The following is a 72,089-nucleotide window of genomic DNA, read 5'->3' as shown; positions in this document are numbered from 1 at the left end:
CAGAGTGAATAGTGCCTCCTGGCCACCCTAGTCCTGGATGGTATTTTAGATCTAACCGCTTCAATAAGAAGCGACTTCGCCTCCCTACACTTCTGGTTAAACCAGCCCTGTCTAGCCCGTGAGCGGGGTTTCCTCCTGTTAGTACTATCTGGGACTACGAAAAGGTCACTGATGGCCTGGGTTATGGTGCAGAACCTAATGGTCACCTCCAACAACCCATCCTCACAGGGGTCGAGGTTATCTAGAGCTGAGGTAAGAAGCTGCCTAATGACAGAGGTTTTCTCCTCTGAGAGCGACAGCTTCGCCCACTTTAACCGACGTCCACAGTTGGAAACTGCTGTCAAGTCCGGGGCGGGATTACGAGTGGTTCTGGTCGCAGTGCTAGATAGCCACCTATGGGACAAGGTGAGCGAGAGGAGATTGTGATCACTCTCTACAGATGGTATGATCACCATGTCCTTTACCATGCTCCACAAGTTTACGTCAAGAAGAAAATAATCAATTCTTGACGTATGTCCAGGCCTGTTATAAGTATGGGCCCCTGCTTTATCAGAACAAGTCCTGCCATTAGCAGCCCTCAGGCCAAACTCCATAGTTATGGAGTTGATCTGAAGGGCCACTTCTGTCCATTTTTTGATAGGCCTAAGTTCTAAGGAAGGTATCCCCCACCTAATATCATGTTCCTCTTGATCTTGTAAAATTTCGGAGTCCAGGGGCTTAAAGGTGCAATTAAAATCGCCCGCCACCAGAGTGCAATACTTGTAGGGTGACGAGCGGAGCAGGGCTTCTAGGCAAGTTATGACTGGGGATTCTCTACCCCCCTTCGTACCTCGGGCATAAATGTTAAAGATGTTTAAGATGACTCGACCCTGAGGGTTTTTCAGGGATATGTTGGGGAGGTCCGGGCATTTAGTATCCCGCTCCACCACCCTGCAGTTAAGTTCAGAGGCCACCCAGATGAGGAGGCCGCCAGAAGGGCGACCCCTACCAGTTCCTGCGTGGACAGCTGGTAAATAGTGGGTGGAGTATCCTGCCTTATGTAGGGGCTCCTTACTCCAGGTTTCCTGGAACAGGCATATGGAGTATTGCCCCACAAGCGAATTCCAGTCGGGCAATGCCAGCTTTCTCTCGAGGCCTGCTATATTCCAGCTGAAAACCCTAAGGGGGGGTCCGTCACAGCCGCAGTGCTACATGTCTCGACGGGAGCAAGTGAGTCCACAACATCCACAGTTGGAAAGCTAACTGGGGGGTCAAGTGATGCCCTCGCCTCCCCTGAGCCCCTTGCAGTCTCAACAATGACCTGCTCTTGTGATATGGTCGGAGGGCTATGAATTTTAGCAGAAGGGGAGGACTCGACGTCGGGACTCCAAGCCACAAAAGCCTCCTCAGGAGCGTCACGGAGTCAACAGCCCCAGAGACCCCAGTTCGGTAGTGGTGGAGCTGGATGGGACTGCGCTAGGGTAATTCCCGGGAAAAATTGACCATGGACGCTGTTATGGAAAGGGGGCCCTGGATGGAAGATAGGGGTGATCGGGGCCGGCCGCGGGTAGAAGAAGGATAGATCAACTGCATCGACTCCCGGACCGGCCGCGGTTCGCCCTTGGGAACATATTGAGTGGGCAGCTCTTATGTCTTGAAAATTGACCACCACGCAGTCACCCACAAAAGGTTTTTTCCCGTGTCCAATCCAGCCCACCCTGCGCACCCCAAGGATCAGGCCATCTACGCCCAATGGTAGGGGTCTGTTGGTTTTCAACCAGTGGATGCCCTTGTTCTTTAGCGCCTGGTGAGTTTCCTGCTGTGATTCTTTTAGGGGGGGAACTTTAGTGAGAACAACAACATACGGGTGGCATTCGGGGGGGAGATTGACCGGGGGGCACTTACGTGTCGGATTCCGCTGGGTGGCCACTGGGGAGGGATTTTTAGTCGAGGAGGTGGTAGGTTTAGCCTTAGACAAGGAGGTGGTAGAGTTAGCCTTAAAAGTGATCGCTACTCCGCTGTTTTAAACCAGCGCAGCAGACGCAGGTTGCAGGTTTGGACCAGCCCCTCCCTTCTGTTGATTCTTATGGGCAGGATTAGGCGCAGGTATTATCGCTGCTGGGGGGGGGAATACCATGCACTTGAGCTGCATGAATCAAAACACTCGGCCTTGCCTGCTTCGCACTGGCCTGGGAAGCTAAGGTGGGTGCTTTCCCGGTAGCCAGTGTTTTGGCTGGCAGTGTCGACTGGTCTCTGGATGGTTGGCTCACTGGAACCCCTTTGCCAGCATTCCTGTCTGTGTTAACCTCACTAGGCTTTGGCTGTAGTTTCAACAAGGATTTCAGGGAGAAAAAATTGTCCCTGGTGACCTGTTCAAACTTGTCAAGCCTATCCCCCAGGCTCTTAACTTGGTCAAAGAGTGGAATCAGCAGGGACTTTACCAGTTTCTCGAGGGGCTCGAGTGAGGGTCCCTCGTTTGGTGGAGAAAGTATTGCCGGGACCAATGGGGGAGGTGGCGGGGAATCGGCTGTAAGCTGTGGGGGGCTGGGATTCCCGAGGGATTCAGGCCCTCCGGAGTCTAAGTGTGAAGTACCCCTTTTAAGCTGTGTCCTAGGGCGCTTGAAGAGCGTGGAGTAGCTTCCCTTCCGAATATTGGTCCCCCTTTTCCTTTTCCTGTGCACCCGGGTAGATCTAGTCTGGGGCAATTGTTTTGGATCGGGAGAGGGAACAATAGAATCAGATTGAGACCTACTACCAGGAGAGCTAGCTGTAGGATGAGCTGGGCCGGAATCTGCAACCGCAGTGCGAGGACTGCTTGGAAGAGAAACTGATATCAGGCTTTCTATCCTGTCTATTCCTGCCTCTAACGCTACAATATGTTGCTCCTCAGATAGGGACCCAGGCGGAGGTGCAGTGGGGATGGAAGTAGTTGGGGACAAAGCATGTGCCGCAGCTCCCAGGGAAGAGCGTTTGGATGGAAGAAGGTCGAGTGAGAGGCGGCGTTCCGTCATTGCAATCTCCTTTTCAATGACGGCGGCCACCCTGGTGATAAATTTGTCCCTAGTGCCAATCACCATGGAGCCCCCTGAAGCACTTTCTCCACCGCCCCTCAATGCTTTGCCGGAGCGAGTTGACATGATGGCTACGGGTCCCACGGGTGAACTCCGGTGACTCGGACCCGAGACAATAGATGTAAGGGGGGTGGCCCAGCCCAGCCTCTGTCTGCCCCTGAGTGCCACAGACTGCCCGCCCTTTGCTCGGGCTTCGCTCGGCGTCCCGCTCGCGTCCCGCTGAGCGGTTACCTGTTGATTTTGTGCCGAGCGTTGCGGCCGGGGGGCGTGTCTTGCTGGGGGCGCGGCCGTGCACACCTGTGCAGCGCAGGGACTCTTGGTCTTGGTAGTCCCTGCCGCTCGCGCCTTCAGTTGACTCTGATGTTCCCTCCTCCTCCTTTCTCCAGCCGCAGCTGATCGCACTCCAGTGGCCTCGACCCCACGCCTCACGCCGCGCAGCGGCACCTGCGAAGCGGGTGCGGCAAGCTGTTACCACACGGCGGGGCGGTCAATCCCTCCAGGGATACGGGGAGTCCAACTGGGAAGCGAAAGCAGAGTGGCGTTCCGGGCGGCAGCAACCGGTGAGTTCCTCAGCACGAGGGGTATAGTTACTCAAAAGTGCAGACTTACACATCTCTACCCCTTGAATTTAGATCCAGGCCTGATTTAGATCTTGGCAGAACTCCCATTGTCACTCCTTGGCGGCAGTTACAAGTACTCCGTCTAGCTGATAGAGTCCCACCCACCATATTTAGATGGGAGCTGTTTGATATGGCGTCCGCATCAACAAACTGTTTACCGTTGCGTAAGTAGTACATCTCTGTCGATGTGGAGGAGTACTCTGCTGGCTAACACTACTTCGTCGGTGTCAGGCAGGCAGGTTTGCACTGAGTCTATGTAGATGTCCCAGTAAAGCGGGCATTTTCCTAGCGGTGGATTACTGACGGAGCGAGTCCCCTGGTGGCAAGGAGACTGGTAAGTACTACTTGTTAATGTATCAGTACACATATATGTTGCATTTGCTTCTAAAACATATGTTCAGTATTGTGTTATGCTCCTTTTTTTTACATATGACATTGCACACAAACACACACACATTATTGAATGCACACCCACAGGCACCACAAGCACAACACACACAACAACATTTATTTTTTAAAGTTTCAATACAGGTGTGTTCATTTTAGCTTGCTAAGTTGTAAAATGAACACTAATGCAATATGTGTACATAAGAAAAACATTGCATGTAAAAGCAATGTCAAAGGCTAAAGCAATTCTCAACACATGATTCATAGTAAGATAAGTGTAAAAAAATCTTACCTTTGATCCTGGCGACAACAAAGTTGTGTAGCGTTGTGCTCAAGTAGTAGCAGCAAATGGAGAACCTGGACAATGGGGTTCAAGATGGAAATGCAAGTGGAAAACAGGAAAAAGGTATATTTCCACCTCATTTCCTTCGATTCCACGAAGTCAAAGTAGAAGGTATCCCTGCAAAAGTTACCTCGATGGAGAGACATATTTTAATTGGCCCAACAGAAATCTTGGCTTGACTCCTGCTGACATCCACTTCTGCCTATGACACCGTCGAGTGGGTGAAAATTCCTGGCGGTGTCTGCGGCACTTAGGCGGTTTAAGTCTATGGACCCTCTAACATCTAAATAAAGCGGCCAGATCGCCAAGTGAATGGGCGGTGATACTGTTGAAAAAATGACAGTGAGACCAGATCAGCCATGATCGGCATCAGGCCCAGAGTTTGTATCTCTTGTATAGTTTGTTGTTTTTTTGCATTAATTTAACTTATGAAATGGGATTTTTGAGTGTCATAATTTAGATGGGAATCGGTTTGCTGAGGTTAGGCTGTGCCTGACTTTGTGCCTGATTCCCTGGCATAACTTTTTTGGACTATATGTGGGTGGATTTCTTTGGAAGGATATTGTTAAATTGTGTAACACTGGGATTTTTCTGGCTGGTCCACGATAATCTTGTTCAATTAGCCCCCAAATTTATTTTCTAGATTGTCTCTCCACTAGCAGCAGCTATTTTGTTGCTGTGCTAGTTGTTCAGTTGTGTGGTTTAAATCTCCATTTTCATAATTCAATGTTAGCAGCCCCAGCCAAATTTATAGTACTTTTCTCCGTTTTTAACCTCTCTGTTAGGTTTTTTCTTTCCTACACATGACAAGGGTCCAGGAACCTGACATTGTTTGTCCAAACACATGCGTTGTCAGCTATATAACCCTTTTCCAGTTCCCTGGTAATACCACTACTGTGTTCCTTTTTCCAGCCAATACATGTAGGTTTGGGGTGCAAGAGATTATTTATTTATTTAAATTTATGTGTCAGTGCAACAGCTACCCAAAAAGGGTTTCCCATCGCCGTGAGGGGACAGCAAAAAGAAGGAAGAGAACTACTGGCTAAAAAGCCAAGTCTTAAGAGACTTGGGGAAGAGATAGGCCTTCGTTGTTCGTGGAGTACCACAGCTGGAAAAATGTGATAGCCAAATTGTTAGCTTCTTGTGTCAATGGCTAACATATCCTTTCAATCAGATGCCCATATTCTTCTAGACAGTTATAATGCTAAGATTAGTGATACACTGACCTAGATAGATCTTTTGAAGAAGAAGTCCTGTTAACAGGTCTTCAGTTCGTGTGACCTTGTGAAACTCAGATGTTCCAGTCATAACTTCAGCCAATGGTGGAGCTGTGACTATGATCCGGCATTAAAAATAAAATAGCGAAGGCTTTAATACCCCCAAAAAAGCTGCAGTCATTCTTCGTTGTATTAGGGTACAGAAGCGTCCCCTTTGGCACAGTGATCCCACTATTTTTGATAATAAATGTAACCTTATCAATGACTTCTTTGAGCACCTCAATGCAATCTCTTTCAGGTTCACACAGCAAACACCAGCTCAAATTGAACACTCATCAGGCCCTTCTGTCATCAGAACAGTCACAGTTTAGGATGATTTTGAATGCATTTTTAAATGCAGACTGTGTTCCCAGGAGCTCTAACTTTGCTTGTGTGACTTCACTTCTTGAGATATCCTTTCAGGAATCTGATAGATTAGCAAAGTATTGTCCCAGCTGTCAACTTCCCAATTTCTTCAGCTAACTGATCATATAGGGAATAAGCAGCTCCTATATCCATTGCAAGTTGGTTTTCACCGTGATCTTAGTATGAATTTAGAAGTTGTAGCCACATTCGATGAATTGCTGACAGCAACATCCCAGTTGATTTTGCTTAACTTGATCTTTCAGCAGGGTTTGATACTGTGGACCACTGAATCCTGCATGCCCGACTTAGGGGCATATTATCAAGAAAGGGCGATCCATTATCGCTGCTTTTATCGGCAGGAAACTGCCGATAAAGTGGCGATAATGGGCTTGATAATATGCTCTATGGAATTCTAATCGAAGCGCATGTTAGATGTGAAGACATCTAACATGGGCTTTGATTGGAATTCTATAGAGCATATTATCAAGCTCATTATCGCCACTTTATCTGCAGTTTCCTGCCGATAAAAGCGGCGATAATGGATCGCCCTTTCTTGATAATATGCCCCTTAGTGACTTGGGTGTTTAGGACACAGCTCTATCTTGTTTCTCCATTTTTTTTATTGGACTGAATTCAACAAGTTGACCTCTCCTCATATACGTCCTGATTCAGAATATTAACTAGTTGAGTCCCACAGGGCTCCATGGTGTATTTCCTTCTTTTCAATATCTGTATGATCCCATTGGTTCACTTATTTCACTCCTTTAATATTGCACCTTTCATGTATGTGATGACACTCAAATTGTTTGAAAAATGTAAGGCGCAGTGGAGAGTGTGCGACATGAGTGTGCATTTGGGAAATAATATTAAAATAGAGGGGTGAATGTTCTTATCTACCCTTGAAGTTTGATTTACTGATCAGGCAAGCATATAGCAGGCTATGGTCCATTGTGGAAAGAATATGGTAATTGAGGGGGGGAGAGATAACTTATGGATCCAGGTTTACGTCCAGGAAAATCCTTTGTCACCTGTGTCTTCTAGAACATCTACTTCACCTGCTTCCTATGATTGTGCCACTTTTTCATGTAATTCCCCCAAGTTATGTACCTCCACCCTCACTGCAGTGACATAGTTGCAATCTTCTACCACATAATAACTTTGTTTGCTCCACTAAGATTGTACAGCGGCAGACAATGTAATCAATGTAGAAAAAGTAGTTCCAAAGTAGTTACCTATAAGATCTGTCTCCTCCTTCTCCTCAGTGAATTTATTCTTCCTTAGTAGTGTAGTGGTCTGCATTCTAGAGGCTGGCTCATGTGGAGTTATGTTGTCTAAGAGAAAATGCGCAGCCCAGGTTTTAAGCTGAATTTATGTTTTTGTAGTGTTAATGATAGTAAGAAGTAAATAATTGTGGTCAGGTGAAAGATTTTTCTCTATACTGTTTATTTGGAGTTTTAAAAGCTTTTGTAGAGATCTCCACCATTGTGGCTCAGATCACCCCTATCAGTGTATAACTGAAATCTGGTCCGAATGTTACTTGAGGTCATTTTACTGTTATAATTTCAGTTTAAGAGTCTTACATACCCTAGTGGAAGGAGGTGGAGACTCTTAAATCCTACTACTATGCCAAATATTTCCACCCACAATGGGTGAATACCATCTATGCAGAGATTTTCTTCTAGGCACAGGTGGAAATCTCCCTGTGCTGAGATCTCACAAGAGATCCCTGCGCAGGTAGATTTCACTTTGTAAATAGAGTCCAAAGTACGAGGGCACACATTCACACAGCAAAGAAGAGCCTTTAGCTGGAAGGAGCATGAGAAAGGCAGCCTTTCAATGTGGTGAAAAAAAATCACAGAGGGGTACATGGATAAGTTTCCTCTGTTATGCATCTGATATCACCTCACCGTTGTGAGATCTCCAACTTTTTGGGGGCTCACACGCAGGCAGATTTCCATTGCCCCCAAAGGAAACTTGAGGCGTCTCAGAAAAAAATTAACACAGATGGGGTGCTTATCATTTCATCTTCTGAGTTATACTTATATAAGTAGAGATAATGAGTTTAGAATCTAACCAACTTCTCAGAGAAATTCTTACTCCTACACAAGAAGGATGAGACATCTTTTCCAAACTCCCAGAATCAGTGCACACACAAACATTTGCCTTTTATAACTATTTATTAGCAGCTATTCTTCACGTGAGTGAGATTTGCCCGGAATACCTCACATTTACAAATATTGTCACGATGAATATGAGATACACCCCAAGCAAAGTTCATCACACATCGCTAACCAGTTAGACAAAAGGTCTCTAGTTGCCTTGCAGCATGCTAGTCCCACTGCTTAGCTTTTCAGGTCCCTGTATACCTGTAGACCAGACGATCTTCTGTTCGGGGCCCTACTGACAGCATCCTCCCAGATACAGGTTTCTCTTTGTGCCCCTCTTAAATGAGGTGCGTTTTATAGCAGTATTTCTGATGTGCAGGTGAGAGCTTGCTTGCTAAGAACCTTGTGTTAAACCACAAAGTAGAAACAATGCTGCCATTGGAAGCTTTGCAAAAATATTAATTTTGTTTCCTTGCACCCTGTAAACTGCAGAAGCCAAAGCTTAATGCAAGGTCATTATGCAAAGTTAAGCCGCCACCGTTGCTAGTGTTCAGGATGTATATTGAGAATTTTCTATTCGGTGAAGCAAGAGACCGTGTTCAATTTTTCTACACATACAAAACATTCCATCAGCATGCACGAAATACATATATTGACATTTATTTAAAAGTCCGAGTTTCAAGCCTAATGCACTTATACTAAGTAAATAAGCAAAATGCACCATTTAGTGCACAAAGGTTGACCATGTTAAAAGGTACCAAGGCCTGTAATACACATTTTACTTTGTCAGACAAATACATTAAAGCACTGGCAACTTTGCATACGCCAACATAAAGGCCCAGAGGCAGCTGGGATATATATAGTCCACTGAACTGTGCATATTCTTTACATCAACTGTTTGGTGTGATGGGGCCGGGTTCCTTGTTCTGGATAGAACTCTGGAACCCCTGGTCAATCGACTGTTTGTAACTGCTTAGAAGTGTAGAGGGGAGAAATAACTTGTCTCATCAGATTTCACGGTCCCGATAATTCATGACTCCGAAGTATCACAGACTCAAGGTTCTAGGTTAGTTCATTTATTACAAGGCCAAAAATAACTGGACACACAGACACCTCAAGATGAGGTTGTAGAATTACATAAGAACTAATACAAAGCTAAACCTACGGGCAAACTTCAATCTGTGGAGCATGAAAAGAATGATGAATTCCAAGATCAGAAAGCAGGCAATAAGTGCCCCAATGTTAAGTTTAGTCTTCATCGGAGGTTCGTAAGTAAAAAGCATTAGTCTGTCCCTACTCTACCCCTAACGTGACATCCCTGCTTAGCATTTCCCAGGCAAGTTCAGGAAAAGGTGTCAGAGCGTGAAGACGTCCTAAGAAGTGCACTCACGTTGAATAGGTCAAATACCTTAAAGCTACAGAGCTAGTTCCAAGATTCTCCTTCTATCCTCATCAATCTTCTCTCCTCTCCTGACTCCACCCCCTGGGAACTGTCCCTAAATCCAACACCAAAATCAAAGGACACACCCCTTTAACATCATCCAATCACTTCATCCAGCTGGACACCTTCTGGTAGGTGATTTTCCATTTAGTCTCCATACTTCCACCCTCTGGCTTGATGACCTTGATTCCCAGGCCTTCTCCAGTGAGAAAGAACACTGTCTCACAATATCAGCACTACTTGTTCAAATGTATCCTCTCCTCCCTAAGCCTAACTCCCAAAAAGTGTTAGTCTATCTAACACGGATGAGTTTTTCCACCTGCAACAGAAATGTGAGAAACATGAAATTCAACTATTAAATCTAATGCGAGAGCTTCCTGGGAAAATGCATTTCAGGCCTATGGATATCGGCCAACATACAGGAATAGCACACAGGCCTAATGAAACTACATATAAATGAACACTTTACTGAGCATTTCTAAATCAACATGTTACATAAGCACATCAAATATGTGAATAATTGTAAGCAGCATACACAATTTCCACACGTTAATGTTTTCAGCTAAACGCCTATATAGTGCAATGTCAGTTTATTCACATTTATGTGAAAATTTTCCCTAACATGTCACCTTTCACATTCTTACAGTACACATCCTATTGTCTCATGTTAATACGACAAAGTATTATATGCGAGTATTACTCGTTATCATGATGCACCCCTGCAAATGAAAAGTTAAATTTGCTCTCTATCAGTCACACTACATTTACTAGCATGAAATACATCCGCTACTTTATTCTCCCCATGATATGAGTCAGTTGTAGTTATATTATCCAAAACAACACAGGAAAATAACTTGTTGAAACACTGTTGAAGCCTTATTTTGAACGAAAAAATATTAATTTTTTGTACAACATTTTTTTGCGCACTGGAAATATATTTCCTTTAAAAATGTGACCTAATAAATATTATGAGATTCTGTGGGATTGCGAAAAATAAAACCATCAAGACTTTGATAAAACCAAAGGTAGTGAAATATAGGGTCCTGATGCTTCAGCTAAAGGCAATGTATGAGCACTTGAAAACTTTCTACTATTTGTCTGAGAACCCCTGAGAATGATGAGCTCAATACGATGGGTTTTTCTCTCTTGCTGAGTATTTTTGAACCGTTCTCCAGTATTCAAAGAAGGGAGAAATCTTTCAAGTGTTAGAATAAGTACGGTTTTCAAACTCTCGCTGAACTACTCTACATTGCAGTTTCATTCCAATTGAAAAATGTTAGGCTAAAGAAATGCCTTGGACTAACGCCATGATGAATGCACTTCACTGGGAGAGAGCTCCTTCAGAAAGTACGGTATTGTCCTGAAAAACTTGAGAGCTTCGTAAAACCTGCTGCAGCGACTTCTAAACGGGGAGCCGCAGCCCTGGACTGATAGCAATGAAAGCCATCACAGAGTGAAGGATGCAGGATAGAGAAATCATAAAAAAATGAAGGTTGCATACAAAAAATGAAGGTTGCAGACAAAGTCAGGTCTATCAGAGAGGGTCAGACAATGTGATGGGATCTAACGAAGGCTCTGCCTTGATAGAGGTTGTGAAGAATGATCTTCTGTTCAAAGCAATACCTGTTGTGTTGTTTGTGAAGCTTTTATCCATACTAAAAATCCTGTTGTTATAACTTTAACTCAGATAAAAATACATGGGAAAACAGTCAGACTTTTTATAAACGAGATTAGCTGTCAAAAAACAGGAAGTGAGAATGGTATTGTGTTCATTTACTTGACTGTTCAACAGTAAACTGTAAATGATCACTTGTATTCGGTGTCCTCGTGTACGGATTGTTAACTCCTACACAATCTTCACAATAAGATCGGGGACATCTTGAAGAATTTGGATTTTGAGGGCCCTTGCTCAGTACAACTTTGAATATATGATCCATTTCAGCTCTTTCATTCCCCCTTTGGCCAAGTCACTGACAGTGCACAGGCACACTGGTCCAAATTCTAAAAGTGTTTACAACTAATATTCAAGGATAGTGGTGTGTGATTTCAATATTATTACACAACAGCGGCTCACTAATATTACTGCAAATACTGTCTGTCACTTTCTCCTTTATTTGTACTCCAGCAGCCATTAAAAGTATCAACATTCTCAAACAAACTACATTTCCCATGAGCATCTGGGAAAATGGAAACAAAAAATGTCCCAGTCACTGTCCAATCCAAGGCCAGGGCTCCTCATATCTTCCTCTGCTGCACTCTATCCTCCTCTTTCTTCGCTGCTCCAGCAGCATACAGATGAGTGTTCTTCTTTTACCTTTTTCTGACTGACTGTAAATTGTTTGCGATTTGATTGTTGGAATGCACAGGGTTGCGCAGGTTAGCGCGCTGATGTTTTCTCCCCTGGGGGTGTTGAGGCAGTGACTCTGTGCGTGTGCCGCGGGGGCGTTCTCCGCTCCTTTCGCGGTTGGTATCTCTCAGGCTTGGTGTGCGGGCGGCCTCCCGCCGCTAGGGGACTGCTCACCCTTCGCTGCCGCTCTGTGGAGCTCTACCCCCCGCTGGGCGCGAATCGTTGAGTTCCGCTTTGTGCTCGTGTCGGGTGAAGCGGCTCAACTGACTCGCGCACCTCGGCGGAGGACTTGGGGGATTGTCTTGTGTGTTTTGGCGGCGCTAAGGCTACGATAACATTTTCAGAGCCCCTGCCTGGAGCCTGAACACCCGCGAGGCGGGTAAGATATTTAGTGAAATTTCGGGACCGGCCCAGGCAGGCTTGCTTCCAGTGCCTCATAGCAGAGGCTGTTTGGTCCCAGTTTTTCCTTGTTACTAACCCCGCTGCGGTGGGAAGAAATATATATTTAAGGGCTCTGTCCTGTTATACCCCTAATTGACTTGGCTTCTTGTTGTTGCGCAGAGGCGGTATGGAATATGAGGAATACTATGAGGAGGAGGAAGAGCAGCAGGTCATGTACTTGCTGGTAGATGACCATTTCTGCCAAGTTATGGATTCCTCCATTTTGAAGGCAGTGACACGGGTGGTTGCGCCCCTGGAGAAGAAGATAGATCAGCTTCAGGCACAGTGCCAACCCCTCGGACAAGGGGCAGACCTTTTGGGGCAAACGGACCACATACCTCCAGGCCAACCATCGACGAGTACCACAGATCCCAAGAGAAAGCGCTCTGCGGATGCGGGGGTGGAATCCGACGCCTTCTCGCACTTGAAAAAGGCGTTCTTAGACGCGAAAACTGCTGATACCCCTTCGACCTCAAAGGAGGCGCCGACTGGAGACTTGGGGGGGGGGGGGTCAGGATGATGCGACCACCGTCGACCCAGACAACTCACCCTAAACCTCGGATGGGGAACCGGAGCGTTCGTAGCTTCCCACCCATCCCACCCAGGCGTCAGAATCCGACCCAAGTTCAGACATGCTCAACTCGGACAAGTGGATCCACCCGCGCTCATCGCACTGGGTTCCCGCTCCCAAAGTGGCGGCATACATGGCGGCCAGGCTTCGTAAGCCTTTGCACCAGGAGGTGCAAAGTTGTCTACGGGCAGAGTGCCCGCGCCCCACCTTGGAGGGTAAGGTTACGGTTACCCCAGAGATTGACCCCAAAATGTCCACCTTCCTCACAAAGTTTGTGAAGGACCCCAAGAAGGGCATTGACCGATCTTGGAGGGCCTGCCAAGATAAACTCTTGGACACGGTGGGGCCTTTGGCGAAAATCCTGGACATGGCCGAAGACGCCAAGTCCTCGGGATCCCTGATTTCCCCGGAGACCCTTTCAGGTTGGGCGCAAAGGGCGATTATTTTCCTGGGGAATGCGAATGTAGCCATTTCTACGGAGAGGAGAAGATCTATTCTTATTAAGATAGACCCGAAGTTGGGGGAACTGGCCACATCTGAGGCAGGTCCGTTGGTGGAGGGTAAACTCTTCGGGGACCCGTTTGTCGAAGAACTGGGTACATTTGTAAATACCTTTAATTCCCTGGACAAGGCCCAGACGTCCGTGAAACGAATCTTCACACTCCGTGTTTTTGGTGCAGCCAGTCGAGGGAGGGGCCGCTCGTCTGGCAGACCCTATAACAGAGGCTCCTACAAGCAGGGCGATTCTCACAGGGGTCAATACCAGGATCCTGACAAGTTCGGAAACTTCTACCAGACCAGAGGTTATCCCCTCCGCCGCGGTGGAAGAGGAAGAGGAGACGGCAGCTACAATAATCACAAAGGTGAGACTTCAGAATGTGAAGGGCCTGAAAGTGGGGGGCAGACTCCAGTGTTTTCTTCAGGCATGGTCTTCGCTCACCTCCGACACCTGGGTCTTAAAGACCATCGGAGGGTTCCAAATAGAGTACTCGGGACTCCCCAGGCAGTCCGTGCGCCCCAGACCTATCGGCTTCACGCCGGACCAATGCTCTCTGATAGACAAAGAGGTCGCGGATCTCCTACAGAAAGGGGCCATTGTGCAGGCGGAGCTGCACCCGCGAGGTTTCCTCAGCAATATTTTTCTGGTGGGGAAGCAGGACGGGGGCTATCGCCCAGTGATAAATCTCAAGGCTTATCTACCGCCATTTCAAGATGGAGGGTATTCACCGCCTGCGGGATCTGCTTCAGGATGGAGACTGGATGGTCCAGCTGGACCTGAAAGATGCCTACCTCACGATTCCCATCTTTGCTCCCCACAGGCGTTTTCTTCAGTTCCAGTGGGGTCAACAGGTTTACGAGTTTTCTTCCCTTCCTTTCGGACTGTCATCCGCTCCGTGGTGTTTTACCAAGGTGCTGAAGCCGGTGGTGGACCGCTTGCGCACGGAGGGCATCCGTCTTATAATTTATCTGGACGACATGCTCCTCCTGAATCAATGTCCGTGGAGGCTGCTGGTCCACCTTCAAAGGGCGGTCAGCCTTCTGGAGTCCTTGGGGTTCATCGTCAACCAGGCCAAATCGGACCTTCTCCCATCGCGGAGGGTGCAGTTCCTGGGTTTTCTGATAGACTCAGTGGAAGCCACCTTGTCCCTGCCTTCTTGGAAATTGTCCATGATCAGGCACGAGTTGAGACGCACTCTGGCACGTCCCACAATCCTGTTACGGCACCTGGCCAGGGTGTTAGGTCTCTTATCGTCGTCCATTCAGGCGATATTCCCGGGGCCCCTTCATTACCGGGCCCTTCAACACCTCAAGGCTTTTCACTTCCGCAAGGGCCTTACCTACCCCCAGGTCGTTCCCCTCACAGAAGAGGCGAGGACGGAGCTTCGATGGTGGATCGAGCATATGGATGCTTGAAACGGTCGGGCGATCTTCGATTCCAAGCCGGATTTGGTGGTAGAATCCGATGCCAGCGGCCTGGGCTGGGGAGCGCTCTGCAGCGCTGTTTCTACAGGCGGAGTATGGTCATCCGCAGAGAAGGATCTTCACATCAACTGTCTGGAGTTGATGGCAGGTTCATTTGCGGTGAGGTGTTGGACGAAAGACAGGATTCAGTGCTGTGTCCTTCTGAAGATGGACAATGTGGTGGCGGTGCGCTACATCAACCACCTTGGAGGAACCAGGTCCAGGGCTTTGTCCGACCTTGCCCGGACTCTATGGGAGTATTGCCTGTCCAACAAAATATCCCTGTTGTCGGAGCACCTTCCCGGCTCAGCCATCCGAGTAGCAGACTGGTGGTCTCGTCACTGGAGGGACGCCAGTCTATGGCAACTTCGCCCCGATGTGTTCGAGGCGATCGAGAACAGATGGGGCCTGTTTTCAGTGGACCTTTTTGCTTCCCGTCTGGACGCCCAGTTGAAGTGCTATTTCAGCTGGCGGCCGGACCCGGAAGCAACGGCGGTGGATGCGTTTCTGCAGGATTGGAGCAAAGAGAGGGGCTACGCGTTTCCCCCCTTTGCGATGATCATGAGAGTGTCAACCCAGGTGAGGAGACAGCAGGCAGATCCGGTGGTGATCACCCCGATCTGGAGATCGCAAGCCTGGTTTCCAGTTCTGATGGAACTTTCCTGGGATTTTCCTATCCCTCTACCCCACGATCCAGATCTCCTCAGGAATCCTCAAGGGGATCCTCACCACCTCCTGGCCACAGGCAACCTGTGTCTGATGGCCTGGCGGGTTACAGGCAACACTGGCAAGTCCCGGGACTTTCAGAGGACGCTGCCACGCTGTTGGCCAAATCCTGGGCAGACAGTACCAACAAGAGGTACCGATCCGCATGGTCTGGGTGGAGTGGTTGGTGTCTGTGACAACAGATTGATCCAATGGGGGCAGACATTGTCCACGTCCTTAACTTCTTAGCCTCTCTGGCAAAGGAAGGTTTGGCGTACAGGTCAATCAATACCTTTAGGTCGGCCATCTTGGCAGGTCATACCCCGCTGGATAACCACCCGATAGTGGAACACCCTCTGGTTTGCAAACTGCTGCGGGGGATTAGGTTATCAGTTCCTCCGGAACATCGCTATTCAGTTTTGTGGGACGTAAATAAGGTCCTGAACTTGTTACGGGAGTGGCCGTCCAATAAATACCTGTCGAGGAAACAGATTTCAGCTAAGTTAGCGATGTTGCTATGTCTGATTTCGTGTCATAGGGTCTCAGATTTGAGACCCTTGGACCTTACAGGTCGTGTCTTGACCCCGGATGGAGTTACCTTCCAAATTTCCAGACATACCAAGGGCGATTCGCGTTCTATCTCGTATCCTGCATTCCCGAATGTCCCGAAGTTATGTGTGGTTAGGGCGCTAAAGGCCTATGAAGTGGCGACGGTTGATATACGCCCACAGGGTGTCAAACAGTTGTTCATTGCTCTTACTAAACCACACGGGGCGGTTTCATCCCCTACTATTGCGCGGTGGGTGCGCTGGGTTATGCAGGAAGCTGGCATAGATATTTCCCAGTTTGGGGCCCATTCTGTGAGAGAGGCAATGGCGTCTAAAGCCTTTTCCCTGGGGGCTCATCTGGAGGACATTCTGAAAGCTGCAGACTGGTCTTCAGACTCCACCTTCAAAAGATTTTACTTTAAGCCAGTAGTGTCTCTGGCTTCCTTGGTGGTGGATAAGCTTTGAACAAGCCTAATCAGAAGCCTCCGCTCCTGACATAGAATGAAAAATTGCCTAGCTAACGTACAGGAAAGTTTCAATTTTATTAAGGAGGTGGAGGCGAGGATTAGCCCACCCTGTCTTCATTCGAACCCTCCCAGAATAGCTGCGTTGGGACGGTAGGTAAAATGTTTATGATACAGTTTTCCATAATAAGCGGTTGTAGACTATGATGTTCTTATGTTGATTGACCTGCTCAGTGATGCTACGGTGTTCTTATGTCGATTGACTCGCACAGTGATGCTAACTGATGTGGTTGGAAGTTCACTTCCTGGTGCCTTACTTAGTCTGCTTGTGCGTAGGTTCAGAGGCGGGCAAACAGGAATAGCGGACAAAGGACTGTGGCAGTGTCACAGGAAGAAAGAGGAGGATAGAGTGCCAGCAGAGGAAGATATGAGGAGCCCTGGCCTGGGATTGGACAGTGACTGGGACATTTTTTGTTTGCATTTTCCCTGATGCTCATGGGAAATGTAGTTTGTTTGAGAATGTTGATAATTTTAATGGCTGCTGGAGTACAAATAAAGAAGAAAGTGACAGCCTAATCCTCGCCTCCGCCTCCTTAACAGAATTGAAACTTTCCTGTACGTTAGCTAGGAAATTATTTATTATTCAAGGTCATCAGGGCAAGGCTCTCTGCAGAACAGAGCTGTGTCTATCACGTCCCCCCTGAAAGGCTGTGACCCTGAGCCAGAGCCTACCTTGTCCATGCCTTATAACATCTCTGAATCAGATATGAAGTCCCATCAGTTTTTCTTCTGGTGGTCTTACTGCTTGAGTAAGCCATTTTCGTTGCAGCACTACTTGTTTAGTAGCTTAGATATGCAGGCTGTGGGTGGGTATTTAAATGAGCCCACAGCCCTCTCATAGCAGGCATGCGGGCAGTGTGACAAAGGTATGTCATAGTCAAGCCTGGCTGTACCCATCTTCTCTCGCCTGTTCATGGACAGTGCCCAGCCATCATGCTGGTTTGGAGACATTTCCTTGGCTAAAATACTTATTTGCTGCATCCACAAATCATCGTAAAATGTGTTCTACCCATTCCATATATTAGACTCTGGACTTGAGCTCACTTTAAAATCCTAGGGCTATTTAGGTACTGGTCTGTAAATCAACCTTTCATTCACTTTTTAAGAACTGCTTGGCCGTAAGAGATTTGGTTGTGGAACATACCGTGTTTGTTGTGTTTCTTACAGAAACATGGCTTCTGCACCACCATAATGACAGCCTGAGTGATCTCACTCCCCACAATTATACTGTGCTTTCTGTTAATCGTCCTTTGAAAAGTGGTATTGGATGCCCTTTTCTAATCAGAAACAGGTTAAAGTGCACAAAACTATATTCCTATTCCCTCCTGCTCTTGGGACCCTTTCTATCAGACTTACCGACTCCTCAAGCACACACTGGATTCTCCTGTTACTTTACAGACCACCACAAAGGGGGCTAGAGGCGTATGATATTTGGGCCTCAGTACTTCCTCTGGCCAACTTGGACGCAGCACACACTCTTGTCTTGGGTGATTTCAACCTTCATTTTGATTGAGTGTTAAGAGCCCCACCCAAATTAATAGAACCTTTCTCTATGTTTAGGTTTAAAGCATTTTTATTAAGACAAAAGAACACGGGGAGGGAGCAGGAGGGTAGGGTTACATACAGTACAATAAAAGAAAAAAGGCACAAAATCAGGAGCGTTGTCGTGGAGCAGTTTGTTGGTCCAGAGGAGAAGCAATGATAAATGAAAAAAAATAAAATGCAATGTGTATCTCCCCTGTGCGCATGTCTAACACCCCAAATCTAAGCAGAGAAAGCAAATAGCAACCCAACAAGGCACAATTCCACCCCTCCCGAAACCCCCCCAAAGAAAAAAGAAACACTCCCCAACTCCCCCCAACTTCCCCGTCCAATGGCCCATTACTAGGACTACCCGCCCCAAAACCGCACCCCCCCCCCCAGGAACCCGCCCTCCACTCATCCTATTCCGCCGGAGTCACCGGTGGCGTCAGCCTAAGAAGTCTGAGGTACCTCGGGCAGGTGAGCTCCCTGAATTCGGTGGTTATCAGCGCAAGGAAAGGCTGCTACAGCTCCTCAAATTGGTCTATCTCCCCCGCCACCGTGAGCGACAGCTTTTCCATTCCCAACACATGCCAGAGTCTATGCAACCAACCCGTAATGGAGGGGACAGTGGTGGTGCGCCAGTGGATAAGGATATTCTGGACCACAGACCCCAGCGCTATTGCGATCTGCCTGCCCCTGCGGGACTTCAGTGGGTACATTAGGTCATTAGGGAGACCCAGCAAGACATACGCCGGAAAGCGCGGTAGCTCGATTTCAAAGTGCTTATCCACCTCATCCAAGACCTCCTTCCAATAGGCGGTCAGCACGGGGCAATCCCAAAGAATGTGTGAGAGGGTCCCCACCTGCCCGCAACCTCGCCAACACCCCCTATCAGTGTGCCTATGCATCTCACACAATCTCTCCGGGGTGTAGTACCAGTACGTGGACACCTTGGTGAAGGTCTCCGTAAGGCCGGTATGATACGCAGAGTGTTGTGCCCTGTATGCGATCTTGTCCCATTCCTTGTGGCTGAGTGTCCTACCTAGTTCCCTGTGCCATCGTTCCCTCCCCGGGTTATAATAGTGGAACGGCGGGGGTTGTAGATGCTTGTAAACAGTAATCAGTTTAGCATCAGAGGTTCGGGTCACCAGCCACCGCTCATACGGTGTAATTTGACGAGCAGCGGTTTCACGCACCTGTGGTTGGAGAGCCCAATGCCGAACCTGCATGTAGCGTAGTCTATCCAGCTCCGTCAGGCCGAATTCCTGCCGAAGCTGCTGAAAGGGACCCACGCCCTCCGGCCCGTAGACCTGGAAGAGCGCTCTGCAGCCCGCGGTCGTCCAATGGGAAAAAGCACCCGGCTCCATCCCCGGGGAGAAGTCCGGATTACCCACTATGGGTGTGAACGGTGAAGGGAAGGTGGTAAGGCCCCGGACCTCACAGACTGCATCCCACACCCTCAAGGGAACCCACATAATGAAAAAAGCGTAAAGGTTGGGGGGGCGATGGGCGCGGCGCAAGAATGGAACCTCCTGTAAGGTGCGGCCCGCCACCGCCTGGTCTTGAAAAAGCCAATGTTTGTCGGACTCCCACCTGCTCCACTCCACAAGGTAGCGTAGCTGCGACGCCTGAAAGTACTTATGGAGGTCCGGGATACCAAGGACCCCTGCTTCCGGGGCAAGCGTGGAAAGGACCCTCTTCATCCGCGGCTTGCGTCCTTGCCAGACAAAGCGGGAGATGTCGGCCTGCGTTTGTCGAATCCAGCCCACTGGAGGCTGGAGAAGCAGGGCACGAAAAAGATACAATATCTGGGGCAGCACCGTCATCTTAACCGCCGCGATTCTTCCCAGCCAGGACAGGAGGCTCTTACTCCAGTGGCCAAGCTCCTCCCTGATCTTCTTACTGAGAGAAGTGTAATTGGCCGTCACCATCTCCGGCAATGTGGGCGCCAGTAGGATCCCTAGGTATGGCACTAGGGACGAAGACCACTGCATAGGGAAGAGTCGCTGGAGGTCCCTCCTAGTGTCCGCAGCCAAAGACACATCCAAAGCCACCGACTTGCTCATATTCATTTTGAAGCCGGCCACACGTGCAAAGGCGTCCAACTCTTGGATGCAGGCGGGCAAGGACCTCCTAGGGTCGTCCAAGGTCAGCAGGACATCGTCCGCATAGAGGCTGACTGCGTGGACATACTGGCCCATCCTGATCCCAATAGCATCCGGATTGTGGCGGATCCTTTGGGCAAACGGCTCCATGTAGAGAGCAAACAGGAGCGGAGAGAGGGGGCAGCCCTGCCTCGTGCCGCGTTCGATGGCAAAGCCACGGGAGCTACACCCGTTGACTCGCACAGACGCTGAAGGATATTTATAGCAGTTGAATACCATAGTGCGGAATTTATCGCCAATTCCCAGTTTCCTGAGAACCAGTTCGAGATACGGCCAATGGACCCTATCAAAGGCCTTTTCCGCATCAACTGACAGCAGCATCCGTTCCCCCGGGATCCGCGAGGCCTTCTCCAGAATATGCGCCACCCGCTTGGTATTGTCAACCGTCTGCCTGCCGGGCACAAAGCCAGCCTGGTCCGCCTCCACCAAACCGGGGAGGTGCAGGGCCAGCCTGGACGCCAGAATCCCCGTGTAGAGCTTGAGGTCGACATTTAGGAGCGAAATGGGCCTATACGAGCCGCATAAGGCCCGGTCCTTCCCGGGTTTCGGGATCACCGAGAACGTCGCACTCAAGAGTTCCGGTGGGATGGCTCCCGGATTGGAGAAGGAATTAAATAGCCGAGTCAAGACAGGGGCCACAACCGGGCAAAAAGTCTTATAAAACAGGGATGTGTACCGTTCTGGGCCCGGGGCCTTCCCGTGCTTCAACCGAGCTATAGCGGAAATCACCTTCTCAACGTGAATGTCCCGCTCCAGATATTCCGCCTGAACGGGATCCAGCGCCGGAAGGGCCACTGACTCCAGATAGTCCTCGGCATCACGCGTCGAGGAGGGCTCCTCAGCGTATAGCGCCTCATAGAAGCTGCGGAAAGTTTCCGCCACCTCTGCGTCCCCAGAGACGACCACCCCGTCCGTACTCACAAGTTCCTTCACTACGTTACGCTGTTGCGCGACCCGGAGTCGATGTGCCAGGAGCTTGCCGCACCTGTCCCCTCCAGTGTAGTAGGCATGTTTCAAGCGCAAGGCGGCATATTCCGCTCTATCCAGATCCAGCGCCGACAGGAGCTTCCTTGCAGCCTTCAGCTGTCTCCACACCCTCGGAGCCCCCGTACGGCGGTGGACCTGCTCAAGCTCCCGAACTTGAACAGTTAGTTCATCCCTCTTCCGTTGCCGCTCCTTATTTTCGGCCGAGGAGATGGAGATGAACTCCCCCCCGGAGAACCGCCTTCAATGCTGCCCACTGTGTCGCTAGGGGAGTGTCGGTGTTACTATTGTGTGTCTGATAATCCTGTATGACCTCCTCAATACGTTTCACTACCGTCTTTTTGTGTAAAAGAGTGTCCCTAAGGCGCCACACCCCTCGAGAGGGGGAGACCGCCGGCCACGCAAACGCGCCAGTAACCGGCGCATGGTCAGACAGGGTCAGGACCCCAATGTCCGCCGCCCTGGCGGGGCGCGCATCGGCCCACTCACCAGGAAATAGTCCAGCCGAGCGTAAGTGCGGTGCGCATGCGAAAAGTAGGAGTAGTCCCTATCTGTGGGGTGCATGGAGCGCCAAAGATCGTGTAAGTCCATGTCCGCAATCCGGGCCTTCACAGCTTGGGAAAGTTCACCTGTCTGCGGAGACCGCTGCGCCGACCTATCCAATACGGAATCAAAGACAATATTAAGGTCCCCCCCTAAGATGACATGGCGATCGGGAGAGGCAGTGACGTCCACCAGCACCGAGTCCAAAAAGCGGTCCTGGTGGTCATTCGGGCTATAGACGGAGCCAACTGTGAACGCTATGCCCCCCAGGCGTAGGCGATATGCGAGAAGCCTTCCCTTCTGCTCAGCATACTTATACAGTACCTCCCCTCTAAAGGAGCTCGCTATGAGAATGGCCACCCCCGCGGTCTTAGTCGCTGCAGAGGAGAAAAACTGGGTGGGGAACTTAGCAGAGCGCAATCTATGGCAGTCTCGGGACAACAAGTGGGTCTCCTGTAAAAGGCAAATGTCAGCCTGCGTCCCCTCAAGCAGAGACAAAATCGCCCTGCGCTTAACAGGATTATTCAGTCCCTTAACGTTAAGGGTCACCACCTTCAGGGACGACATGTCTCCCAGGGAACAGGAACGCTATGCTGCGGGCAAGGAACCAGAGGGTGGGGTGCGCAGCGCGGGACAGGCCAAAGCAGACCAAGCGTGGACACGGACAACATCGGACGGGACTTCCCCAACTCCAGAACAACACCCAGCCCCACCCAAAACACACCCCTGGCAACTAGCCAAATGCCAACTCAAACACCCCATTGTCTCAGTCAAGCCCCAAAAAGGGCAAGTCCGTAGAAATTAGAAAAGTGGACGTCCAGCCACTCACCTCCTCCCGCTCCCCCCGATCCCCCCCAGCCCCAAACCTGGCATCGAAGAAGCTACGTGTATCTCCCCCCGGAGTGAGTCTAGGCCGTCAAGGCCACGCCGTTGGAGTCGGCCAAGTCCCTGGCAGCCGCCCTCAAAGCGCCGGCCATGTCCGCCCTGATAGTAGGGGAATCAGGACGCCCAGTGCTCGCCGCCGATCTTCTCCTCGCCGACCTCCGCCGGCCCGTCTCGCTGATCGCCTCCATGACGGTGTGGCTCCCTCCTCCTCTGTAGCTGTAAGCCCCAGAACACCGCAAATGTCTTGCAAGGAGCGTAGTTGATGCAGCACTCCGTTCCAGCGAAAGATCAAGCGGAAGGGATGCCCCCAGGAGTACGGCGTCTCCTGTTCGCGCAAGAAGTCGGTGGCAATCCTGAAAGACCTGCGCTTCTGCAGCGTAATGGCGGATAGGTCCTGATAGAGCGCAACAGGCCGCTCCCGGAAAGTCAGAGGCTGTTTCCTACGGGCCTCAGACATGATGCGCTCCTTCAGCGGGAAGTCGGGCAGGAAAGCCAAGATGTCCGGTGGGGGCGCCGATGACTGGCGTTGTCGACCAACCCTGTGTGCTCTATCGATGCGGATAGGGAAGTCCGCGGCTTCCCCCAGGATCTCCCAGAACAGGTCTTGCAGATAGCCCACTAAGTCAGCCCCTTCGTCCGCAGACGGCATGCCACGCACTCGGATGTTATTTCTCCGTGACCTGTACTCAAGGTCCTCGGAGTGGGCCTGGAGCTCAACACACTGCTCCCGGAGACGGAGAACGTCTTGTTGTAGATGGACAATCTCATCGTCCCGGCGCTGGGCCGCCGTCTCCACCGTCTCAACCCGTTCACCGAGGCCCTCCACCTCTCTGCGGACCTCACGGACCTCGCTAGCCACTTCCCGCTTCAGTGTCTGGAAGTCCTCTTTGAGGGAATTGAACAGCTCCTCCATGAAAGATCTCGTGACCGGGGGTTCACCCTCAGGCGCGTCCGCCGAGGCCCGGGAAGACCCCGGCGACGGCTGCGTCCTGTCCCGTAGTTGCTGGGCCCTGCCAAGCATATCCGGCAGGGTGCGATCCCCCTTCCTCGAACCACCTCTTCCAGTCATCTCAGGCGCTTTAGTTGAAGAGTGGGCACAGGCTCGACCGCCCCGGGGAATGTCCAACCACCAGCAAGCACTCGATATGGGGAGCTCCCAGCAGAACCGGGGTGCTGCGTCACAGACGACAAAATGGCGGGTCAGTCCGGGCACTGCCAGCCGTGGGCGCCCAGTCGGGTCGACAGCTGAAAACTACCCTCGGGGGCCCCGGCCAGTAAGCTCCAAAAGGAAGCCACCTTGCAAAGGCGAAGGGTGCAGAAATCCGCCAACAAGGGGCTCCGGGGGAGGCCAACGACACCGTCCCCTCGGGGACAAAATGGCGGCTGGGTGGGGCCAAGCAAAGCGTCCGGGCCCGGCGACAACACCGGGGCACCCCAGAAACCAGGCAATCTGAAAAGTTCCACAGCCGATACCACGCTGTTGCGTAAAAGAATCGACAGATCAGTCCCCGGCTTCAAGCCAGTCGACCTCCGACTTCGGTACCGGGGCTCTCGCCATGCAGGGTGCCACCGCCTCAGGTCCGGGCGCTGGAGCATGTGCCAAAGTTCTCCGCGTAGCCGGTCCCCAGCCTGTGGCTCTCCTTCGACCTCCGTCGAGTGCCGGGACGGTCTCCACTCGGATCGCCAACTTTCAGCACCAGGCCCAGCCGAGGCGCCTGGACAGCACTCCGATTCGCTCCGCCTCCCGGGCGCTCCGTCGTCCCTCGATCTTCAATCGATCTTTTGAGGCGCTTCCACCGGAGCGATTAAAGTCAAAGCGACATCAATGTGTGCACCAGGCACTCCGCCACACTCCTCTCACACGCTGAGCATCAGCGGGGGGAGAAAAGCTGAAGAAAAGGGCTCGAGCCTAGTCGGGCTGCGGGAGGAAGCATCCGCTCACCCCGCCATCTTGGCCACGCCCCCCTTTCTCTATTTTTAACCCCTCTGTGAGCTTTCTTCTTTCCTGTACATGACAAGGTTCATGCACCTGACATGGTTTGCCCAAACATTTGCTTTGTCATCTTTATAACCCTCACTACTGTGCTCCTTTTTCCTGCCACTACTTGCAGGTTGGCAGGGCAAGATATTGGTCTGTGTCATTCGTGGAGTTCCCCAATTGGAAACATAACATGTTAGAGCTGAATTTCTAGCTTCTTGTCTGTCAGTATCTAGCACATCCTTTGATTCTGATCTCAACCTTTTTGCTGGACATTTATAATACCCAGATTAGTGGTACTCTGGGTCAGATAGATCCTTTGCAGAGGAGGTCCCCGTGACTAAGTTTACCCTTCATGTGAGCTTGTAAAACGAATGTTCCTATTGTAACCTCAAACACTCTTGTTGCTGTGGCTTTGATCCATGATTAAAACAGAATGGCAAAGGGATAATTACTCATATAAATGCCCTGTTCGGAGAATTAAGGCAGCCTTCTTCTCAAACAAAATATTTAATGCGCCGAATAAAGCTGCATCCATTTTGTTTCTTATATTAGGGAACTTGGGGATCACTCTGGGCACAGTGATCCCACAATTTCAGATCTTAAATGTTATAATGTACTTCTTTTAGTACATTATCAGGGCAATCTCTTCCATGCTGAATTGAGGTCAATCTTTGACTTCTTCTCAATCTCAGTTTTCTCCTAGCCCAGTTCAGATAAGTTTCTATCTGTATAGGATCGTAGTTAAAAATATCTTTTTTCCCCCATCTGTAGCAGTGAACCCTAAGGGTCTCCAGTGGATTTCCTACCAACCAAGTTACTTAAGGCCCTTTTAATATCAGAAAAGTAACTGTATATGGCGATTTTAAAGCATTTTAACTGCAGTATGTGTTCCCAAGAATGTTAAGTATGCTTATGTGGCTTTTCTCCTAAAGTAACCATTGCTGGACTCGGATAACTTCTAAGTGTTGCCCCATCTGTTGACTTCCCTGTTTCTTCAGCTAACTGACCACATAGAGAATAAGCAGCTCCTACATCCTTTAAAAGTTGGTTTGTGCCGTGCATTTGGTACGAAGTTGGCGGTTGTGACCAAATTGGATGAATTGTGCCTCTGTGCTGATAACAACATCCTTGTCACCATTAAGTAACGTGACCTTTCAGCAGTGTTAAAACTGTGGACTGTCAAATCCTACTAGCTTGACTTGATAGCTTGGGTGTGGAATGGTTTTGTAGATATAATAAATATTTTGTATTTTATTGACATTAACATGCAAACACGCAATTGGCATTAACTGTGTATTAATCACATTTAGATTGACCATAGCTAATGTAGGCCTACATTTTTAGATTGGCTAATGTTTGGTTGCCATCTTGTTTCATGCCACATGTGTATTTCTATTATAAGGAGAAGCTTAAGTGCAAATTGACAAACTTTACCTTTCTCATGTGTAATGTTTTTCTTTTCGGGATAACCGTAGAACATTGCATTAGTTGCAGAAAACTGTAAGTATGATAGACATTTAGAGAAGTGGTATTGTGTAGGATCCTGAGAAACTAATGAGCGGTAGATTATTTCTTCTTCATTTAACTTCATCAGAGCGTTTGTGGAAACTATGGGCCTGATTCACAAAGGTAAATTTAGACAATTGTGTAAGTTTACTAATGTTTTGGTAGTCACAAACTATGTGTTTAATTGTACTAATGGAAACTTTACAACTATGGAGACTCTGCAGTCGAGGCTCAGAACTCCACAGATAGAAACATAGAACAAGCCTATCTTTTCATGTGCAGAGTCTCCGCCACAATTGTGTTTGTGAATCAGGCCCTTTCAACCTTTCAAGAACACTTTTAGAATACTTACAGAGCAGAGCAGAGTAGAAGATGTAGTGTACTCTCTATACGGGAGAACTGATTAACTCAACTGTTTTGTTTTTTAGGCAACCTTATAATATTTTGTCCTCTTCCTTATATGACTGCTTGATTTGAACTTCATATTGACTAGTGCATTCAAAGATTGATCATTGATTGTCACTAATTTGATGATTTTAAATCTGTAAACATTTTAACCTTTTAACAGAAATTATTTTAAAACTCTCAGACAATGTTTCTATCTGTGCTCTCATCTACATGATTGTCTGTCCTAGGTTGAGTAATGAATGTTCATCAACCGCATAATGGTAAGTACATAAATATTGGATATAAAATATAGCTTAATATATATATATATATATATATATATATATATATTTATATATATATATCTATATATATATATATATATATATATATCCAACAGGGTATATATTCGCTCCAACGCCTTCATTTCAAAAAAGAGATTTCCGCACTCTCGGAGGTATTCCAACAGAAGGCTTTTATTACAGATTGACCAGCAACAGACGCGGACGTGTTTCAGCGAAAATGCCTTTTTCTATGTCAATAACATTACGAAAACAACATGTTTTAAAGCATTTCTCCTTCACTATACCAGAGAAAGGACTGTAGCGCTCATTCTAATAGCGGCTCCATTTTAAAGTGTCAAATACCTTTGCATTGAATATACAATTTGCTTATTCACAGTAGAATTGAGCTACTATACAACAATTCTACCTGTGTACAAATACACTTTCCCAAGTACACATTTATCGTTACACCAATCCATTTATCATGATTGATCATTACTTCGCAAAATTACTCACTGTGTAACAATCAACACGTCATCTGCCGTGTATCGGCCCGACAATTGTCCTGAGACAAATAAATAATCTTGCAGTGGATCAGCATATGTCCTTTCCCTGCTAATTATTTTCAACTTTAAATCAAACTTATTTTCTTTCTTTTTATATCTTTTTTGTTTTTTCATTCATTTGCAAATCAACATAGAGATCTCATTTTCGAAATTTAAAATGTAAATACGAAAATCCATATTGTAATTCAAAATTCAAAATTCATGAGGCACCGGTTCATCTTGAAATAATCCATCAATTAATTCATTTTAACTCATTTTAACTTTCAACAATTTACAGGGAAAAAGTATGTTTCTATCCAGATTCAGACATGACTTTTGAAGAAAAGATCCCATTTCAGATTCATGATAGCAATTACATTTCACATGATTATAATCAAACTTCTATGTGTACTGCCAAATCTTCCCCACTGTTCAATCCCCCTGGAGATTTTGTAAGGAGATCTATTATATAACGTGATTCAAGTCTACGTAACTTTCTTATTCTATCCCCTCTACTGGCATTTGGGGGAACATGGTCTAAACCAAAGCACTGTACTTGATTTCGATCGCTCCGATGTTTCTCCGCGAAATGTCGCGCCACTGGATATGCCTGATCGATCTTGTCAATTGCCCTTAAATGCTCCAGTATTCTTATTTTCAGCTGATGAACCGTGCTGCCTATATAACGTAGCCCGCATGAGCATACTAGGCAATACACTACAAAAGGTGGTGCTGCATGTTATGAATTTAGATATTTTTTTTATCCTCCCTGTGTCCGGTGTAGTGTACGTTAACACCCTCTTGCTATTTGCGCAGGCTTTACACCTACTGCAGGGGTAGAATCTCATCATTTCTCTTAGGGTGTTCCCTCTCTGTGGTATTTTCTCTAGGTGACTTCTCACCAACTTGCCAAGAACAGATCTAGCCTTTTTGAAAGTCATCAGTGGGAAGTTGGGAATGTCCTCACCTATGACACTGTCGGTTTTCAAAATGTGGAAATACTTTTTTAGCATTTGTTTCAAATGATTGGCTTGCAATGAATAAGGTGTAACCAATCAAAATTTTCCCCTCACCATTTTTTGGTTGTTTTTTCTCCATCAACAGTGTCTCTCTTGATATTGTTCTCACTTTACACAGTGTTGCATTCAAAATTGTGGGACTATATCCCCTTACTGTAAACCTGGCTAAACATTCTGAAGCAGCAATCTCAAAATCCTCCTCTCGGGTGCTATTCCTCTTTAACCTGAGGAGTTCGCTGTAGGGTATACTGTGAACTAGTTTCTGGGGACGGCTGCTGGTGACAAATAATATGGAATTTCCTGCAGTGGATTTATGGTAAAGAGCTGTTTCAATATTGCCCCCTTCAATGATCACCCTCAGGTCCAGGTAGACCACTGCCACCAGACTCACTGTACCCGAGAAGTGTCAATTGACATTGTTAGTGTTTAGAAGGTCGATATACTTCAGAGCCGTGTCCTCTGTTCCCTGCCACAAAATGAACAGGTCATCGATATATTGATACCATTCTATTACCTTACCACTGGTGTTTGCGCCCTGGTAGGTTCTGGGCACCCACTCCTCCCACCACCCTACGAACAAGTTTGCATAGCTGGGGGCAAAGCAGGTGCCCATTGCCATACCAGACAGCAGTCTGTAATGTTGGTCCTCAAACAGAAAGATGTTATGTGTCAGGCAAAATTCCAAAAATTCTACTAACATAAGGTTATGTTCTACATGCCTCAACTGTCTTTTATTCAAGTAGAATTTGATAGCCTCCACCCCAACTCCATGTTCTATGCACGTGTAAAGACTTATGATGTCTAATACCATGAACAAATAGGTAGGATCCGATTTTATACACTTGATTTTGTTTAAAAAATCGTTTGTATCCTTCACATTGGAATCTAATTGGACCACAAACAGGGACAAAAAATTATCAATAAACATCGAGACATGTTCGGTAAGTCCTTGCAATGATGAAACAATAGGCCTGCCAGGTGGATGCACGTTGTCTTTATTTAATGTGGGAATGTGGTAAAAGGTGGGAATCACCGGATTGGAGCTACACAAGAATAGATGTTCTTTTTGACCCAACATACATTTACTGTAGCATTTAGGAATTAATTTGTCATATGCTTGGATGCTTTGATGATACTTTTCACTTGTAGTTTTTTGGTATCACTTCTAATGCAACAGTTGGCGTATAGGTTCTTTGCAATACTGTTCCTTAGTTTGTACAACTACGTTCCCCCCTTTGTCTGAGGGTTTTATGATCACAGATTTGTCCTGCCCAGATTTTCCAGTGCTGTTTTCTCATCTCGTGATAGGTTATTTATGGATGTTCACTTTTTAGTCCTCTGCCTGAATTTAAGAAGATCACTGACCATGGCATCGGAAAACACATCCATCGCATCCAGCGGCATCTGTGTGTTAAAGAGAGATTTTGGTTTAAAAGGACTCTCTTCTCTTTCTTGTTCGATGCCCATGTTAACAGCTCTTTCTGCCATATGTTGACGTAATGTCAACTCTTCCTCTTTTTCTGATCTTAAGTTTTCCAAGAGTTCTATAGCTGGCAGATCTGATCCTACTAGAGTATCTGTGGCAGTCATCCTTGCTGGTGGCCTTTTTGAATCTTTGATGTGTCTTCTAATTTTGAAATACTTATGCAATTATATATATAGTTTAAAGTAGTAATTCTTAAATATTTTAATATATCACTTTGATACAATCTAAATAACAAAAATTCTACTAATACTTAACACTATACATAAATAAATACGTATATAAACACACAGCTATATATGTGCTTGTGATTTTATATATATATATATATATATATATATATATATATATATATATATATATATATATATATATATATATATATATATATATATATATATATATATATATGTATAGTGACACAAATATTAAAAATATATATTTTATATTATATCAAATTAGTTTTTTTAAATATTTTAAATGAACTACTATATGAAAAGCATACATATTTAGCGCCAAGGCAAGCCTAGCCAACTTCAGAGAAGCAAACTTTTGCAGGTCTTTAAAATTGATGAGATAAGTCCATATGAGATAATCCCCAGGTAACCTTTAGGAAATGTATGTCATTAAAGGATTTCCTAAGTAATAGCCTTGTGCAGTCAAAAAGCAACACTAAGAAAATACAAGGCATTTACATTTGTGGGGAGTGCCAAACCTGCAGATACAACATGAGCTGCAAGCAGATATAACTTTCTATGGTAGAAAAGCCCTACTTTTTTACTAAACAAGTTACCTGTAATTCAGACTTTCGTGTGTATGTATTGAGTTGCCCATGTTCATTATTTCACATTGGAAGCACAATCCATAAAGCAAAGAAAAGGATCATAGAATATTTGAGAGCTATCACAAATGAGTATAATCAATATCCCCTAGCTAGACATTTTAAGCAACTACATGGCAAGGATACAAGACTGCTAAAAGTATGTGTTCTGGAAAAGATTCCTATACATGAGAGAGAGGGTAATGGAGTTGAATAATTACAAAGACTAGAGTCCAAACTGATTTTAAAATACAGAACTATGAACCCAGAAGTTCTTAATAAAGATGAATGAATTAATGATACAACTTGGCGTATTGGAGGTACACAAGGCAAAGAATAGCAAATGAGAACTAAATAGTTTTTAAAGAGTTAGCAGTTCACCTAGGGTAGAGAGAACTTTCTAATGACAATTAAAGGTATCAATAAGGAGTTTAACTGTCTTTTCATTCAGATATCTTTCTATATCTTAGTGCACAAATTTCTAGAGTGCTAGCTTGCTTTTTTTTAGCAAGAGGTATAGAACATCTGGACTGATCTTGTCCTGTTTTTATTATCATGGATAACATGGAGACCACCTGATGAAGGAAGAAATACAAGATCACTTGAATATATCCTTAGTGGTTCAGGACAACAGGGTGACAATTATAACGTTTGTTAGTTTGATCATTAATTATTTAAGTTTACAGTTGACTAAAGGAAGTGCCCACAGGGGCGGGACTGTGATACACCTATTGTGCATAGTCAAGATAAGGCCAGGATATGAGTATTGGACTTGATTCTCCAAACTGTGTCTTTGTCCACTGGGGCAGAATTATAATGCATTTGATTATATACATTATGATGCACAAGCTGCTAGCTGTGGATGTATGACATTCTGTGAACTCGAGCAATAACTGTAATCACAAAAAGATAATGATATGTGAATATTGATTTAACCTTGAGCATTGTCAAAAATATGATCATGTATTTAACAACAAACATGAATTGATTGTAACAACTTTGGTAAATAAGCCTAACTAAATACAGTAGTAACTCAGTATAAGTCGAAACCATGAGTGACAATGTTTTAAATGGCCACCATGTGTAACTTCAAAAGAATTCCATGTAGTCTTACTTTTATTTTGGTGATGGAAATCACAAGTATGTACGTATGGAATGTGCAAAAGTAACTGACCTGTGACGAGCTCCGAGCTCCAAAACTCGTCGGGCATTTTTAATGCTTGAATAAACAAAACACGCTGGAAGGAATTGAGCCGCGGTCCCTCTCTTCTTTTATGCGACTCTCATATCTGATGAGGGTAGTATTGGAATAGTTTGGAGTTCACTACCCCACTGCGAGATCACAAGAGCGGGGTTACCAGCGATTTTTGTTTGTCATGTGATCAAGGCCGTGGAGCGGCCGAAACGCATCATGGTGGACAAACTTGGTAGCAATAAAGAAACTCTTCACCTACCTGGGTCTTTGCCTGTTTTTCTAGTCTGGATCAGAAGTTGCAAGCAAGAAACACAATATATATATATGTATATTAATTAACAAAAAAAAACATAGGTTTTCGGGGTGTTATAGTTAGCTGGACATTTCACTCGTACAAAACAATAGAAATTCCTCCGTTATAGTTAGTTCTTCTAACTATAACTTGCGCACCTGGAATGCACTGCTGATGATGTCACATATTACATCATTCATGACATGGTCAGTGACATCACTGATGACATCACTGATGACATCTCAAGTGACATCACTGATGACGTCACTGATGACCTATGGTTTTTTTCTCTGAATTTCTAAGGTTTTTTTAAATGCTAATTTATCACTATAACGTCTCTCAAACCTATGTTTTTTTTAGTGAATTTCAAAGCTTTTTTAAATGCTAATTTCTAACTATAACGTCTCTGAAACCTATGTTTTTTTCAGTGAATTTCCAAGCTTTTTTAAATGCTAATTTTTAAGTGTAATAGTAGTTAAATCTATTTTTTGTATTGAGTTTCTATAGTTTTTTAATAAATATTTTATTCATTAAATAACATTATATATTTTTCTGAAAATTGCACCCCAATTTTGTTTTTTAATTCAAACTGAAATATTGTTAAATGTTTTTGTTTTATTTTATTCATTTTAATATATTTATATCATTTTCTTTTTTTCCAATTTATATTCGGAGTCTCGCACCCAAAGCATACACGGAACGGTGGGTGTGCGGATTCTAGCCGCCATTTTAGAAACGCGTACGGTGTGCGACGGCTGCATGTTTTTCGGTTACATCATATACATTTATTTTATTTGTAATGCACGATTGGTATGCGACCATTCCGCGACTCCTGCTCCCGTACATTCACAACACATGCGAATTAAGGTACGCGATGCTTGCGCGGTGGCGGATTCCGCGTGATGTCATATACATGCTGGGGCGCGCTGGGTGCGCGACTCCCGCAAAAAAAAGTATGCTCTAAAATTATATGTATGTGTCTTTAATATACATATTAGGGCAAGAGATTATCTAAGATATTCATAAAAATAATATATTTGCACTTATAATAAACTTATATTCTTTTTAAATATATATTCGCGAAGTCGTGTCAGATGCGTGCTTTGTGAGCGCAGAGTGTGCAGATCCCATGTGACCTCAAAAAATGAGATCTCATTGGTTCATAACATTTCCCACTGTAACTACTGACCCCTCCCACCTTCCCTCCATGGTCTGTGTGTATGCCATTATAGTCTCACTGTTGCTCTCCATGGTGTGCCTTGCTTCTAGTGCCCATCCTGCCTGACCTCCATGGTCATCTTGCTGCTCCTGCCCTGCCCCCTTGCCCCCAGCCCTCTGTTTCCATGTGCAGACCCCTATTCCCTCCCTCCTGGCTTGTCTGTTCCATTGTAATGCCCCTGATCCGTCCCTCCTGCCCTTTATGGTCTGTTATGCTGCAGCTTTCTCTCCTGTCTGTCCATTATGGTCAGCTAGCTACCATTGCCTCTTTCCCCTCTGTTTGCTGTTGTCCATGTGCATGGTCCTGTCCCCTCCCTAATGCTTTCTATGGATTGTTGTGCTGCACTCCCGTCCCGCATGCCTTGTGTGGTGTATTGTGCTGCTGCAAACCCTGATGCCTGCCCTGAAGGGTCAGTTTGGTGCACCTCTCCATGTCCCTCCTGCCCTCTGTTATCCGAGTCCATGTCCCTACCACAATTCCTCCTGCCTTCCATTATCCAATGTACCATACTTACTAACATTTTGAACTTGGTAAGAGGGAGATTTTGAAATAAAACTGGGGTATTGATTTCCCCCTTTGACTTACATTGAAAAAGAGATTGTAGACAGGAGTCAGATCAAATAAAGCCCATTTGGGCTTAAAAACATTGGACGTTTTCTGCCTGAATCGGGTCTGTTGTCATGTATAGTTGTACTACCACTGCCTCTTCCTTCTGCCCACAATGGTCTATTATATTGCCACAGCCTCTCTTGCCAGTCCTGTATTGTTGGTTTGTTGCCCTAGCCCCCCTTTCAACTGCCCTCCATAGTCTGTTGTGCTGCCACTGCCCTTCTTGCCTGCCCAGTGTGGTCAAATTGTTGCCTCTGCACCCTCCTACCTTCCTTCAATTTTCAGAGTACGTGTCCATGGCCTCTGCCTCTCAACAGTATCCTCATGAACAACTAGATTGCTTACATTCTATATTTATTACAAAAGTGTGGAACGCCAGACGTCATCTTGATGTAATCAAAACTGTAATACCTAGAGCATTTCCTTTCGAAATTACATATATGAGACGGTCTTATTTGCATCAAAATGATGGTTAGTGCTCTAAAAAACTAAAATGACGACATATTTTCTGAGTTTTCAAATAGCGACAAAGCACTTTTAAATTATATGTTATCTTTATGGTTTTTTATCCAGTTGACCACTTGATTAAATGTTGCACTTAGGGGAGAGGATGTGGTGTTACTTCTAGAGCTGCAGACTTTGCAACTGGGGAACCTGGTTGGAGTTTCTGCTTCAGCTCGACATTCTGTGATTCTGGTCAAAACACTTATTCTCCCCATGTCTAAAACCAAAATGAATTTGTTCTTGTGTGATGAAACCAATGCTCATGTAAAGCACTCCAATAACTGACAAGTCTGCACTATATAAAACTTCAAAAACACAAAAAATAAAAAGAGTTTTGCACACTTCTGTCATTGGGCTACATGTGGGCTACATCTGAATGATATTTGTGCTACATTTGGGCTCTTTTGTCTCTGGTGGCCATCTTGTGAGACTTATTTGTTATGAAGTTTCCTAATTTCCTCATTTACTGCCGTCTCCTCAGTAGGAAATACTTTCAGTTATTTACTTTGGTTAAATCAAGAAGGCATTCAGATGTGTCACACATTTGCCATACAGTCTGAATGTTAGCAGTCTAGTTGCTCATTAGATCACTTTAGTAAAGCTACTGCTCACCAGGGAAATCTGCTGCTGGTATTCACAGTGCATGTTTCAGTCTGCATTTCAGAATTTTTTAATGAAATAGAAGAGGATTTGAGAAGTCAAAATGTGCCCTAATTTTTATTTCTGTAGCACTAATCATAATTTCAAAGGCAAAATTAACCCCCTCATTTTCTTCCTTTACAAATTAAATGTTTTAAGTGTTTCCACTTTATTCCAATTAAGATGGCATCAGGTGTGCCATACTTTTGTCATAAGTAAGACTGTTAGCACTCTAATTGTTCTTTAGAACACTCTGGGACATTCTGTCATTGGGCTATACTTGGGCTACATCTGGGTGATATTTGTTCTACATTTGGGCTCTTTTGTCTCCGGTGGCCATCTTGGGAGACTTATTTGTTATGAAGTTTCCTAATTTCCTCATTTACTACAGTCTCCTCAGTAGGAAATACTTTCAGTTTTGTACGTTGATTCCATCAAGAAGGCATTCAGATGTGTCACACATTTGCCATAAATTCTGAATGTTAGCACTCCAGTTGCTTATTAGATCACTGTAGTAAAGCTACTGCTCACCAGGGAAGTCTACTGCTGGTTTTGAAAGTGCATGTTTCAGTCTGCATGTCAGAATTTTTTTATGAAATAGAAGAGGATTTGAAAAGTCACTCAAAATGTGCCCTAATTTTTCTTTCTGCAGCACTAATCATACTTTCTATGGCAAAATGAACCCCCTCATTTTGTACATTTTTAAATTAAATGTTTTAAATCAAGATTGCTACAGGTGTGCCATACGTTTGTCATAAGTTAGACTGTTAGCGCTCCAGTTGTTCTTTAGAACACTCTGGGAAGCTGCAGTAGAACACAAAGGAATCAACTGACAGTCTCTGCCCTTGTTGGATATACATGTTTTACTGAGAATGTCAGACTTCATTCTCACATGACTGAAAAAGATAATGTGAATTTACAGAAAATATGATCTCAGTTTAGCTTATAGATCACCTTCCAAACCTCTGTGGAAAAAGCTGAAAAAATAGTTTTCGCTCAAACATGATTCATGATATCCCAGCAGAAGGCTTTTTCACATGATAAAATCACCTTAGAACACACCACGATTCCTAAAATGAGTATCGTACCATCAACAAATGATTCATAATGTAACTAAAGTCTTAAAACGTTCTATTAAATGCAATGCTTTTTTAATGAGGTGCTATCATGTATATTGGTCGCAAGATGGCTGCCAACACTTCTTGGATGAAGTGCTGACAGCCAATCAGATCTCACGATGAGATGTGTGGTTATGCTCCACCCAGATACTGAAACGTTTTCTTTTTCTAATTTCTCAAGAACTACTGAATGGATTTACACCATTCAACAAAAAGGGCTCTTTCTGAACCAAGGGCTAACTTTTTGCCAAATTTGGTGTAATTCCGTTCAGCATTTCGGGCTTTAGCCCTGTCTAAAATTTCCTATGGAAAATTGCATTGAGAAAATACGTTTTGGGACCCCCTTTTTTTCGCGCCCGCTTGCCAAATCACCCCAAAACTTTCAAGATAGGAGCGGACCGAAGCGGGCCTTAAGTTTTGAAAATTTTGTGAAGATTCGTCAATCGGCGCCAAAATTATTGGGAATAGAATGTTGCGATTTTCCTATGGTAACTAGGTGCTAACTATAACTACCTACTGGCAACCGCCAGTAGGTAATATGCTAAACAAAGTCCCAGAGTAAGACCTCGCTGAGTCGAACAGAAGGGCACAAAGCCCAGTTGTAGTGCTCAAGATGTTGGTTTATTTAGCAAGCATGGCAAGAAGATGCGTTTCGACCGCAAGCCTATACAACTCCTGCAGCAAAGAGCGAACGTGGGCACTCCAGGCAAGTCAGATACTTTTATTAATCTTCACAATGCAATATCCGTCCTGATGCGTTACGGCTGGGCCCAGCCTTTCTCAAAGTTACAAACTCTTCAGATTCACTCACATTTAAAGACACAGTGCAAATAGACATAGAAAAAACAACCTCTGTTATTTAACATGTCTTAGTCATTCTGCATACTGTCTTTTAAACTGGCTTAATATATATCCATTTCCAATCCTTTTTATCTTTATATGTTGATACTCTTTTTTTTTGTAATAATTTTTTTTGTAAAAAATTACTTGTATAGGCAAACAAGCCGACTTATTATTTTAATCCATTCATACTTGGATGTAAGGAACCATTTGGAAGTATATATACAGAAAGAAAAAAATGCAATTAAACCTACCTTTAACCTAAGAACGCGTCATGTGATCTAGACCTTTTGGGGTTGAAACGCGTCATGATGGCTGGTGTTGGAGGAGTTGATTAAACTTCTATTTTTTGCACTACAACGTGGTCCGTGCTCCGTTACTCAAACTGGTGGCAGAGAAATGCAAGCAGAGTTTTGCTGAGATATATATATATATATATATATATATATATATATATATATATATATATATATATATATATATATATATATATATATATATATATATATATATATATATATATATATATATATCCAACAAGATGGTTCCTTTTTTTCCCCCCTTGTAGCGCTACATAATGGTGCGTGGCTCTTGCGGTAGAACCAAGCCGCTTCCAATGTCAACAACGTTTTTCAAGAAAAACGAATGAGCCGCAACTCCAGCCACTGTTCCTTTTTTGACAAAATATATATATATATATATATATGTTTAAATAGAAGTTTATAAAATTAACAATTCAAGTACACCACATTAAATAAATTACCAAATAAATACAGTATACAAAATATAAAAAAAGCTTATAAAAATTATTATAAAAATGTTTTAAAAATGTAAAAAATATAAAATTTAAAGAAAAAAAGATGTAACCAATACTTGGAAAAGTATAAGAGTCTGGGAATATTAGATATGCTATTCCAACTCCAGTTTATGCAACAGTAGGGAAACTGTTGGATTTTGAAGGGGTTACATTTATTATTACCGCTCCAAACTGTGCTTTAGTAACGAAAGTGTTGGACTTGGGATGGGACAGGCTTACTATTCCCACTTCAAAGAGGTATTAAGTTTCTACTCTAGGCAACACAACAGTAGGGAAAGTGGGAACCTTCAAAGGGGGTAAATGTACTATTCCCACTCCAGTCTAAACAACAGGAAGGAAAATGTTAGACTTTGTAGGGGTTCTATTTACTATTCCTACTCCAGTCAGTGCAACAATAGGGACATTGTTGGACTTCAAAAAGGATTCATTTTTATTTTCTCTCCAAACAGAGCAAAGTAGGCAAAGTGTTGAACTTCAGACGGGTTAGATTCACTATTCCCATTCCAGTCTATGCAACAGCAGAGAAAGTGTTGGAATTCGGAGGGGTTACATTTACTATTCCAACTACAGTAGGGACAGCGTTCGATTTTGGAGTGGTTACATTTATTATTCCCACTCCAGTAAGCATAACAGTATGGGAAGTGTTGAACTTTGAAGGGGTTACATTTTCTATTCCAACTCAAAACAACGCAACAGTAGGGAAAGTCATGGGATTCAGATGGGTTACATTTACTATTCCCACTTCAAACAGCACAACAGTAGGGAAAGTGTTGGAATTCAGAGGGGTTGCATTTACTATTTCTACTCCAAGCAGCGCAATAATAAGAAAAGTGTTCGACTTCGTAGGGGTAACATTTAGCATTCCCACTCCAGTCTGTGCAGCAGTAAAGGACGCGTTGGACTTCAGAGAGGTAATATTTCCCACTCCAAACACCACAACAGTAGGGAAAGGGTTGGATTTCAGAGGGGTTACATGTACTATTCTCACTCCAAACAGTGCAATAGTAGGGAAAGTGTTGGACTTCTAACAGGTTAGATTTACTATTCCCAATCCAGTCAGTGTAATAACAGAGAAAGAGGTATACTTCGGAGGGATTATGTTTACTATTCCCACTCCAGTCCAAGCAACAGTAGCGAGAGCATTAGATTTTAGATGGATTACATTTACTGTTACCAGTCAGTCAGCATAACAGTAGGGAAAGTGTTGAACTTCGGACGGGTTACATTTACTATTCCCACTCTAAACAGCGCAACAGTAGCGAAAGGGTTGGCTTTGGAGGGGTTACATTGACTTTTTCCTCTCCCAACAGTGCAATAGTAGGGAAACTGTTGGACTTCGGAGGAGTAAAATGTACTATTCCTACTCCGGTCTGTACAACAGTAGAGAAAGTGTTGGCCGTCGGAGGGGTAAGGTTTACTATTCCCACTCCAGTCTGTGCAACAGTAGGCAAAGCGTTGGACTTTTGATAGGGTAAATTTACTATTTCCACTCCAGGCTAAGAAGCAGTAAGGAAAGTACTTCATTTCGAAAGCATTACATATTTGAATAACCCTATTAATGTAGAAAAAATATTAAACTCTAAATCTAAACATTAATAATTAGCATTAAATATATGGATTTTGTTAAAAAAAGAATTAAACAAGTTACATAATTAATACTTCATTTAATAATGAATTATCAATTAAATAACATTATTTACTATATAAACAACTATATACAATTTTTTTAATGAAAAATTATTTACTTTAAAAGAAAATATTATTAAAATGATTATTTAATTATTACTTAATTAACTTCCCACTGTATACATCTACAAACTCAGCAGTCCGCATCTAATAATACATTTAAAACAAGTAAAGCACGATTGAGTACTTAATTAGCAATTAATAATTAATTATTACATTATTATGTATTAGCTGCCCACTCTAAAGCCCTATAAACCTATAAACATATTTTACATAATTAATATCTATCATATGATTAATTAATAATTAATTGATTAATAAATAATTATTACTTAACTAACGTCCCACCCTATAACCTAATAACTTTCTAAAACACTATAAATTACTATGAACAATTAAATACAAATTCTAAATCACTTAAAATTCGAAACGGTATTTTGAAAAAGTATTATTCACTACGCAAACAATGGTAGCATGTAATATTACTATAAGAACTTAAACTAATTATAAGCTTTCAAAACAATGTGCTTTACAACTATATTACTGAAATCGACGTTCTTAAAATCTATACTAGTTACCCAAAAAAACAATATTCTTGACAATATTTTTCCATCACAACAATTTTTGTACCACAATATTTGCTTTTTGATATTTCTCTGACCCGATGTTTACAACTCGATATTGTGTCAAAACATCCATCAACCATCTCAATCTGAATTGAGATAAGACATAGATTTTATGTCCTATAAGACCTTCCGTGTTTTTTGAAATGCTGGTTTGGCTGGTCTCCTTGGGACTAAAGCCATCCCCTGTCACATATGCAAATCTACACAGTTAAATCTGAGTTTGCACTTTCTATGGTCAACCAAGTCAATGCCTTGGTCAGTTTTTGCTTTCCTAACTTCAAACCCCAAAATGTATCCTACATTTTTCTCTTTCTCCCATAAAGTGCAAAGTTTGAATGCCTTTATCTCAGCACACTTGGATTACTGTAACTCTATGTATTTTTACTTATTGTGAAGTTCATAAGCTTAGGGTCTGAAGGATGTCAGTCACAGAATGTAGCCCATGCAGTCATTGATATCTGGGGGCCAGTTGCTTCTCGAGGTTACCAGATTTCATCAGACCTCCATAGGGGTTCGAGCTTTTTCTAAGGTGGCTGCAATTAAATGCAATTTACAGCCAATTGCCTTACGTCAAGTCTAACCTGCCAAGTTTAGAAAGGCTCCAGGAGACATGGCTTTTTCATTGTTTCTCTTTCTCTTTCAGGAATGGGGATACATTTTTTTTTATCTTTCATGTTTTTCTTAATGCCACAATATCGGTATGGGTGAACATATGCGCTTTAAAAAAAAAACCTGACCTTGCATGCACACAAAAACTGCAAACAATTTCCTTTTTACACCATATATGTGCTCTGTTGAAGGACATATATGCAAAGTCCGCTTATTCCCACATAGAATCTCTCAACCTGGAGAAATGTGTCTTCATAATAAATGAAGAAACACTCACCTGCAAAATATAACAAAAACTCAAGATCATTCAACACATCTACAATGGTTAGTGGAAGATTCTATCCTGCATGTTGTAGAGAGACAGTTCACGCTCTTGCTATGGCGTGTACAAAGCAGACTGCCCATAAGTTCACTGGAGGGACTGTGCCTCACAAGCAGCTAGCTACCGAGACTGCCCACCAAAGCACTCCTGCCAGTGGCGGAGTCAAGGAGCCTCACGGCTACTGGTGCAGGACCATGGCTCTATGCAAGATTTGCTGCTACCATGAGTATACACTGCTTCTTCAATCTAAATTTAAAACAGCCACCACACACCAGTTTTAAGATCAAGAAAGTAAAAACACTCACCTGTAAATGAAACTAAAGGGCTCATTACAAAGGCCATCCGACGAGTGTCTGACCGCCATTAAAGCAGGATTGAGTCTGACCAACAAGGAGTCGTGGTCCCACCTGCTATATTTTGTTCAGACCACCGTGTAGGTGGTCAAAAAATGCATCTATGCACCATGTGCCAGGTACCATGTGATGCCAGGCACATGGTGCATGGATGTTTGGAGAGGCACCACATGTGCCCCCTGGCCACTTAGCAGTGGCCCCTGCTTGGGGACCTCAAAGTCCTTTTACAACAGCCTTTTCAAGACAGTGGAATTGCCATGAAAAGGTTGTGGGAAATGGACATCATGATCCTGATGGCGGTGCCTGAGCAGGCACTGCCTCCATTTAGGATCATGATTCTGACCGCCACCTCGTCAGGATCAGTAGATCCTGGCAGAGCTGGTGGTCCATCCCCCGTGAGTGATGGGTCCGACCGCCTACATCCTAATGTAGTGGTCAGCCTAAAGGGCTGACTGTTAGTGGGACCGCCACCAATGGCCTGTCCGTGGCAGTCCAACCGACATCAAAATCAGCCACTTAATTCATACTGAACAGGCTCAAGTGAGTGAGTGGATGGTGGCAAGGTGCAACACACCTTCAAATTACCACCCACTAAACAGAAAAACCACAACCATTCAACAAATCTCTTCTTGCAACCAACAGGAGATGGTAACAAAGGTTACAGCGTAGATGCTGGTTTCAACACGCTTCAGAGATCTGTCTAAGGGAAAATTCACACTATGCAAATTGTGCTACAATAAATAATGTGAATCCTCTAGGTAAATGTTTCCTAAAACCAGGAAGGATGAGTTAAACAATTGTGTTTGTGTTTTTTACAGTTTTCTCGTTTCCACTTACTTGACTCCATGTTACCCACAGACACTGATTGATGTTAATGTTGAATGCCATGTTATGCTTTAAGAAAGATGAGGTCTAAGAGAACAATTAGGTTGCCTGCACAGAGACTAAGCAAACACCAAGACATACTTTTTAGAAATAGAGAACAGTCATGAAAAGAGTTCTGGAAAATATAGATTACATTAAAACCAACTTGAGAAACATAATTATCAATAGGCATCAAGTGATTCATCTTTAAAATGCACTTGCTTGTTTTAACCAGCCAGCAAGGTGGCTGAACAGTGGGAGATGCTGACATTTTTCCGGGCCTTTTTCTAAGGCTTAGGTATAGATGTATCAACAATGCCATTTGCGATTCCTTATTAGTGAAAAATAAGGATTCGCTAATAAGGAATTGCAAAAGGCTATGCATGTAGAAATCGCAAAATAAATAGCGATTTCTAAACATTCCTTAATTGCGACTCGCAAATTGCGAGTCGCAATTAAGGAATACCTCCCCATTCATTCCTATCAGCCTAGAGGCCCATAGGAATGAATGGGAAGACATTCTCAATTTGCGATTCTCAATTAGAGAATCGCAAATTAAGAATGCAATTCCAAGGGTGCCAGGGTGTCAAAAGGACACCCTGTTGCACCCCTGAAATCTGCATATGAGAACATCTTGCGCACACACATGCCCCAATGGCATGTGTGTGTTTAAAATGGAACTTTGAAAAATGCACTTTAGTGTATTTTTCACAGTTTTTGCAAATTACCATGAAGTTCAACTTCATGGTAATTTGCTCCCCCTATTAGCGAAATCGCTAATTTTTTTTATTTGATGCATTGCATTTAAGGAATCTCAATGTAATCACAATTAAAGTAATCACAATTTAGCGATTTCTTAAATTGCGATTTTTGCATTTGGGATGATGCATCCCAAATGCAAAAATTCTGGTCGAAAAGGGGCAGATTCTGAGAATCTGCCCCTTTGCGACCGTTTTTTCCTTTGATGCATCTATACCTTAGTGTGGTAGGGATAGGTTAGGTGTACTGCCAAAGTTAGGCTTGGATGACAAACGTGCAGTGTCACCTGATATTTTTGGTGGGAAGGTGGTCAGGTCAAATACTTCTGAAGCCTTATAACCATTATTTGATTTGCTCTACTGGTCCTGGTATGATATATGGTGAAAAAAATCATTGATTGTCTTGGCTTGCATTTTGTTAGTAACAAAAATAGCATGAGAAATCGTTCATTCCTTATTCATGAAAATACCGGTAGCGTCAGAGTCGTCCATGGCTTCAGCCTTAATTTCATGAGTAGAGAACCAAATTAATCTAATGTATAGTTCTAATTGTGCTTCTGAAAGTGGTGTTGGTAAGATTTTGTTCTGGTTTTGCTGCAGTACAGGGAGACAAGGTTTCGATATATCCACTAACTCTTCCCTAAGTAGAATAGATACCTTGTTTCCTAATTCCTTTCTAGGACTTAGAAGGCAGGTTCTTATCATGTGGTATTTTTGCATGCAATGTATACATTTACTCTGTAGTCTACGTCTCTCGTGTTCCTCAGTTGAAAGCAGACCACAAAGAGTACCCAACTGCGTAAGTTCTCCTGAGTCATTCAAGGAAGAAGCTCCAGATATAAAAAATGGAAGATGTTTAGGCTGGATCAGGCTACCGACCCTTTCTTTTCGCCTACATTTCTTTCAAAAAGGTGCTGCTTAATCCACAATGAAATGTCAACGACATGTTGTAAAGTCTCAGGATTGAGCCCTCAGGCCAACTCATCTTTAATATCATCTCCTAAGCCTCAAACTAAAAATACCAAGTTTGTTCTGGGCAATTTATCACCACTGTTCGACGAACATTTGTCACGTAGGACAACATGTCCAAGGAACCATGTTGTAAATTCAATATAGCTTCTTCAGCAGCATATAATTGATCAGGTCCATCAGACAGCGCAATGAAAGCAATCAAGCCTGTGGGCTAATTATTGAATATGGGAGTGCTCCTGATAACCAACACACTACCCCAAGTCACGGCATTGCCACATCAATTTGCTGAAAATGTAACACACCTCAGTCAAATCTGTATTAAAGTCACGGAGGCGGAAAATAAATGTTTAGCATAAGTATAAAGAATTTGTTTTACTTTTCTGGAATGTCTGTCAGATTATTACCACCCAAAACTGTTAAAGGTGGGTCTAAGGTTGTGGTGTTGGTGCCCACAACTGCTTGACACAAAACCTAGTTCTCATGTGTGTGGCTTTGAATCTGCATAGGCGGGTCTTGACCAGCAGCGCTGAGCTCTTGCATTAGAATCACTTGCAACTGTATTTGGTTTCGCAATCTGACACGTGGTGGCTTAATCGCGGTTCAAGATATGATAAGGGTGAAATTGTCAAGATTCCACTATGTTCACTCCCGAAAAGGATGTGTAGAAAATCTGCTTTTTTGCATAGTTCCGTCCTTTTTCTCTGCTAGATACTGCTGGGATATTGATTCTGCTGTGAAAAATCATTATCTGGTTTCCCAGTGAATGTGTTTCCTTGTATTTCATTTCTCAAGCACAGCTACACACACAGAGTGCTCTTTACGTGAGAGATCTGCATAATTATTTTTGAGGGACCTCCGAGGAGTATTAAGCTGGAGACGGGGGTGACAGCTATCTTCCTAGGAACCCCCATGAGGAGATAGGAGAGCAAGGTGTATGGCGGGGTCGGCCCACTCCTACAGTGAAGCTTCAAAGGACATGGAGAGAAATTGAGTTCTGGCCTATTCTTTCATGAAAGCCTTACACTAGGGGTCACCAAACCAATATGGATGAAACCAACCTTGGTGTTCCATGGGAAGGATTTAATGTGAATAGGCTACACAAGTGCAGCCCATTTTTACTATTATTGTTGTGCCAGTTTGAATGCTTAAAACCATCAACTAACTTAACAGAGTGTTCTCAATAAGTCAGAGACTGTAGTAAAACTGGGGTTGAGAAATCAAAGTAGGGGAAGAAATTCCCACCTCTGCTCCGTGCTATATCTGATGGTGTGGGAATTAACACAGGCATACGTCTTCTGTGTGTTGCATGCAAGTCTGGGAGACAGTCTTCCTGGCTAGAAAGAAGCAATGGGAAGTTGTGTGTGGCCTGAAAAGCATGAACCCTTACCTTGGGAGGTTCCCAAAAGAAAGATCAGGACATCTAGCCATGGAGCGAGAACAGACAGATCCACAAACATGTTTGGTGCAGCGCTTGAAGCAGACGAGAAACTGCTAGACTTTGGGTGGGAATAGCACTGTCTTGACCACCCCTTGGGTGTTGTGTTCTATAAAAGGATCAGTGTTGGCTGATTTTCTAGTAGTAGCTAGGGATACAAATTAGCTTTTGTGAAGCAGGCGAATTGATCAGTTGTAAATGGTCTGGCACTGGCCTTGGTGAAGATCTTATGCTGAACTGGAAAGTGAGCAGTAAAGTCAACTTACACTAATGGCAAAGTATGTACCTGGAAAGAGGAAGGCAAGGACATTGGTGTCAGCACCAACAACCAAAATGGTAAATGAGAAGGAAGGGGGTGGAGGGGTGGTGTCTACTGGCATAGACTGACTTGGAAGGTCCAGAAGAGGTTCTACCTGATATGCAGAGACTGGTCAGAGACACCTCCAACCCACAGGAACTCTGAAGTTTTGAAGCTGTGAACTGCATGCCTGCACAAAGTGACCGACTCTCATCCAACCCCTCTGACCTGATGGAAGGCATGAGGCAGCTTGGAGCTGGGAGTAGGCATGGGCGGAAAATCCGTTCCGCTCGCGGATTTTGCGGATTTTCGGGAAATCCGCAATCCGCGAGATTCGCGAATCTCCCGCAAAATCCGCAAATCCGCGAGCAGCGGATTTTGCTCGCACTGCTCGCACTGTTCGCGTGAGTTCGCGTGAGTTCGCGCCCCGCGAATAAGTGCAAAATTGCAGAAATACGATCTTAGCAAAACTGAAAGTAACTACTTACCAGGTTCAAAAGTTCAGGCTCATCATTTGTAGCCATTTCCTGTAGTGCTTCCTGAGGGGCCCCTCCAGAGTTCAGTTGCCAGTTGAAACTATTATGTGACCCTGCTCTGAACCTCAGAATAGTTACACATATGCCACAAAGGTCCTGAATTACAGCTAAGGGAGACAAGCAGGAGCCAGGCTGGAAGTTAAAATCCATTAATCAGCCCCTAATTCATTATTGTCAGTTGGGGCAGGGCAGGTGTTGTAACTAATTTTGCAACAATGAAAGCACTTAGCAAGTGCAAAAGATCACTAATCAGGGCGCACTAAGGAAGCAGGTGCCAGCTAAAAAAATATTCTATGACACATTAATCAGCCCCAAATTAATTCAGGTCACTTGAGGCAGGGAAGGTGTGCTTTGCTTTGCCGAAAATAATGTACACTGGACAACCAGAGGGTGTGGTGATGAAACAGAGGGTGGCATGGGTGGGCCAGAGGGTGGCATGAGTAGTCAGAGAGTGGCAGTGGTGACAGAGAGTGGCAGTGATGAAGAAGAGTGTCCCAAACAGGCTGGACACGTAGAAACAACAAGTTCGCGAAACTTGTGACCCGACAGGTAAGTTCGCAATTTGCGAAAGTGTACAAAACCCTCGCGAACTGGCAGAAACACGGGCGAACACAAAAAAAAAAATCCGCAAATTCGCGGGAATTCGCGGATTTTGCGGATTGCGAATCCGCAAATCCGCAAAATTCGCGAACGCGAGATCCGCAAAATTCGCTCATGCTTAGCTGGGAGTCGTGCTTTATTACTGGTGTTGGAAGAAGCCTCCACTAGCCACTAGTAAGTACTGCACAGGAACTTCAATTGAGCAGCCATGTGGAATGGAACTGTTACTTTGAAACACTATAACTTTGCAGTGACTGATCCAATTTCTTATAGATGTTGCCTTAGTTTAACCATAAAAAATGTTGTTGATGTAACTACATTTGTCTGGGAGCCTTAGTGAGTTGTTTCTTCTTACAGGTGGTGTGCTGACACTGCTAACCCTTAGCGCTCTTTCTTAAAAGTAGCCTACATTCTTAGTTCTGCACAACTCAGAGGTAGACATGTCTGTCTTAGTGAAACAATGTTTACCTGACCTGGAACTAATTTTGCACAGTAGTAGGAGAATGTCCCCCATCAACCAACCCAGCTTCCCACAGAATGTTTCCTCACCGAGGCTGGAAACATGTGTCAGGAAACTTCAAAGGAGACTGATGGGGATAATCTAGGGCACTAGCTAAAGAGAAGAAAAGAGAAAAGCTAAAAAAAAAGCTCTCAAGAACCAAATAAACAGTGTACTAATGGCAGTTGTCAAAAATGATAGACACTTAAGTGTGAGCTCCACATTGTAACCCACTGCACTCAATGTAATTCAACATCTTAAAGGAAAAAAATTGCACCTGTGGTGTAGAGACAGTAGTTTTACTTGCTCTGTCTTACCCAGAGTGCAAACTGGCAAAGCTCCTGGATGATGCATGATGGAATTGGTGGTGGGCCACAGCGATGGCACAGTCAAGCAGACTGAAAAAACAAAAATCATACCTGAACTCGAGCTCGGAAGAGGACCAAGGCAAAGCAAATACACCTGAAGTGCTGGTAGGTTGAGTGAGGCAAGCAGAAAAGCTGGCTTTCCTGGACGAGGGGGGAACTCTGATATCAAGGGTGGCCAAGGCAACAGTGCTCCCTGAGATGACCCAGGGCCTGTGTGCCAGAGAGACCTTCGCAGCACTGTGCTACCTAAGGCTCGACCCGTGGAGGGGAGTGTCAAGTGTAAGTCTCGCGGGCGACGCTTGGATAGTCTTCTTATTTACCAGAAATGGTTGCTTATCTCCATTGGAACAAGAAGCCTAGCAATACTTCATAAAATAATTTAACAAGAAGGAAAAGAAACAGAAGACCAGAAAGAACCTTCTAGCTGATCAGGTCAAACAGCTGGGCGAAGAGCACGAGCAAGTAAAGGGATTTGCAGAAAGTGTGGAGAGTCCACGGATTACAGTGAGCGAGCAATGATTCGGAAACTATTGCTCCCCAAATTGACTTCACAATGGAACTCCTTTTGTAGTGTGGAAAACAGGACACAACATCATGCAAAAAGAGGTTCGGCCATCTTGGACTGGGATAAGAAATGTTAAACAAAAACAATGTATGCTATGTGAAACATATATGATGTTTGTATTATTTATTTAAACTAAATATGTTACATAGTGAGCTCTTTTACAGTAACTCTCCTGCATACAGCATTTCCAGAAGCCTGCATGCAGGGAGACATGCCTTGTAATTTTCTGCGCAGTTGAAAAAGTCAACACATGCCAGAGGAAACAAGAGGGTGCTGCCTGCCGATGGAGCCGCATCCTCAAGCCAAATGGGTGCTCCTCAGCATGAGACTGCAGGAGGGAGTCACTGAGGCACAGCCCATGTGCATCGAAAAGGTAAGGAATACATCTTTACAAGGAGAAGCGATCGAGCCTAGATGCGAAAGGATTACTGCAAAGCACGCCCCGTTTGTTGGTTGGGGATAGTGCCGGCCGGACTGCTGGTCTATGGTGGGGAGATAGGCCTCTACCTCAGTATGGGCAATAGGACCTAGCGTCGGCTTGATCGACTGTCACATGACCAGGAAGGCCATGAACTGAAACATATTGGGGGATGACCACTGAGACTGTGCCAGGCAGGAGGTCCTCTTGGTCCCTATAGAATGAGGTGCAGGAATTGGCCTACTCCGGCAGAAACTGCGCCAAACCTTAGAGACATGCTAGAGGCGTCTCATTTACTGTGCTGACTATCCTCTGCTTCAGGCCTGGAAGCCAAGCTCCCGCCAAGAGAGATCGGCTTAAATCAACATGAGAACAGATTCCATTGCTGGCTGACAGTGGATTGATACACACTACATCCACGACCTATGTTGGGTAAACTACATTACACATCTTAAAATGATCTTCCTAGAGTATGCTCTTAGAGTCCAGCAACAGTGCAGATCCTTCCTGGAAGTAAAACAGAAACCTCAAGCCATGCAAATCTAGTATATGCTGCTCCTTCCCGCATGACTCAAGCCCACGTACAAAGACAGGACTATTTTTGACAGACATGAGATCACAAAGAGCTGGATGGAAGAGCATCCAAACCTTGGTCATACACAAGCGACTCCTCGGAGCTCTGCAGGTGGGGAGGAAGGCACTGGACTCCTGGGAACAAATGCCATGCAGTAATGGAAGGAAGAAGTGACAAAATCAATCCGAGGGCCCCATGTCTCGAGGCTCCAAGCTGTTACATCCTCTGTTGGCTCGGGATACTCCGAGAACCAACACTGATGAAACCTGATCGAACAGTACACAAATGAAGGTGTGGGGTCCTACTACTGACCAACCTGGACCTCAATAATCGAGAAACAGAACCAAGTGGCTGATCAGGATAGTTAGAAACAGAGTGTGTGACTACACAGCCAGTGAGTGCCGAGCAGCCAAGGGTTTAAATATTCCCCAACAACTTAAGTATTTTTTGGAAAAACTTTTGTATTATTTCATAAGAAAAATGGCATCAAATAGACACTCCATCACAACAGTTAGTACAAAAACATGAAAGAATATATACAAATATATACAAAAAATATATATATATCACAGTAAAGGCAACATACACTTGCAAAAATGATGAACAAACATATAATCCAATTATTATAATGACACCAACTGTTGTCTGCAATATGAATTCAACAGCACATGGTTGCAAATTGAACACTTTTTTTTACAAATCATTAAAGAAATAAACCAGTCCTTTGGTAACAAAACCTGTGAACAGGGCGGAACTGAGATGGAATAGCCTGCCTGTCACACAACACCTGTGAATAGTGATTTATACGAAATTGCAGGTAGGGCCCACGAGAGTGGTATGAATTTGTCCCTAGCTGCACCCTTAGTTCTTGACACAGGCTGGGGGTCAACGCGTTTCGAACCTTGTTTATTCTAGGTTCTCCTCAGGACGAGGACTGGGTGAAGAAATACCTGAAAGGAAATTTAAGGAGAGTGTCAGCAGCTGCATAAAGAGTATATATTTCAGACAAGGTAGTGCTCTGACTAGCTACCCATGAATAAAAACAGATTACCTTCTCAGCCACCACATTGGCTGCGTGGAGAGAAGGGGAAAAAACACCGGAATTATTCTGAAAAGAAAAGAGTGGAGGCTATCAGTGTATGCATGTCATAAGGTACATCACACATGGACGGGTTGAGCAGATTAGCAAAGTACCTGGATGTGGTGTCAAAGGTGCCGAAATCGGGGACGTCCAAGGCGAGCTGTATTAATCAGCGCGGACTCACATTCTCTCTTCTGTGTTATGTTAGGATGAAGAGAGCTGGGGAGTGAAGATACAGAGTTGGCAAGTTCAAACTCTGAAGCGAAAAGGTTCGCGCTTCAAAGATTCAGGCAAGCTTTGAAAGAAGAAATGTTTCCTACCTGCACACGTTGTGCGCTGTTCAAAGGAAACGGGCCACAGTCTGTTTTCAAGCGTGCGAGCAGGAATCAATCTCTCGCTGTCAGCTATGGACAAACAAAGTCCGTCAGATAATTGATGTGAAGCACTGACTGTGCTGCTTTACGAGTAGAAGTTAAGAAAGGCTGCAGTTAACTTACTTCAAACCTTCCTAGATTGGAGTCCGCGGTTGTTCGTCTGCCGATCAGGTCACTCGTAAACGCCATAGAACAGCATCGGCACTTATAACAACCGTGTAGGAAATCAGAGCGACCTTGGATGGAGACGGAAATGCAGCCCTCATCCTGCTGGATCAGTCAGTGGCCTTCAATACGGTCAACCATGATTTATTGGTTGACCATATGCGAGAACTTGGGATTGAGGGCCTGGCGCTGACCTTGTTACAATCATTCCTCTCTGGGCAGCATCAAGGGGTGTCCCTGGGGGAATTCACCTCAGATTCATACTCCTTGGCCTGCAGTGCCAAACAGAGGTCATCGCTATGGCACGCTACTGGCTATGTTTATTTTTGGCTTGTCAATAGCATCATATGCTGATGATACCAAAATTATAGTCTCCCTTGCAAAAAATGATGTTGTTTCCAGCGGTACATTCAGAAACTGCATGAGTGTGGTAAGCAAGTGGACACAACTCTCTTTCCCTGACCTACTTTATACTTGAGGGGGTCCCATCATTCCTGCTATTGGCATTCACAGTTGTTTAACTGTGGGATTTGAGATAGATTAGGTTGATTCAATTTTTATGGATCAGCATTTTGAGTGTGATCCATCATAGACTTTCCTGTGTGACCTTTTCACTTGGAGTATTGGTTGATAGTTAGTATTGTATTTAATTATTTCTTTTCTTCTTTCTTCTTTTGTTTTTTCTCTTTTGAAGGGTGCACGAGGTTAACTGTGAGTATTATTTGTATTGTTTCAGTCCTTTGGGCCACCTATTATATAGTTATGGAAGGTTTGCAAACCTTTGGATTTTCCGATGAGGATTTCAATGCACTAATGGGTCAGGTTATGGGCAACGTACCGAGCCAGACACATCAACTGGACAATGGTGAATGGCAGAATTTATTGAACATGAAGAAAAGGTTTAAGCGTATAGAATCTCATGCATTCTATATGTTTGAATATCTTAAAGTGGGCGTCATTCCATCTGGCCTGAGAGTACGTAATGCTCCACCGTTATTTGTTGAGATCAGAAAGTTCCTGGAGCGGTGGTCCCTTATTTCGAACCGCTGCTCCAGGGACTGGATGATGCTTATTATTGAAACCGCAAAGGAGATTATGACTGCATTGATGCAAGAAATTTTAGATTTAGAGGAAAAACTAAAGGCGTCAGAGGCAGTGGAGGAGGCTAAGGGCAGACTGGAGAAAACTCAGACAGAAATGAAGGATTTTGAAATCTATCTGACTAACAAGAAGACAGAGAAGTTAAGAAAGGATATAAAATGGTATACTAAAGAGAAGGCCTATCCATATCTTAATCCTAATTATTACCAAGATGTGGGACAGAACAGCTATGCCCCAAATTATAATGGTTATCCACGTAGAAGATTTACTAATTTCTCAGACACTGGATTGTCTGAATCTGAGGGAGACAATAATCAAGATCCAGAAAATGGTCAATATAATTCTAGACCCTTCAGAGGCAGGCCTATACAAAGACCCTTTCACGGACGTGTTTTTTTACCTCGGGCCAATACAGGGGCAGGAATGTCCGGTGGCAACAAGATCGAGGAGGGCAACATCAAATGAGCCCTCAACCTCAGCAATATGTCAAAACTTGCCACCAACAATATTGGTGGTAGACAATGTCCCTATGATAACTAATTCAAGAACAGAAGAGGCCTTACCTATTTACAATCTTTCTACGACTCTAAAACCTGAACATACTTTGATGTTGAGTAGGGGTTAGTCGTTCGTACCTTGTACTCAATTTAACAGATTTAAATTACATGAGGATCTGTTTGCTTTCTTTAGGAAAGTTAGGTTAAATAAATTCTTCACAGATCGCCCGACCCTAGAGGAAGATAATAATTTGTCCCATTGTAAACCTCCATCTACATTCACACTGACATTGGACATGGTAGGTCCAGAGGTTCGAATCTTTGAACAAAATGTACTGCAAGATATTGCTTGTTTAACTAAACGTGCTTATAAACCACAATTTAATCTATCCAAGTTAGAGAACATGTCATTGGAAAAAATTAAGAATGATTCAAATTTAGTCATCAAACCTTGGGATGAAGGTGGCTGGATCGCCATCTTTGACAAGAACTATTATGACCAGAAAATGCTTGACATGCTTTCCGTAACTGAACATTACAGGCCAGCACAACTTAGAGAACTAAATAGATTGAGTATACAGATCCAAGAGATGACCCAAGTTGCCCTAGCAGAGGGATACATTTGTGAGAATGAATATGAATTTTTGAATAAATCTTGTCCGGTCACCTCTGCCTTGTATGGCCTACCTAAAACTCACAAATCAGAAACAAACCCTCCCATGCGGCCCATCATTTCTACGATTGGCTCCAGTACTGAGCCTCTCTCCAAATATGTTGATTCATTACTATGCCCGCTGACACACAGGTATGCATCCTTCATAAGAGATACAGGAGACATTATCAATAGGATAGAGGGGGTACCTTTCAATCCTGAGACTGACACCCTGGTAACGCTCGACATTGAGGCATTATATACCAATATTTGTCAGTATCGAGAGTTGCTTGCGGTGGCAACTCTTCGGGAGAGATTTCCAGACAATTGTCCAGATGATTTCATCTTGCAATGCCTTGAAGTGGTCCTTCTAAATAATTTCTTTGATTTTAATGGCTCTCTGTATAAACAGATCAAAGGAACATCGATGGGGGCATCTTGTGCCCCAAGTGTGGCTAATACCTTTATGGGGGAATGGGAGCTGCAGAATATTTACAATGAAGCAGCTCCATTTTTTGAAAATGTGTCTCTTTGGAGACGCTTTATTGACGACATTTTTTTTAATTTGGAGTGGACCCGAAGACTTGTTACATGAATTTATCTTTTGGCTGAATGCTAGTGATACGAATCTCAAGTTTACAGCTAATTTGAGTCATTCTATGGTGGAATTCTTAGATATCACTATTGATGGTACCAATGGTCAGCTTAAAGTGAGTTCATATAGGAAGCCGATAGCTAAGAATACAATTTTACAATATGAGAGCTATCACCCTAACTGCCAGAGAGAATCAATCCCCTTCAGGGAATTCTTGCGTATTCGGCGTAATTGCATAGACCTAGCATCCTTTCATGTGCATGGGGATGCTTTGAGAGAGAGACTTCTTAGTAGAGGTTACCCTCATCGTCTTGTACACCAAACATACAAGAGAGCTAAATATTACAACAGAGATGCATTACTACAAGGTTCCAAACGTGCTCTGCAAAATCGTATGACTTGTGTTATTAATCACTCGACTCTGAATTTTAAAATCAAGAACGTGATTAATAAAAATTGGAGGATATTGAACACAGATGAAAGCATACCCTCTATACCACCTCCTTTGGTGGCTTATCGTAGGAACAAGAACCTCAGGGACCTGTTGGTTCATACCCGTAATACCAAAAGGCCAGACTTTGACATTAAGAAGTCAATCACTGGTCTGCCAATTATTATGGGCAACCATAGATGTGACTCATGTCACGCCTGTGGGGCATCTCTAGTATCAGATGTAGTTAACTACAATAATATGCAAATTAAACTCCGTCATCTTACCAACTGTCGGAGTAGCAATGTTGTATATATTCTTTTCTGCCCCTGTGACCTTGCATACGTGGGCGAAACAGGCCGAGAATTTCGTTTGCGGTTCAGCGAACACAAGTCAGCAATTACAACGAAGAGAGTCACAGCTCCCATAGTCCAACATTTCTTAGAGATGAACCATAGTGAAACTGAATTAAAATGGTCCATCTTAGAAAAGGTTCAAGTAAGATTGGGTCAACCTGTGGAGATTACACGTAAAAAGCGGGAGACCTTTTGGGTTTTTCACGTGAATTGTGTGCAGAAAGGCCTCAATGAGGAAATAGCTTGGTATGTAACTAAATCATATTCTCTTACCCAGGTGTTTCGTTATTGATTGTCTATATACTTTCTGAGATATCAGCAATTCTATGGTAGCTGATACTAACTGTACTCTACTATTGAGTGCCATAAACCTTTTTACTTGTTATCTTCTGAATCATTACTCTAGGAGTCTGGACTAAGTGTTCCCTTGCTCATCCCTGAGACTCTATAAATGGAATTACTGGACTCGTATAAATTACCTGACAATTAGTTAGACTAGTGTAACATCTATTCATGGATCCTTGTAGAAATGGTTATTCTATTACTCTCACTATTATTCTAGCGATCCTTAAACCCTTTGTGATTCTGATAACGGACAGGTATTTCCATCGGACTGTCTTGGCATCAATTCTGTCTCACATTGAGAGTTAGTTCCTCTCTATTTGCTTCGAATGTGCCCAAGGCGCCACATAACAATAGACGTTGTGATCTAGTGATCTATTTTGTATTCTTGCGACTTGACTAATAGAACCATGTATCGGACATGTATAAATACGGAACCGTCATGGCGCTGATTTTTTAATATAATCTTTTATGAGCTCTTTATTCGTTGCAGTTGTGTCCAATGTGCTTTTGTTGACTCAGGATTTTACTCACTCAACATGGTTGTAATGGTAGTCCTGTGTTTGTTTTTATGGTTAGCTCGCGCCAAAACACCAGTGTTGTATATATCGGGAGCTCCGTGACGGTAAGGGTATTTAAATCAGACATGTAGAATTACGTTACTGTCAGGGCGCTAATTTTTTAACATAACCTTTATGAACTTTTTATTTGCCGCAATTGTGTCCAATGTGTCCTTGCCAATACGGGATTCCATTCACCCAATATGGCTGTGATGGTAGTCCTTTGTTTGTTTTTGTGGTTAGCTTGCGCCAAAAACATCTAATATCGCGAGCTTTGGAATGGTAAAGGTATTTAAATGTGAATACTCCGCTGTTATGTTCACTTTGATACGTGTCCTGAGGATGTCCGACGCAATGGCCCGCAGCAGTCTTGTATGAAGGTGAGAACGGGAGCTACTGCGTTATATAGGATAGGTTGTGAGTTATGCCCACAGTTAGTTAGTTTGTTTGTACAAGTGCGGTCCAAACATACGGATTACTGTAAGGGTTCCGTGCTGAGTGGTGCTATGTTAGAGTCATTTTGGTACCATTTATTTTGTCAAAGTGTACTCGCTTTAAATGTTAGCTCGAGAGTGGTCGCATATAAATCATGGTATTGGGGCGCATACATGTAGCGTACTATAAGGGCCAATCTGTGTACTTTAGGGTAGAGCACATTATTGTGCCATGATCTCTTTTTTACTTATTGGGAGATTGAAGGTCGGAGTACATGCCCTTATTAGTAGATAGACACGTAGTGTTTTTAGAGTTGGGTCGGTATTTGATATTGAGGTATCGGGTTAGTCCGGGAATGTTTTCTTAACATCAATGGAAGAACTAGCAAGGGCATGCCACCCTTTAGCATAGAGTATTGCTTCTCTATAACTTTAGTGACCTCGCCCGGTATAACGGAGTGCGCCCTTTCTCTCATATTTTTGACAGGTTGGGAAAATACATGTAAATTTTGGAATATATGTTGGACCTAGGAGAAGTATATAACTAGGCACAAACATTCTGAGGACGATTAAAAAAGGTTCCCTTTCAATGAGAAGGTGGGTACAGAGCGTTCATTACCCTATGGGGACCTGATTTGGCCATGCGATAATTTCAAATCATGTAGTATCCTTCCCTGCAATTTCAAGTTCCGTTTGTATTTTTTTTGTTTCCTGTTGCAGTGGATGTCATACACTTTGTTATTACTAGCTCGTAAGGAAATCGTTGCTTGTAAAGAACTTCATATCTTCAGGTACCAATACAAGGTAAGATATGCCTTCCACCTTAGATGACTCACATATATGTACCCATGAGGCCGAGTATAAAAGTTCATTACTCGATCTCCATTTTTTAGGCAGTACATTCAAGTTGTTCCTGTGTTAGCAGGTTGCATCCTGCCCTGATTGCTGTTGCAGGCTTGAGCTTTCGAAAACTTGTTCGTGGATAAAGGATTCTGTTCTTTTTATTATATGTAAGCAACTATACAAAATTGTGTGTATAGGTGGCTCATAGGACAGCTACTAAGGGCTACATATGAGTAATCTTTCTAGTCGGTGTCTTTGGAGTATATTTATCTTATGTTTTTTCATTTTCTTCTTGCTGTTTTTCAATTTTTTGATAAATAGAAATCATGTTTAGGAGGTTATATATGTTGGTTGGTCACACGGGAGGGACTATGTTGGGTTGACGCATGTAGATGTACTCAGTGTTTTCTATTATCTTTCTGGCAGTACATCTTTGGTGACACATCTTTTATATATTTATAGGTCCCCTGGGATATTTTTGTGTGTAATCTGGAAGAGGTCCTGAGGAAAGTGGCTTGCTTCACCGAAACGCTCGTCGACCGAGTGCGGAATCTCATTCGGTGTTCTGAGATTCACTTTTTGGCAGAGATATTCTTGGCCAATTAGATCCCACCCTTGTACAGATTTTGCTTGAATGTGACTAGTGTGGGTGTGAGTGTGTGAGTATGACTGATATGGGAGTTGGTTGTATCCAGGGGGTATATTTCCTTGATGTATTGTGATTTTTTGATGATGTTTCCTTCCTTTTTTTACATTGTACATATTATATGTTGAATTTTCTACTTGTGTAAATTATGATACAATTGCCCAATGAAATGTAAAGCAATATCATTTTTTTGAACACCGACACAAGATTAAATGAACTATTTTGAAACAAAAGAATGAACCATATATAAGAAAAAGATTTGTTTTTAAAAAGTAAATATCTTGTGTGAAAAATAAAAAATATAAATGAATATTTTGTGGTTCTCGCTAATGTACTGTCGAAATGGTTTATAAAAAGTAAATAGAAGTATATCTTTGTGGAGTTATTACGGTCTTTGAGGGAAGTAAGCCTGTCTTGGACTGTAATTGTCTAAAACTGAACTCTACAAAAACAGAGGTCATTATGTTTGGTAATAATCAGTCTTTTTGGTCCCCATTCTGTTGGCCGTTTGAGCTAGGTTCTCTCCCTACTCCTGCCTAGAAAGTCAAAAACCTGGGGGTGATGTTGGATAGGGAACTGAAATACAGATAAAGTAATTAGAGTGCCAGCCTTAAGTGATGGGAAAAGAGAAAGGGAGATTGACCTAAAAAATAAGTGCATCCAATGGTTAAGTGTAAATAGACCCTTACCTCCAAATGTCTCAGGGGAAATACTGGCAGTTAGAAGAATAGACTGGATAGGGAGGGGACCTAAAACAGTGTCAGGAGATGTTGTAATAACAAATTTTAGGTACACCTCCGCTGTGGATTACATCTGTAATGCCCTCTTTCGTAGATCAAATTCCCAAATATGCCCACTACACCTGTCATTCTTTTACCCTACTCCCAATTTGAGATTAACCCACTCTAATGGGACTCACTACAATAGGGGAATTTACCCACCATCAAGTAGAATGCAATACAGGCCGACATTTGGGGAGGACTTGTTCCCACATAATTCTACACACCTCCTCCAACCCTATTGGAATAGGTTTAGTGTGCTGGAGGAGGTAGATTGACTCAAATCGAAGGGAAACTCCCCACCACAAACCACCAATGAAGAGCCCATTAGGAGACGGGCTTTGGAGGAAAAGGTTATATTTACCTCCATCGGGATGGCTCAATATTTTACTCTTTGAGGAGGGAGGGGACCAGTGAAAAGGGGAACCTGGATACCCCCCTTGTAAATGGAGGGGGGATGTACAAGGTTCTGATAAAGCAGTGGAAGGTTATTTAAAAATAATTTCCTGGAATATAGCCGGGCTAAAAAATAAACTGCTCACACCAGAGTGGGATTCCTTCATGGCCGCTCACGATATCTGCCTGATGCAGGAGACCTGGGCAATGGAGGAGAGTAAAAATCCGGCCTTTGCAACTTTCGATATCCTTGCAGTATCTACAGGTAGAGGCCGCCCTTCGGGCGGATTATCAATATGGATAGGCACTCATTTGGGCATCCAGGCAAAACAAATGCAAACAAACTCCCTAGACGTCCAGTGTGTCCTATTAACACCTCAAAGTAAACCACAAGTAGCTATAATAAATATCTACTCAAGGCCAGTTAAGAAGGGGCAGGAATCAAACACAATCAAAGCACTCGATCATTTTATCCAGGGATTGGACCCTTCCATCGCGATAATTCTGGGTGGGGATTTTAACTGCCAGTTCGAGCCTCTGGGTAGTATGGAGTTCTGTGAACAAGACGAGGTAGACTCACTTTGGCGTATCCCAGACCCCAAGATCATTCCAGTGAGGGCATGGACACCGTTGGTGCTCCAGATAAAATCTTTCTCCCTTGCAACGTCTCTGCGGGCGTGCAATGGGAGATTGGATCCCGACTGTCCAGGGCTAGTCACCTATAGCAGGGCAAACCAAACCTCCATCATTAATTACATCATGATGGAGGCAAAATATTAGGATAGGCTGAAAGAATTCAGGGTTGTACCAAGGCATGATAGTGACCATAATGCCTAGGTCTTAACCCTTAAGCCTGGGGCTTTTGGCCTAACAAATCCAGTCCCAAATCCTGCCATGGTGATGACACCTCTCACGGTAACAAACAATAGGAAAAGGGTTAAATGGATTTACTTTGCGAATTCCCCCACCAGGCTTGCAAAAATATACCAGATTGCAATTCCCTGCATAAGCGAGATGGACAAACCGGCCCTTTGCCGGCAACCCGTAGAAATACAAACGCAACTAGCCATGACACTAGGGTAGGTGCTCTACCCAATAAGTAGAAATAAACGAACCAAGCCTAGGTCGCACCCCTGGTTCGATCGTACCTGTAAGAAAGTAAAGAGGGATCTCCTTGCAGCAATCAAATCCAAAGATAATGCAAAAATTAGGGCATCTAGACTGCTGTACAAAAAGGAGATCATCAGGGGCAAGAGAGAGTGGGAGGAAGCCAGGTGGGAAGAACTGAGGCAAACGCTCCTCTTAAAGGATGCCAAATCATTTTGGGCTATAATTAATGCTGGTACAAAAGGGGGGGGAGAAGTTGATTTCCCGAACATAGCTCCCTCAGTATGGGAGGCACATTTCGCAGCCCTTTATACAAGCCCCAAGACTGGCGCCTACGTGTACCAACGTCAGGCCCAGATGCCAGGAGTAGATAGGACCCTTCGGACTTCCCTGGCCCTAGACCCCCTGCACGAGCATCGACTGCCGGGGGCCTCGGGCATGGATCGTCGGAGGGGCCCGCTGGATGATCAGGAGATGACTTCCTCTCAAAATCTTGAAAGTATTTCTCTCAAGGAAGTGGAGTCCGCTATTGAAAGACTGCTCCCAAACAAAGCCCCTGGCCTTGATAAATTACCTGGTGACCACTTTCGCTCCCAGCCCAAAATTAGGACTCCGTATCTTGAAGTTTTGTTTAATGCGATCCTCGGGGGTTCCAAGTTACCGGAAACCTTGTAGGGAGCTGAGATCGTCCCCATTTACAAAAAGGGCTGCCCGTTATCTCCATCCAACTGTGGTAAATAAAATTACCGTATCATTTTTCTATACATTAAATGACAATAAGGATAGCTCAATCAAATGAGAGGCAGAGTCCGTGGAATCTGAGTCATACAGGCTTTAATGAAATGCCTCGAGGCATGGGACATCGAGTTCCATCACCACTAAGGCTCAGGAAGGGACATTCAACATTTTATTAACATCACACAATATATATAGTAAAACAGTATAATTGAGTTGAATACAGTAGGCGTAACAGGTGAAAAGAGAGAGATAAGAACACATGTGCGTAACAGGAGGCGTGTAAGAAGGCGTACACTTGGGCGTGCACTTGGCATGTCAGAGAAACGTCACATGAAACGTCACAAGTGGGAGGATGCTTAGAGAAAGTTTGCAGGATCAGCAGAAACTTTTGGCCTGTATGCGCGCGCAACTGAGCATGACGTGTAACTGGGGAGAGCTGGGGGCTTTGACTTTTACACTAGTAGAGGAGACTAATGTCTGGGATGTCAGAACGACCTGCACCTATAGCATATCTGGTATCTCATGTTTGGAGGATGTAGTGTCTGAAGTAAAAGGTCTCTCGGGCAGAGGCCGTTCATCACTGAATGCTAGTGCGTGCATATGGATCTTCATGTAGAGTGCGGGGGCCATGGGCCTACCATGGTAACGGGAGCAGTAAATTACTTGCATGGAGACAGGAAGGCAGGACCCTTTGCTCTGCAGCCGGGAATATGTTTACCTATTTCACTAGACTGGAATGTGTTTTCGCGGAGGCTGAGCAGATAACTGTAGGCAAAATATCGCTTGGCAGGCAAGCAGGCCGAGCCGAGCACCGCTCGCCTGAGCAGGATGTAAGGTAGAGGTCAGGGATGCATACCTAAACTGCAGCTTTCAAAGCAGAAAAGAACTTGGAGTCTCGTTAAGGGCCTGGCTCGACTGGGCCAGGAAACATGGAAAAACGTGTGCTTTATTCAAAAGTGTACCATGTAAAGACGTTGGCACCATAGGCCTAGAAGCCTAATTAACGTGATTTTCTTGGGGAACTGTATAACTAACATGTTAACGTTGGACGCAAATGCATATACGTCTTTCTAGCATGCACAGAAAAGGAATTACATGACATACATGGAACACGTGTGTATGGATGGGATGCGAGTGGGGGACACATTAGCTACCTGAAAATTTCTATTACCTCACAACTACAGGCCCATTAGTCTTTTAGACACTACGCAAAAACTAATGGGCCGGACCTTACTGGACAGAATATTGGGATGGATAGAGGAACATAAAATACTGACCACCCTCCAAGCGGGATTTAGATCTGGCATCTCGACTCTGGGCCAGATTTTTAGGCTGCAGGTCCTTTTTTGGAAAACTGCAAGAGTAGAGGGTGGCAGCCTCTACTTTGTTTTTGTGGACCTGCGGGCCGCCTTCGAAACTGTGCCCAGGGAGAAATTATGGAGGGTACTGGAAGAACTAGGCCTCCCGTCCTACCTACTAGATGTCTTGATCCGACTCCATGCGGGGAATTACACCCAGGTGAGGTGCGGAAGGAATGGAGAACTTTCGGCCCGCTTCCCAGTAACCAGGGGTGTACGCTAGGGTTGCGCCCTGGCCCCTACACTCTTTAGCCTATATGTTAACAGCTTGGTAGATGAATTAGATGGAGTCAGGGATAATGATGCCCCGAGGTTGGCTACTGGACGGGTGCCCGCTCTGATGTTCGCGGATGACACCTTGTTGTTATCCCGAACATCAACGGGAATCCAGCGGGTTCTGGATGGGTTTGCAACCTTCTGTGCCTCGAAGAGATTGGAGGTAAACTTGGATAAAACCAAGTTCATGGTTTTCAATCCCCCAGGGCACACCCGCCCGAACCCTGTCTTGAATGGCACGCCGCTTGAGCGGGTGAAAACCTTTTGTTTACCTCGGTGTCACGCTAACCGAAGATTTTGACTGGGGTCACCAGGTGTCTAGATCGGCCCTGAGATTTTCATAGATTACAGGGGGTATTGGGAAATTTCACAAAACATCACAATTTAAACCAGTTGCCCCTGTTCTTGAAACCTATAGAACTCAGACCAGGTCAGCAGCTATGTATGGGGCAGAACTCTGGGGACACAAGAACGTACTGAGTCTTCTAAAGGTTGAGCAGGCTTTTATGAGAAATCTGGTAGGCCTACTGTAGTAAATCAAACTACACTGGAAGTAGGTCCAAGTAGGTTTATTCAAATGAAGAACAGCTTAACATCCACAGGTAGCAGGAGAAGTCTTCATACCATCAGCAAACCAGTAACAGTATAAGTCAAGGGAAAACATTCTTAGTTACTCAAACAATTCTAAATGACATGGGAAGATTCCAGATGACATCAAGTCATGGAATACCACACACCTCCCCCCCTTTAAAAAAAAAATAAAAGAAGAACAAGCAAACAAAGAAGAAAAAAAAAAAAACTAAAACCCCAAAAGAAACAAGGTAATACAACAAGAAGTTAAGTTCTAATGTAATCTTTAAGCTTTGAAGGAGCACATTTCACACGCTCACTGCGTCTTAAAGGAATTTCTTCACACTCTACATTTGATTGGTTGTCTAATTCCCCACACGGAACGGGTCGAACATCAGGATTAATCACAACATCAGAATTATTTACAACCTCATTTTCTAAATTGTCATAAGCTTCATGCATACCAGAAAAACCATTTGAATTATGGTCTGAAATAGATTTTCCAGGAAAAGTAGAACCTTGAGTGGAAGAAGCAACAGAAGATTTGCATAAGGAAATCCTTCTCAAATTCCATATTTTACCTCCTTCTACTCTGACAGCTTTGCTAAAGATTTCAATTACTTTGACAGGATCAGACCATCTAGAAACTTTCCTGTGAAACAAGCCACCCATTTTTACACGAACTAGATCACCAATCTTTACACTGCAAGTATTATACTTCTTTTTTGCAGAATGTTGGGTCATTCTTTCCTGGTATTTTCCAATTTTATCCTTCAGTTCTTTAAAATCTAACTCATAAGGGGAATTACCTTTTAACCACCAGGGTAAAAGTCAAGAACCTGGTTTCCTCCCTCGTAACAACTCAAAAGGAGACAAACTAGTCACTGAATTGGGAGACAACCGATAGGTTAACAAAGTTGCTTGAAGAGCTTTCTTCCACTTCAAACCACTCCTTACAGCTAATTGGCAAGATTCCTTGATGACCCTGTTGAACCTCTCAACTTGGCCGTTGGCCTGTGGAAAATAATTTGAGGTTCTTTTATGAGTAATTCCACAATTTCTAAGAAAGTCTTCAAATTCATTGCTAATGAACTGTGGACCATTGTCTGAAATCAGTTCCTCCGGTAAACCTTCCCTAGCAAAAATTTCATCAAGAAAATCAATTACTTGCTCTGAAGACGTTTTCTCAACAATTTTCAATTCAGGCCATTTTGAGAAGTAGTCAATGAGAACTAATGCAAACATTTCTTTACCAGATTGATAACTGAAAGGTCCGATAATGTCAATAGCTAATCTTCGCCAAGGACCATTAGCATACTCGATGGGAGTAATGTCAACAGACATGCTCTTCACTGATTTGTCACTCAAAGAGCATGGAGAACAATTCCTGACCCAACTATCCACCATGGCATCAATACCAGGTCACCAGTAGTGTTCCCTAATCCTTCTTTTAGTGGTGGACATGCCCATGTGCCCTTCATGTGCTAATTTGCAAATTGTTTCTCTTAATTTCATAGGAGGGATAATTTTATCAGATCTAACGTAGAGCTCGAGAAGCATACGATACAACAAACTCACCAGATTTATCCTTTTGCATCAAAACAGCACCTAAGCCAACATTGCTTGCGTCAACATAAACAATACACTCCTTACCCACTGAGTAAGGTTTCAAAAATGGTGCTTCAACAATTTTGCGTTTCAAAATTTCAAAGGATTTCTCTTGTTCTTTGCCCCACTCAAACTTTGCATTTTTTTTTAATAGAATCCTCAAAGGATGCACAATATCTGAATAATTTTTTACAAATTTACCATAAAATTCAGTCAAACCTAGAAAAGAAAGCAATTGTTCTTTAGAGTTAGGAGAAGATGCATTGACAATATTGTGGACATGGGCAAAATTGTGTGTATAGGTGGCTCATAGGACAGCTACTAAGGGCTACATATGAGTAATCTTTCTAGTCGGTGTCTTTGGAGTATATTTATCTTATGTTTTTTCATTTTCTTCTTGCTGTTTTTCAATTTTTTGATAAATAGAAATCATGTTTAGGAGGTTATATATGTTGGTTGGTCACACGGGAGGGACTATGTTGGGTTGACGCATGTAGATGTACTCAGTGTTTTCTATTATCTTTCTGGCAGCACATCTTTGGTGACACATCTTTTATATATTTATAGGTCCCCTGGGATATTTTTGTGTGTAATCTGGAAGAGGTCCTGAGGAAAGTGGCTTGCTTCACCGAAACGCTCGTCGACCGAGTGCGGAATCTCATTTGGTGTTCTGAGATTCACTTTTTGGCAGAGATATTCTTGGCCAATTAGATCCCACCCTTGTAAAGATTTTGCTTGAATGTGACTAGTGTGGGTGTGAGTGTGTGAGTATGACTGATATGGGAGTTGGTTGTATCCAGGGGGTATATTTCCTTGATGTATTGTGATTTTTTGATGATGTTTCCTTCCTTTTTTTACATTGTACATATTATATATGAGGGAAGTAAGCCTGTCTTGGACTGTAATTGTCTAAAACTGAACTCTACAAAAACAGAGGTCATTATGTTTGGTAATAATCTGTCTTTTTGGTCCCCATTCTGTTGGCCGTTTGAGCTAGGTTCTCTCCCTACTCCTGCCTAGAAAGTCAAAAACCTGGGGGTGATGTTGGATAGGGAACTGAAATACAGATAAAGTAATTAGAGTGCCAGCCTTAAGTGATGGGAAAAGAGAAAGGGAGATTGACCTAAAAAATAAGTGCATCCAATGGTTAAGTGTAAATAGACCCTTACCTCCAAATGTCTCAGGGGAAATACTGGCAGTTAGAAGAATAGACTGGATAGGGAGGGGACCTAAAACAGTGTCAGGAGATGTTGTAATAACAAATTTTAGGTACACCTCCGCTGTGGATTACATCTGTAATGCCCTCTTTCGTAGATCAAATTCCCAAATATGCCCACTACACCTGTCATTCTTTTACCCTACTCCCAATTTGAGATTAACCCACTCTAATGGGACTCACTACAATAGGGGACTTTACCCACCATCAAGTAGAATGCAATACAGGCCGACATTTGGGGAGGACTTGTTCCCACATAATTCTACACACCTCCTTCAACCCTATTGGAATAGGTTTAGTGTGCTGGAGGAGGTAGATTGACTCAAATCGAAGGGAAACTCCCCACCACAAACCACCAATGAAGAGCCCATTAGGAGACGGGCTTTGGAGGAAAAGGTTATATTTACCTCCATCGGGATGGCTCAATATTTTACTCTTTGAGGAGGGAGGGGACCAGTGAAAAGGGGAACCTGGATACCCCCCTTGTAAATGGAGGGGGGATGTACAAGGTTCTGATAAAGCAGTGGAAGGTTGTTTAAAAATAATTTCCTGGAATATAGCCGGGCTAAAAAATAAACTGCTCACACCAGAGTGGGATTCCTTCATGGCCGCTCACGATATCTGCCTGATGCAGGAGACCTGGGCAATGGAGGAGAGTAAAAATCCGGCCTTTGCAACTTTCGATATCCTTGCAGTATCTACAGGTAGAGGCCGCCCTTCGGGCGGATTATCAATATGGATAGGCACTCATTTGGGCATCCAGGCAAAACAAATGCAAACAAACTCCCTAGACGTCCAGTGTGTCCTATTAACACCTCAAAGTAAACCACAAGTAGCTATAATAAATATCTACTCAAGGCCAGTTAAGAAGGGGCAGGAATCAAACACAATCAAAGCACTCGATCATTTTATCCAGGGATTGGACCCTTCCATCGCGATAATTCTGGGTGGGGATTTTAACTGCCAGTTCGAGCCTCTGGGTAGTATGGAGTTCTGTGAACAAGACGAGGTAGACTCACTTTGGCGTATCCCAGACCCCAAGATCATTCCAGTGAGGGCATGGACACCGTTGGTGCTCCAGATAAAATCTTTCTCCTTTGCAACGTCTCTGCGGGCGTGCAATGGGAGATTGGATCCCGACTGTCCAGGGCTAGTCATCTATAGCAGGGCAAACCAAACCTCCATCATTAATTACATCATGATGGAGGCAAAATATTAGGATAGGCTGAAAGAATTCAGGGTTGTACCAAGGCATGATAGTGACCATAATGCCTAGGTCTTAACCCTTAAGCCTGGGGCTTTTGGCCTAACAAATCCAGTCCCAAATCCTGCCATGGTGATGACACCTCTCACGGTAACAAACAATAGGAAAAGGGTTAAATGGATTCACTTTGCGAATTCCCCCACCAGGCTTGCAAAAATATACCAGATTGCAATTCCCTGCATAAGCGAGATGGACAAACCGGCCCTTTGCCGGCAACCCGTAGAAATACATACGCAACTAGCCATGACACTAGGGTAGGTGCTCTACCCAATAAGTAGAAATAAACGAACCAAGCCTAGGTCGCACCCCTGGTTCGATCGTACCTGTAAGAAAGTAAAGAGGGATCTCCTTGCAGCAATCAAATCCAAAGATAATGCAAAAATTAGGGCATCTAGACTGCTGTACAAAAAGGAGATCATCAGGGGCAAGAGAGAGTGGGAGGAAGCCAGGTGGGAAGAACTGAGGCAAACGCTCCTCTTAAAGGATGCCAAATCGTTTTGGGCTATAATTAATGCTGGTAAAAAAGGGGGGGGAGAAGTTGATTTCCCGAACATAGCTCCCTCAGTATGGGAGGCACATTTCGCAGCCCTTTATACAAGCCCCAAGACTGGCGCCTACGTGTACCAACGTCAGGCCCAGATGCCAGGAGTAGATAGGACCTTTCGGACTTCCCTGGCCCTAGACCCCCTGCACGAGCATCGACTGCCGGGGGCCTCGGGCATGGATCGTCGGAGGGGCCCGCTGGATGATCAGGAGATGACTTCCTCTCAAAATCTTGAAAGTATTTCTCTCAAGGAAGTGGAGTCCGCTATTGAAAGACTGCTCCCAAACAAAGCCCCTGGCCTTGATAAATTACCTGGTGACCACTTTCGCTCCCAGCCCAAAATTAGGACTCCGTATCTTGAAGTTTTGTTTAATGCGATCCTCGGGGGTTCCGAGTTACCGGAAACCTTGTAGGGAGCTGAGATCGTCCCCATTTACAAAAAGGGCTGCCCGTTATCTCCATCCAACTGTGGTAAATAAAATTACCGTATCATTTTTCTATACATTAAATGACAATAAGGATAGCTCAATCAAATGAGAGGCAGAGTCCGTGGAATCTGAGTCATACGGGCTTTAATGAAATGCCTCGAGGCATGGGACATCGAGTTCCATCACCACTAAGGCTCAGGAAGGGACATTCAACATTTTATTAACATCACACAATATATATAGTAAAACAGTATAATTGAGTTGAATACAGTAGGCGTAACAGGTGAAAAGAGAGAGATAAGAACACATGTGCGTAACAGGAGGCGTGTAAGAAGGCGTACACTTGGGCGTGCACTTGGCATGTCAGAGAAACGTCACATGAAACGTCACAAGTGGGAGGATGCTTAGAGAAAGTTTGCAGGATCAGCAGAAACTTTTGGCCTGTATGCGCGCGCAACTGAGCATGACGTGTAACTGGGGAGAGCTGGGGGCTTTGACTTTTACACTAGTAGAGGAGACTAATGTCTGGGATGTCAGAACGACCTGCACCTATAGCATATCTGGTATCTCATGTTTGGAGGATGTAGTGTCTGAAGTAAAAGGTCTCTCGGGCAGAGGCCGTTCATCACTGAATGCTAGTGCGTGCATATGGATCTTCATGTAGAGTGCGGGGGCCATGGGCCTACCATGGTAACGGGAGCAGTAAATTACTTGCATGGAGACAGGAAGGCAGGACCCTTTGCTCTGCAGCCGGGAATATGTTTACCTATTTCACTAGACTGGAATGTGTTTTCGCGGAGGCTGAGCAGATAACTGTAGGCAAAATATCGCTTGGCAGGCAAGCAGGCCGAGCCGAGCACCGCTCGCCTGAGCAGGATGTAAGGTAGAGGTCAGGGATGCATACCTAAACTGCAGCTTTCAAAGCAGAAAAGAACTTGGAGTCTCGTTAAGGGCCTGGCTCGACTGGGCCAGGAAACATGGAAAAACGTGTGCTTTATTCAAAAGTGTACCATGTAAAGACGTTGGCACCATAGGCCTAGAAGCCTAATTAACGTGATTTTCTTGGGGAACTGTATAACTAACATGTTAACGTTGGACGCAAATGCATATACGTCTTTCTAGCATGCACAGAAAAGGAATTACATGACATACATGGAACACGTGTGTATGGATGGGGTGCGAGTGGGGGACACATTAGCTACCTGAAAATTTCTATTACCTCACAACTACAGGCCCATTAGTCTTTTAGACACTACGCAAAAACTAATGGGCCGGACCTTACTGGACAGAATATTGGGATGGATAGAGGAACATAAAATACTGACCACCCTCCAAGCGGGATTTAGATCTGGCATCTCGACTCTGGGCCAGATTTTTAGGCTGCAGGTCCTTTTTTGGAAAACTGCAAGAGTAGAGGGTGGCAATTGCAAAAACAACAAGTGATGGACCGAATGTGGATCAATGTCACACATTCCCCCAGTCAAAAGATCTGGGCCCAAATCCATCGTTTTTTTGCACTCCACACCACCCTGGGTTAGACAATGGCGATATGCAAATCAGGAGTGCAAAAAAACGATGGATTTGGGCCCAGATCTTTTGACTGGGGGAATGTGTGACATTGATCCACATTCGGTCCATCACTTGTTGTTTTTGCAAGAGTAGAGGGTGGCAGCCTCTACTTTGTTTTTGTGGACCTGCGGGCCGCCTTCGAAACTGTGCCCAGGGAGAAATTATGGAGGGTACTGGAAGAACTAGGCCTCCCGTCCTACCTACTAGATGTCTTGATCCGACTCCATGCGGGGAATTACACCCAGGTGAGGTGCGGAAGGAATGGAGAACTTTCGGCCCGCTTCCCAGTAACCAGGGGTGTACGCTAGGGTTGCGCCCTGGCCCCTACACTCTTAAGCCTATATGTTAACAGCTTGGTAGATGAATTAGATGGAGTCAGGGATAACGATGCCCCGAGGTTGGCTACTGGACGGGTGCCCGCTCTGATGTTCGCGGATGACACCTTGTTGTTATCCCGAACATCAACGGGAATCCAGCGGGTTCTGGATGGGTTTGCAACCTTCTGTGCCTCGAAGAGATTGGAGGTAAACTTGGATAAAACCAAGTTCATGGTTTTCAATCCCCCAGGGCACACCCGCCCGAACCCTGTCTTGAATGGCACGCCGCTTGAGCGGGTGAAAACCTTTTGTTTACCTCGGTGTCACGCTAACCGAAGATTTTGACTGGGGTCACCAGGTGTCTAGATCGGCCCTGAGATTTTCATAGATTACAGGGGGTATTGGGAAATTTCACAAAACATCACAATTTAAACCAGTTGCCCCTGTTCTTGAAACCTATAGAACTCAGACCAGGTCAGCAGCTATGTATGGGGCAGAACTCTGGGGACACAAGAACGTACTGAGTCTTCTAAAGGTTGAGCAGGCTTTTATGAGAAATCTGGTAGGCCTACTGTAGTAAATCAAACTACACTGGAAGTAGGTCCAAGTAGGTTTATTCAAATGAAGAACAGCTTAACATCCACAGGTAGCAGGAGAAGTCTTCATACCATCAGCAAACCAGTAACAGTATAAGTCAAGGGAAAACATTCTTAGTTACTCAAACAATTCTAAATGACATGGGAAGATTCCAGATGATATCAAGTCATGGAATACCACACACCTCCCCCCCTTTAAAAAAAAATAAAAGAAGAACAAGCAAACAAAGAAGAAAAAAAAAAACTAAAACCCCAAAAGAAACAAGGTAATACAACAAGAAGTTAAGTTCTAATGTAATCTTTAAGCTTTGAAGGAGCACATTTCACACGCTCACTGCGTCTTAAAGGAATTTCTTCACACTCTACATTTGATTGGTTGTCTAATTCCCCACACGGAACGGGTCGAACATCAGGATTAATCACAACATCAGAATTATTTACAACCTCATTTTCTAAATTGTCATAAGCTTCATGCATACCAGAAAAACCATTTGAATTATGGTCTGAAATAGATTTTCCAGGAAAAGTAGAACCTTGAGTGGAAGAAGCAACAGAAGATTTGCATAAGGAAATCCTTCTCAAATTCCATATTTTACCTCCTTCTACTCTGACAGCTTTGCTAAAGATTTCAATTACTTTGACAGGATCAGACTATCTAGAAACTTTCCTGTGAAACAAGCCACCCATTTTTACACGAACTAGATCACCAATCTTTACACTGCAAGTATTATACTTCTTTTTTGCAGAATGTTGGGTCATTCTTTCCTGGTATTTTCCAATTTTATCCTTCAGTTCTTTAAAATCTAACTCATAAGGGGAATTACCTTTTAACCACCAGGGTAAAAGTCAAGAACCTGGTTTCCTCCCTCGTAACAACTCAAAAGGAGACAAACTAGTCACTGAATTGGGAGACAACCGATAGGTTAACAAAGTTGCTTGAAGAGCTTTCTTCCACTTCAAACCACTCCTTACAGCTAATTGGCAAGATTCCTTGATGACCCTGTTGAACCTCTCAACTTGGCCGTTGGCCTGTGGAAAATAATTTGAGGTTCTTTTATGAGTAATTCCACAATTTCTAAGAAAGTCTTCAAATTCATTGCTAATGAACTGTGGACCATTGTCTGAAATCAGTTCCTCTGGTAAACCTTCCCTAGCAAAAATTTCATCAAGAAAATCAATTACTTGCTCTGAAGACGTTTTCTCAACAATTTTCAATTCAGGCCATTTTGAGAAGTAGTCAATGAGAACTAATGCAAACATTTCTTTACCAGATTGATAACTGAAAGGTCCGATAATGTCAATAGCTAATCTTCGCCAAGGACCATTAGCATACTCGATGGGAGTAATGTCAACAGACATGCTCTTCACTGATTTGTCACTCAAAGAGCATGGAGAACAATTCCTGACCCAACTATCCACCATGGCATCAATACCAGGTCACCAGTAGTGTTCCCTAATCCTTCTTTTAGTGGTGGACATGCCCATGTGCCCTTCATGTGCTAATTTGCAAATTGTTTCTCTTAATTTCATAGGAGGGATAATTTTATCAGATCTAACGTAGAGCTCGAGAAGCATACGATACAACAAACTCACCAGATTTATCCTTTTGCATCAAAACAGCACCTAAGCCAACATTGCTTGCGTCAACATAAACAATACACTCCTTACCCACTGAGTAAGGTTGCAAAAATAGTGCTTAACAATTTTGCGTTTCAAAATTTCAAAGGATTTCTCTTGTT

General features: G+C 44.1%; 1 pseudogene; it reads left to right on the top strand.

Annotated features, from left to right (window-relative positions):
• Nucleotides 1-14,139: 14,139 nt before the first annotated feature.
• On the top strand, nt 14,140-52,694 carry LOC147728525 (uncharacterized; annotated as a pseudogene).
• Nucleotides 52,695-72,089: the final 19,395 nt, after the last annotated feature.

Source organism: Lissotriton vulgaris, chromosome 3_1 (genome assembly GCF_964263255.1).
Source record: "Lissotriton vulgaris chromosome 3_1, aLisVul1.2, whole genome shotgun sequence".
In the NCBI taxonomy this organism is placed as follows: domain Eukaryota; kingdom Metazoa; phylum Chordata; class Amphibia; order Caudata; family Salamandridae; genus Lissotriton; species Lissotriton vulgaris.
The sequence above is the reverse complement of the archived record's forward strand: the minus strand, read 5'-3'. Positions and strand labels throughout refer to the sequence as shown.